Source organism: Pongo pygmaeus, chromosome 17 (assembly GCF_028885625.2).
Source record: "Pongo pygmaeus isolate AG05252 chromosome 17, NHGRI_mPonPyg2-v2.0_pri, whole genome shotgun sequence".
Taxonomy (NCBI): domain Eukaryota; kingdom Metazoa; phylum Chordata; class Mammalia; order Primates; family Hominidae; genus Pongo; species Pongo pygmaeus.
In genome coordinates this window covers 91,917,515-91,986,775 of record NC_072390.2, presented here as the reverse complement: position 1 = coordinate 91,986,775, position 69,261 = coordinate 91,917,515, and the positions used below count along the sequence as shown (strand labels likewise).

General features: G+C 46.3%; 1 pseudogene; it reads left to right on the top strand.

Moving 5' to 3' along the window:
- The first annotated feature begins 32,747 nt into the window (after positions 1–32,747).
- LOC129018798 (ADP-ribosylation factor-like protein 2-binding protein) lies at positions 32,748–37,780 on the top strand (annotated as a pseudogene).
- Positions 37,781–69,261: the final 31,481 nt, after the last annotated feature.

Sequence of the window (69,261 nt, the reverse complement as noted above, 5' to 3'; positions counted from 1 at the left end):
GGGAATAGAAAAAAACACCCAGCCAGCAAAGGTGTGCACATGGAGCCCCCGTTCCCTGGTGCATGTGTGAGTGTCCAGAGAACACCTCTGGGGTCCCCATCGGGAGACCTGAAGGCCTCATCTCGCGATTGTGCACTGCATTCCCTCAGTCGGTCTCTGTTGGGTTCTCAACCTGGAGAGAAGCAAACCAGCCAGCCGGCTCCCGCCTCAACCTGGTTCAGGACTGCGCTGTTGGAACACCACCTTCGTGACGCTGTGTCTCCCTGTTCACACCTTCTCCCATGCTAGGACTTCACCCCACCAGCCTCATCTGTGCCTTCTCTACGATGACAGGAAATGAAAAGAACCTGAGCATCACGAGGGGCCAGGGGCTGCCCAAGCAATCTCCCTCTTTGCTCCTGTGTGGGCCACACAGCAGGAGCTTGTTAAAAATGCAGATTCTCGGGCCCACCCCAGATGTGCTGAGATGAGATCTGCATTTCCACAAGGTGTGCAGGTCATTTGTAGGCAGGTGGAAGTGAGAAGCACTGGGCTGGGCGACTCTCTCTGGCCTTGAGCTGACTGGGGCGCCAAGCAGCATTAAGAATGCAGGAGGCTGCAGCAGGTCTAAGTGTGATTGTGAAAAAAAAGGCAAATTTAGGAAAAGTATGATTGGAGAAGAAGGGAGGAAGGAAGGAAGAAAAGCAGCGAGGGAGGAAGAAAGGCAGGGAGGGAGGGAGTACAGGAGGGAGGGAGGGAGGAAGGAAAGAAGGAAGGAAGGAAAGAAGGGACGGAGGGAGGGACGAAAGGAAGGAAGGAAGGAAGAAAGGAAGGAAGGGAGGGAGGAAGGAAGGAAGGAAGGAAGGAAGGAGAAGATATACAGGAAGATGAATGTGACTGAACGCTGAAGGGCTATGAACAAGGCTTAAGACTTTAGGTCCAAACAAAAGACACAATAGCACTAACTTGTCTTCAGGTTATTCAATCTAACATGGAACTCAAGGGCTCAATAACAGAGTTTCTCTTGACATGTGCGTACTTTGTGCCTCTTTGTAAGAATTTGGGACATTATCAGAACAATGGGTCATGACTCTGTGATTCTAATTGTTATTTTCAGAAGGTATACTTTTTTCCTAATACAACTTCAGGTTTGTAACCTTATCTTTCCATTTTCTTTGAATGCAAAGAATGGGTTATGATATCTTAAAACCTTGTATTGTATTTAGGAACATTGTTTCCCACACTCCCTCACTCCAATATTTTGAGACAAAAGGAGCGGCTAGATGGCCACTGGGCATCAGCCTCTCATTCACACAACTGCTCTGTCAACAAGCCTAGTATTTCCAAAGAATGCATTTTATCTTTTCAAAGATATAAATTTTTTAAAATTATGAATTTAGGGCATTTTTTTTGTGGCCATGTGTGACCAAACAACAAATGTTAGTAATTGGAAGAGCCGTCATAGTGCTTCTCTTTGTGGCTGTTTTTCGTATTAATAGTCGAATGCAGTTTACTTAGGGGAAATGGTGAAAACCTACTGAGGCCAAGGACTGTATTTCCTGCAATGCTGAACCTCCACCTCCCAGTGAAAATCACTTAGCCAATGACAGGCACGCAATAAGCACTTGATAAATGTTCACTTAATGAATCTGCATGATATATAGCCCCAAAGTTGTCTTGTGCCTCAGTCAAGGAGAGGAAGCCTGAGGCCCCTGCACCGCTGTGCTTGCTGCCTGAGCAGGGGCTCTACTGGGAGGCCCCCCAGGGCCTGGGGGGTCCCCTTGTTTTCCTTGCTCGAGATGTGCCCTGGATTGAACACTCTCCGCCCAAATTCACACCACCTGGAGCCTTTGCATGTGACTTTCTTTGGAGATAGAGTCTCTTTAGATATGATCCAGTTAAGATGAGGTCATAGTAGATTAGGGTGTGGGCCCACGAACCAGTTATGTCCTTAAAAGAAGGGGGACATTAGAACACAGACACAGAGAGGACCCTGAGCGCCAGGCAAAGATGGAGGCAGAGATCAGAAGGATGCAGCTAGAAGCCAAGGGGTGTCAAGAAGTGCCCAGAACATCCAGAAACTGGGAGAGGCAGGAATCCATTGCAAATGAGGCCAGGCACCCAGGGGTGCAGATGTGTCAGTCAAGGCAGCTCAGGCAAGGCACAGGATCCAAACAAGTTAGTCAAAGGCCCAGACCCAGCACCCTTGACCCTTGGGAACAGCACCCTTGGGAACAGTGTCTGGCTCCCAGTGGAAATGCAATGATCCGTTCTATCAATGAATCAATGACACCCATCCTCCACTTTGGGGGATCCATTCTATCAGTGAATCAATGACACCCATCCTCCACTTTGGGGGATCCATTCTGCCAGTGAATCAATGAAACCCATCCTCCACTTTGCGGGATCCATTCTATCAATGAATCAATGCAACCCATCCTCCACTTTGGGGGATCCATTCTATTAATAAGTCAATGAAACCCATCCTCTACTTTGTGGGGAATGATCAACTTATTCCAGCGGATATCTTAACATTTTGAAAGTATTTCTTTTCACATCTGTATGGGAGAACTCACGAATTCACCATGGAATGAGAAACCTGAAAGTCTGGAGGCCTTGGTGAAAAGTCAGTTCTTGGTGGAGAGCGGGTGGTGGTTGCACAAAGACGGTTTTCAAGTCTAAGTAAATGTTATGTTTTGGAACATGCCCACCAAATCGACCCCAGAACTGCATTTCCTCCTGGAAATGTTCAGCAAGGTCTGCCATGAAATGTAGCCAGGACCCCTGGAATGAGTGCAGATTTTAACAAAACCCGGATCTCACAGGCACTGGGATTTCTATAAGTGAATTGATACTGGACACAGGTTAACTACAGCGGTTCTCAGAGGCACACCCACAGCCCTGTGCACGTTTCTTTCTTAGGTCATAAATCACCAAGTCATTCTTCTTGGACACTCTAATGGCCGGTGAGAGGTAATATGGTTCCCATCCGCAGTGAGGAAACTGAGCCTCAAGAGTTTCAGGGGACATGAGGACTCCCAGTGCTTCCACACCGCCTCTATGCCGACTCCCCACCGCTGCACCGAGAGGTGGCCTCTTCATCATAGAGGGTGGACTGCACCTCATGCGCAGAGGACACTGCCATCAGTCCTGGCCAACGACCCTGCACTCCCTCCTTGGCGTGTCCTAGATACACACGTGCAGGGTCTCAGTGTTAATTGTGCTTTTGTTGTAACAGGGCCACGCAGCATATTCTTCCACAGACCATGCTTCATTTCATCTCCAGGATGAAGGCGGATAAAAGGCTTTTCTGTCCTGTGCTGCTGTTTGCTGCTGCCTCAAAACAATTCTGCAGAACTGATAAGAAGAGAAGCTTTTGTTGCTGCATATGGGAAGGAGAGTGTCGCCTGTCAGCTGTGGCACATCCCGTCCTGGGTGCAGCTGGTCACCCTTGCAGGGTGAGCTGCAAAAGAGACAGTGGATTTCTTTGCCATGTTCTTGCTGCCTCTCAAAATAGAACTGCTTTAAAGTTGTCACTCTTGAAGTTATTCCGTTAATTTGTTTCTGATATCTGCTTATTTTATGTCTGCCTTTGACTTTCTTTTTCAAATGTCACCACATTGTGCTTTCTCTTCCTTTAAAATAATTCCAGGCCGGTTCTTTCTCTCCCATCCTCACTATGGCATCTTTGGCTTGTATTTTCAGCACTTGCCTCCTTTTAAAAATTGCTCTGCTCGACTCAGGTGGGCATGGTGGCTCATGCCTGTACTCCCAGCACTTTGGGAGGCCAAGGCAGGTGCATTGCTTGAGGGCAGGAGTTTGAGACCAGCCTGACCAACATGGTGAAATTCGTCTCTACTAAAAATACAAAAATTAGCCAGTCGTGCTGGGCGTGCCTGTAGTCCCAGCTACTCAGGAGGCTCAGGCAGGAGAATCGCTTGAACTCCGGAGGTGGAGGTTACAGTGAGCTGAGATTGTGCCACTGCACTCCAGGTGGGGTGATAGAGTGAGTCTTCGTCTCAAAGGAAAAAAAGAAATTGCCTTACCCGTTTTTTTTGTTTTGTTTTTTGTTTTTTTTGAGATGGAGTCTCGCTCTGTCGCCCAGGCTGGAGTGCAGTGGCGCAATCTCGGCTCATTGCAAGCTCCGCCTCCCGGGTTCACGCCATTCTCTTGCCTCAGCCTCCGGAGTAGCTGGGACTACAGGTGCCCACCACCACACCCAGCTAATTTTTTGTATTTTTAGTAGAGACAGGGTTTCACTGTGTTAGCCACGATGGTCTCGATCTCCTGACCTCGTGATCCGCCCACCTTGGCCTCCCAAAGTGCTGGGGTTACAGGCATGAGCCACCGTGACCGGCCTTTTTTTTTTTTTTTTTTTTTGGAGCGAGTTCTTAAGACTTTCTCCCAAGAACACCCTGAAAACTACTGACAGACTTAAGAGCTTCTGGATTCCTTGAACTTCTGGACAAATGCATCGGCTGTGGGATCGCCTCAACTTCAAACTTCAAGATTTCAAACCTGAGAAAAATGAGAAGCCGAACTTCAGTTTGGACATTCAGATTTTACATTTTTCAACATTAAACTAGGAATTTTCCTCTCATCTCTGTCCAGTGAGCCCTTCTAGAAACGGGGACCATTCAGTCCTCTGTCTCATGGGGCTTTTGTGTACAGACTGGTGGCCGATTGCCTGTAAGTCTGGGAACCCCCATGCGTGCTGAGGGTTCCAACATCCTCCTGGCACACCAGCCAGCTGACCCCTTAACTGGATTAAGGAAGACCTAGAAAACTGGCCAAGCATTATTTTTGGATGTGTCTGTGATGGTGTCTCCAGAGATTTACATGCGATCTGAGTGGACCTGGCGGGGAATGTCCACCCTCAATGATGTGGGCAGCAACTACCCAGTCAGCTGCAGACCCACAGAGAAGGAAAGCAGAGAAAAGGGGAATGCGCTGGTCTATCTGCTGGAGCCGAGATACACCCTTCTTTTCCTGTCCTCGACATCAAAACTCCAGGCTCCGGCCTTTGGGCTCCAGGACTTACACACCAGTGGCCTCCCCACAATATCCAGGTTCTGAGGCCTTCACCCTTGGACAGAGTCACCTGATCAGCTTCCCTGGTTCTCAGGCGTTTAGCCTTGGACTGAGAGTCACGTGATCAGTTTTGCAGGTGCTCAGGCCTTCAGCCTTGGACTGAGAGTCACCTGATCAGCTTCCCTGGTTTGGAGGCCTTCAGCCTTGGACTGAGCTGTGCTCCTTAGATCCCAGTGTCTCCACTTGCAGACAGCCTATCATGGGACTTCTCAGCCTCCATAACCGCATGAGCCAATTCCCCTAATAAATGCCCTGTCATCTCTCTATCCATTTATCCTATTGGATTTACCTCTCTGGAGAACCCTGACGAATGCAGTGAGTCTGAAGGAAAGCAGGAGCCAGGGTCCTGGTAACAGTGAATGCCAGTCAACCGTGTTCTTTCTACTCCTAAGCTTATCCTACAGGAGGAAAAATACCACTCTGTCTTCTCAAGCAACCTAACTTAATTTTTCTCTAACATGCAACCCGACCCAATTTTACTTGATATACTCCTCCTAGTCTCTCAGTCTCCCATTTCCTATCAATAAAGTCATAGCAATTTTATCTCCACAACAGCTCTTAAATCTAGCCAGGTGTTTGGCAGGGTGCAAAGTGCAGTTTGCAGGGTGCAAATGGGGTTTTGCCATGTTGGGCAGGCTGGTCTCGAACTCCTGATCTCAGGTGATCCGCCCGCCAGGGGTGAGCCACTGCACTCAGCCTTAATCATAGCTTTAACAGTGGCTATCCTAATTCTTTTGTCATCCATTAACATTTTGTCTAGCTTTGGTCCTTTTCAAAAGGCAGTTTATAATCAGATATAGGACTCTGAGTGCAGGTCCCAGATAACTTTAAAAATTGTGCTATTTGAATAGAGGAAAAAAAACAAACTTGTAGGACTCTCATGGAGAATGAATGTGTTAAACATTGCTAAACCTTTTGTTTTCAGAGTTAGGATAACTTATTTCTTTAGAGCTATTTGCAACTTTTAACAAGTGAGTAAAATATACTCCTGTGAACAAAATTTGCAGTGTATTTGTTTCTCTCTACCTGATTTCTCCAGAATTTGGAAACTATTTCTGCGTATTCTCAATTTATGATAGTATAGTTAATTGTATAAGTGCAAAAAGAATCTGTTTTCTTTTGTAACAAGGCACAATTGGAGAAATTGGTCATTTTACCAAGGGTTTGGCTGGAATGGCATGCTTTCTTCAAAGAATCAAAGTTGACTTCGAGTCAATTAAAACCCATTGGGGAATCTGGCCTCACACCTTGTCCACATCCCTGTACAAAGTTTCTGAATTGCAGTAAGTAAAGAATATCACTTTCTAACAGGCCCAGGAACCCCAAGTTATCTTGGGACCTCAAGAGAAGAGGAATTTTCTCAGCTTATAGGTATTTGAGAGTACATACCCATGGCTGGGCTCAGCTTTTAAAAAGTCTTATCTGAGATGCTTCATGGAACAGAGTTCCATCAAAGCCAATTAAAGCCTATGTGAAAAATAATTATTCTTGCTGCATTTTATGCAAATAATCAAGCCAAGTACAGTAAGACTAAAGTTTATTTTGTAAACTGTAAATCAGTTCTATCATGATTTGTTTAAAAAAAAAAAAGGGGGGGACTGGGCGGGGTGTGGTGGCTCATGCCTGTAATCCCAGCACTTTGGGAGGCCAAGGCGGGCAGATCACCTGAAGTCAGGAGTTTGAGACCAGCCTGACCAACACGGAGAAACCCTGTCTCTACTAAAAATACAAAATTAGCCGGGCATGGTGGTGCATGTCTGTAATTCCAGGTATTCAGGAGGCTGAGGCAGGAGAATCACTTGAACCCAGGAGGTGGAGGTTGTGGTGAGCCGAGATTGCGCCATTGCACTCCAGCCTGGGCAACAAGAGTGAAACTCCGTCTCAAAAAAAAAAAAAAAAGGGACTGGAGAGAGAAAAATCATGCTTCAAAAGCTACAGTACACTATTGTTAGTTGCTGTTGAGGTTTTTTCTGCAGTTTAGATTAAATTATAAATTCTTTGTAGGTTAGAAGTCCCCAAACTAATGCTTTTAAATCTTTTATTTTAAAATTGGGAATTGTACTCCTCATCCTAGGACTCGTTATTTACCTCATAGTGTGCTGTTCACTTAAATACTGTACTAAAACCATGGATGAAAGTAATAATGTTTTTACCATGCAAGTCTCGGAAGCCCAGCCAGGCCTGCATGAGTCGCTCAGACAGTTGCAAAGCGGTTCCACTCTTCTCACCTTGGGGTTCACTCCCATTCCCACTACGTCCCCTGCCAGCAGGAAGAAGCCAGAGCAATCGATGGCCTTTTCCCATCTTCACAGCCTACACCCTAAGATTAAGGTGTTATAAAACCCAAAGGGAGGGATTGAAACCATCTTTGCAAAATTATGACTGAGGCAGTGAAAGAGATGTAGCTTAACTGACTCCATCTTGCTTCTAACCTCCAGGCTGCCCCTGTTTATTCCTGGGCGTAGGCTGGATTAACTTTGGGAGAAATTTAGTTTACGTTTATAATTTAAACACAGATGGTAACAGCCCTTCCCCAAAGCAGACCTCCTTCCTGCCAGGGGACTAGATGGCCTTTCTAGGACTATCATTAGCCCCGAGATTAGGAATTATGGTTTAGGAGTCATGCAGCTACAGACTTCAAGATTCTGACCCTCCCTAAACTCCTCCTAAGATGGGTGCTTGAGATAATTTGCAGGCTCATCTGATCTTGTGGCCCCCACCCAAGAACTGACTCAGCGCAAGAAGACAGCTCCGACTCCCTATGATTTCATCTCTGACCAATCAGCACTCCTGGCTCACTGGCTTCTCCTTACCCATGAAGTTATCCTTAAAAACGCGAATGCCCAGGGAGACTGATTTGAGTAATAATAAAACTCCGGTCTCCCACAGAATAAATAAATAAATAAAATAATAAAAACCTAATGAAAACTAATTTAAAATTTTGTTACCTGCGATAACAGTATTATTTTAAAACCTGACCACTGTAAGTGGTGCTTTCTCTGCACAGGCTGCCATGGATAGTAAAAGACTCACTTTGAGGCAGGCAGAGCTCTTTTGCTTGAAGTACATGTCCCGGTTGGAATAAAAGGGTTGATCAGAAGGATGTCCTGTGGAATCTCTGGAGCACGACAGAGATCCAAGGGCAGGAACTGCGATACCGCGAGCTGCATGGAAAACGGAGTTGGCACGTGGCCAGGACGTTTCCTCTTTCTGCCACCACACTTCCTTGGTGACTCTCACACGGCCTCTAAGGTCTGTTTCAAATTCAGCTCTCCAGGACTTTCTAGTTACCATGTCCAACAGGCAGCTTCACTCTGGGTCTTTTATTTTAAGCAGTAGGGAAGTTGGATGGGATTGGTTCAGCCTGTCTTTCAAGCTAGACACACAGCTAAGCTGTGGCTGGCCCCACTTTCTTTGGGTATCTGCTTTGGAGTAATCAGCAGTGTTCAAGGACAGGGACCCACCATGTCCACCAGGGCTGTGTCCACCAGGAGAAAGGTGGGTGTGGGTGCGGGGAAGATCCACCCTCATTGATGGATACATTTAGGGTTTGATATTATTTATTTTTTTTGAGAAACAAAATATGTAGCTTAATTTGGATATAATTAGCATATTCATAACATTGAGTCTTTCAGTAAAACAACATGGCACATCAATTCATTGATTGCAGTGCCTTTGTATATATTTTGATATAGTTTTCTGGTTTTCTCTTTATGGGTCTTTCACATTTTGAAAGGATGACTCAGATTCAAAAGCAATGAATAAAATATAAATAAAACAAATAAATAATAAAAGAAAAAAATTAAGAAAACAAAAGAATCCAAAGAATTCCAGGCTTTGGACCATGTGGCTCACCAACTAAAATATATAGCAAGTAGCTATTGGGGCAGAAACATCCCAGAAGGGCACCAAATTTACAAAGTTAAAGTCACTCTGCTCATGGTGGGAAAAGGTCTGTTTTATGATTATCAGAGCTGTGAGGGTCTTCTGATCACCTCATTGGTGAAGGAGGGATTCCCCTACCCTAAACAGTGTAAGAGAGCTGAACACACAACCAGCACTGGTGAGAGAAGAGCAAACAGAGGCTTGTTCATAGAGTACATTCACAGCCTGGAAGAGGAGCACATGGCCCACGAAACAGGGCTAGCAGGGGCAGTGCTTAGGGACAGGGTGAACAAGCAGGGGCCACTGCAGGCAGGCTTCATAGTAAGAAGGGAGGTGACCCTGCTTTCTATGGATGGATATGATTGGATTGTTTGAACAATGCCACAGGCTGCAGAAGGTGGCACCCATTGGGTTTGGGGGCCAGGTGGGGTGCAGCTGGTCTGGCTAATAGGGGAACCAGCCAGCTGAGGAGCCTTTCTGCCTGGCTGGGGGCATATCCAGCAAAAGCAGGGAAACTCTCCAGGCCTGTGCAACTCCAAGAAGTCAAGATAGTCACTTGAATTTTCAATATCACAGTACATAAGGTTATCACACATCAGTACTGTGAATGTCAGAACACAGTTGTTTTTATTAGCATGTCAGTAACATAGTTAACCGATGAATGGCTCAAGTGCTCTTTTATTTGGGGGACGAATATTAGGGTGACACAGTTTGTTTATCTCAAGGTGCAAAACATTGTTTTCTGTCCATGGTGTGTGGTATGCCTGATGACTCCCAGAGGAAGCCGGGCAAAGTGTTGACTCTGCTTCCATGTGAGTACAAACTATTATTTGGATCCAAGCTCTGTTTCTTGGCTATCCCTACGTTTATAAGACCACATGTGTGCAACATGTGCATGCACACACACACACACACACACATGCACTCACCCACACATGGGTGCTCTTTTCTCTCAGGCCAGTTATTTACTGGACTATCAGAATCGATAGCTGCCTAGGACCCCAAAGATCATTTAAAGTCAAGGTGCCAGAGAGGCTGGTCCTAAACTAGGACTGGGTGAAATGAGGGGTTTCAGAATCTTAGATTCATAGACCTTAGACATGAAAAACCTTTAAGTCTTCCAATCCAGTCTTCCCTGCCTGTTGTAGAGACGGTTCTGAGGAAGCGACCAGCAGCATCCAAGGGCTGGCACCTTCCAGCTCTGCATCATCAGCGCCTGCGCAAAGTCAGCACTTAATAATTGTCACTAAAGTGAAGCATAAAAATGGAGCAGAAAGTGGGATGGAGACAAACCCCAAGCCTGACATTCACCGGCTCCTGTAGGTGGGAGACAACACCTACGTCATGATCACACTGCCTTTCAGTTGGGACATTCAAAATTTGTTAGTTTCAAGGCAACAGATTTTGTTCTAACCTGATTATCAGTGTCTAATAGAAAAGCAGTAAATTTTTGTCAGCAATGCACAAGTTCATTAAACAAGCCAATTATTTTATTTTGAAAGTGGCCTAATATTCTGAGGTTAAAACATTTGAATAAAAGAATTTAATGGACTTGTAGTTTTAGACCAAAATGCAACAGAGGCACTTCATCCTATTCCTCTAGCTAAGGACGCAAAAAATCTCAGATATTTTATGTAAAACAAGCACACAAAGACTCTCATGTTGGAGAGAAGAATGCAGACTGGCCAGGGACCTCAGGACCCAAATCATGACACCATAGTGGGTGCCCTGGGTTTTCTTTTTGCCTCTGTATACCAGACCAAAAACCAGAGACAGTGGTAACCTGGAAATGCCAATAGGCACAGAAAAGAAGTCCAGAAAAAGCCTGCTCTCTATACCTAAAGAGTCAGGAAAGGCTTAGCCTATCAAGACGGAACCCTTTTAGACAATAACCACCCTACCAACCACGTCAGGGAAAGGTGCAGCCCATCTCAACTCCCATTAGCAAAGGCTGACTGAGGAGCCTACATTTCCCACTTCACCCTGATGTGGTGATCTGACTTTCATTACACCCTCATCCTGGCACCCTCATCCTGACCTTCCCCAACATGGTCATCCCAGGATGGTATCAGAGAAGACTGAGTGGGGAGCTGGACTTTCCTCCTCACCTGGCATTAGTGAGGCTCCCTCAACAGTGTCATTGGAGGCTGAGAAAATCTCAACTTGAGTGAGAAAAGACAGTCAACGGACACTAACAACAAGATGACAGAGCTATTGGGATTATTTGACAAGGGTTTTAAGACAGTCACCATAAAAATGTCTCAATAAACAATTACAACAAATTTGAAACAAATAAAAAAGTAAGAAGGCTGAGCAAAGAAATAGTAAATCTAAGAAGAAACACATGGGCATTTTAGAAATTAAGATTACAATAATTCCATCCACTCCACGGATCAGCTCAGCAGCAGAATGACAGAGGAAAGAAACTAGTGATGTTGAAATTTCTAATGTTCTATCATTAGAAATTACCCAATCTGAACAACAGAAAAAAAAGCAAGCTAAAAAAATAATGAACAGAGCCTCAGGGACAGAGCCTCAGGGACAGGTAGGACTATAACAAAAGACCTAATGTTCATGTCAGAGTTTTAGAGGAGAGGAGGGAGAGGGTGGGGCTAAAAAGTATTCAAAAAAATAATTGAGGAAAAGTTCCAAAATTTAGCAAGACTTAAACCTACAAATCCAAGAAGCTGAGTAAAAGTCCTGGACAGTATAAACCCCAGAACTACACAACAAGACTCATCATAATCAAACTTTAGAAAACTAAGAACTAAAAAAAAATCTTGAATGCAGAGATAAAAAATCAACACCTTACCTACACAGGAACAAGTTCAATGACAGTAGATTTCTTATGAGAACCATGAGAGTCAACAGGAAGTGGGATAACATTTTGCAAGTTCTGAAAGCAAAGAACTGTCAATCTGAAATTTTATATCTAGGAAAATTATCCTTGGGATGAAGGAAAAACAAAGATATTTTCAGAAGAAGAAAAATTGAGAAAATTCATTGTTAGCCAACCTGCTCTAAAGAACAGGTAAAGAAAATTTCAAAACAGAAAGGAAATTATAAAAGAAGGAATCTTGGAACACCAGGAAGGAAGAAAGAACAGGAAGAGCCAAAATACAAATACAATAGGCTTTCCACTGAAAGACAATGAGTCTTTCAAATTACATTTGACAAAGAAAGCAAAAATTATAATGCATTCTGATATGGTTCTAAATATATGTAGAAGAAATGCTAAAATAATTATCAAAAAGGGAATCAAGGGATTTAATGAGAGTTAAGATTTCTACACTCCACTCAAACTGGTGGAATGTCAACAGCAGTAGACTGGTAAGTTATATACATATATGTATATATATTTATTTATATAATGTAATACCTAGAGCAACTCTTAAAAAACCTATACAAAGAGATACACTCAACACATTATAGGTAAATATGGATTCTAGAAAGAGTTCAGGAAAACAGGAGAAAGAGACAGAAATAGAACAAATATGAAACTAAAAGATGAAATGGCAGCCCCAAGCCCTAACATAGCCATAATTACTTTAAATGTAAATGGTCTAAATACACCAATTAAAAGACAGAGGCTGACAGAGTGGATTAAAAAAATGACTCAACTATATGCAAGGGTATTGTGCTACTGACAAAAAGTAATCTCAAAAATTCACACAAGGTCGGGCGTGGTGGCTCACACTTATAATCCCAGTACTTTGGGAGGCCGAGGTGGGCAGATCACGAGGTCAGGAGATAGAGACCATCCTGGCTAACATGGTGAAACCCCGTCTCTACTAAAAATACAAAAAAAATTAGCTGGGCGTGGTGGCAGGCACCTGTAGTCCCAGCTGCTCGGGAGGCTGAGGCAGGAGAATGGCGTGAACCTGGGAGGTGGAGCTTGCAGTGAGCTGAGATCGTGCCACTGCACTTCAGCCTGGGTGTCAGAGCGAGACTCCATCACAAAAAAAAAAAAAAAAATTCACACAATATATGATTTCATTTATATAACATTCTTGAAATGACAGAAGCACAGATGGAGAACAGATGACTAGTTTCCAGGGTTTGGGAATGGTGGGAACAGAGAGGCAGGTGTGGCTCCAGTGAGGTAGCAAGAAAGAGATCTCTGTTTTGACAGAACAGTTCTGTATCTTGATTTCGGTGGTGATTACATGAAAATATGCCTGTTAAAATGGGTTAGAACTATACACACACCCAGTACCAGTGTCAGTTTCCTGGGTTTGATTTTGTACTATATTTACATACAATGTAACCATTGGAGAAAACCAGGTGGAGGGTGCCTGTCTCTCTAAGCTGTCTTTGTAACTTCCTATGAATCCAATATTATTTCAAAATAAAAGTTTAAGACACAGGACAGAATTTTATATGTGGTGTGAGTTCAACCACACAAATAATTTTATTTGGATAGAACAAAATACAAGCAATAAATGCACTTTTTAAAAAAGTTAACAACATAGCCTTGCACAGTGGCATCAGCAACAGGGTATTATAATTTCAGTGGCACCAATATTCAGCATTAATGGAAATGATTTTCTTCTCTGGTTTATAAAATGATGACCTGGCAAGAAAATGTGAGTTATTAGTAAGCAGTGAAACCAGAAGATGTTTCTGTTCTATTTTAGTGAACTATTTTTGTCTCCTCTTTGTAAACCAAGTAGTTGTCCTTATTTTTAAGTATGTCTTGGAGCACAACAAGACTAGTTCAGAAATACATTTCTTGTCTGGTACAGATCATTTTCTAAAGAAATAGTGGTACAGAATTAGATAAAAAGTAGGTCAACTTTACCCAGTAGGTTACAACTCTATAGGATCAAAAAAGATTTCAATCAGGTTTGTTTCATACGGGGAAAGTATTACAGGATACCTTTCCTGGAGGATACGAAATTTCAGATTTTCCAAGAGAAGTAATTTTTTATTCCTTGTGGTACAAACAGTTCTTTTTTGGATTATATGATTGACAAAGATGTAATGTATTATAGTTGAAAACATAGATTCAGCCTAATTCTTAGGCCAAGTGTTTTTTTGTTTTGTTTTGTTTGTTTGTTTGTTTTAAGACAGGGTCTCGCTGTCACCTAGGCTGGAGTGCAGTGGCATGAACATGGCTCACTGCAGTCTCGACATCCCAGGCTCAAGTGATCCTCCTGCCTCAGCCTCCCAAATAGCTGGGACTATAGGTGTCCGCCACCATGCCTGGCTAATTTTCTTTCTGTTTTTTTTTTTTTTTCTTTTGGAGATGGAGTTTTGCTCTGTCACCCAGGCTGGAGTGCAGTGGCACGATCTCAGCTCACTGCAACCTCTGCCTCCAGGGTTCAAGTGATTCTCTTGCCTCAGCCTCCTGAGTAGCTGGGGTTACAGGCGCACACCACCACACTTGGCTAGTTTTTTGTATTTTTTTTTTTTTGAGACGGAGTCTCGCTCTGTCACCCAGGCTGGAGTGCAGTGGCACGATCTCGGCTCACTGCAAGCTCTGCCTCCTGGATTCACGCCATTCTCCTGCCTCAGCCTCCCTAGTAGCTGGGACTACAGGTGTCTGCCACCACGCCCAGCTAATTTTGTGTATTTTTAGTACAGACGGGGTTTCACTGTGTTATCCAGGATGGTCTTGATCTCCTGACCTTGTGATCTGCCTGCCTTGGCTTCCCAAAGTGCTGGGATTACAGGCGTGAGCCACCGTGCCCGGCCAGTTTTTTGTATTTTTATTAGAGATGGAATTTCACCATGTTGGCCAGGCTGGTTTTGAACTCCTGACCTCAGGCAATCCACCCGCCTCAGCCTCCCAAAGTGCTGGGATTATAGGCATGAGCCACTGCACCCAGCTGCCTGGCTAATTTTTTAAATAAGTTTTTGTAGGAATGGGGTCTCACTTTGTCACCTAGGCTGCTCTCAAACTCCTGGGCTAAGTGATCCTCTCGCCTCAGCCTCCCAAAGTGCTGGGGGTACAGCACTGTGCCCCGCCAAGCCAGGATCTTACAGGCATTCACACTATATATTACTCTAACACACCATTTGTTTATTTACATTCACCAGCCATGTAGAACTGTTACATTGTTTTACTACCTCTTCCTGTGCCTTAGAGCAGGGGTCCCTGACCCCCAGGCCATGGACAGGAGCGGTCTGTGGCCTATTAGGAACTGAGCTGCAGGGCAAGAGGTGAGCAGCAGGCGGGTAAGGGAAGCTTTATCTATCTGTATTTACAGCTGCTCCCCATTGCTCACCTTACTACCTAAGCTCCGCCTCCTATCAGATGAGTAGCAGCATTAGATTATCCTAGGAGCTTGAACCCTATTGTGAACAGCGTGTGAAAGGGATCCAGGTAGCTCACTCCTTTAGAGAGTCTAATGCCTGATGATCTGTCACTCCCCTCACTCCCAGATGGGACCATCTAGATGCAGGAACACAAGCTCAGGGCTCCCACTGATTCTACATGATGATGAGTCATATAATGATTTCATTATATACTACAACGTAATGATAATAGAAATAAAGTGCACAATCAATGGAATGTGCTGGAATCATCCTGAAACCACCCCTGCCACCATCTGTGGAAAAATTGTCTTCCACAAACCAGTTCTTGGTGTCAAAAAGGTTGGGGACCACTGCTTTAGAGGAGATTATAATAAGAAGGATTCAGACAATGGGACAAAGCTAAAAAGTTTCATGACGAACATTTGCATGACAGCTCCTCCTTTGTGCTGGTGAAGGTGCTTGTAATTTTCTATTCCAGTTTTGAATGGGGGTCTGACTCCAGCTGTTACATACTTTTAGAAGCATGAGCAAACAAGTTTATTGTTTTAGCTACAAATAATTCCCCAAAACACCAAGCAACTAATCCTTGGTCAATAGCTGTTTATTTGAACACAGCTGCTCCATTGCCATCAGACTGAACACGAATATGCAAGAAACCCTCCAAAATGCTACATTTTGAACTTTATAAAACTTACAGCTGCAATAATGCCAGATACTTTATCAGGCATCTGGCATTACTGCAACTGTATCTAACAGATTCCACGGGGCACCCTCCAGGGTTTCTTTTTTTTTCTTTCTTTCTTTTTTTAAAATATACTTTAAGTTCTGGGATACACATGCAGAACGTGCAGGTTTGTTACATAGGTATATACATGCCATGATGGTTTGCTGCACCCATCAACCCTACATTAGGTATTTCTCCTAATGCTCTCCCTCCCCTAGCCCCCAACCCGACAGGCCCCTGTGTATGATGTTCCCTTCCCTATGTCCATGTGTTCTCATTGTTGAACTCCCACTTATGGGTGAGAACATGCGCTGTTTGATTTTCTGTTCCTGTGTTAGTTTGCTGAGAATGATGGTTTCCAGCTTCATCCATGTCCCTGAAAAGGACATGAACTCCTCCTTTTTTATGGCTGCAGGGTTTCTTTTAAGATAGAAACTTGTGACAGATGATTTTTACACTGGATCCTGGGAGAGGGGGTTCTCTACCCTGTCTTCTCACTTTTACTATCTGAACACTTTTTTCACCTGAGGTCCCACATGGGGAAGCAGAGATCTCTGTTAGCACCTGCTAACATTTATGGTAAAGAACGTCACCTTCTATGTCCAGGAGCTGCACTGAACTCATCATCTTACATCATCCTCCTGACAATTCTGTGGGCTGAGCACTGTTCTACTGCTCCCCATTCCTGCCATTTTAGGAAGAAAGCAAGGCTTAGAGGGGTTACATTTTCCCAAGAGCATGCAGCTGTTAAGTGGATTTAAATCTGATCTAATAAAATTTAAATTTGTGATTAAATGCTTTCAAGGAATTAGACATTTTTGGTTAGTCAGCACCGCCTAAAGGCCTCAGTGCTGGAGAGCCCCCACAACCCCATTCACCCACCCCACTCCCCATCAGTTTGATGAAATGTTGCAGATCCCTACTCGTTTTTCCTTTCTCTGTGCTCTGCAGAAACAGAAACAACTAGGAAACAGGAAGACGGGACCCAAGCACTATTTTCATTTTCCTTGACTCTTCTTTGCAGAAAAGGGCCCAGTTTCCTTGCATACTACACTGAATAAATGGCGAAGAACACTGCTATTTCTACAGCCGTGTTACCAGCTCCTCCCCACTTAGCCTCTCAGGGTAAATGCTGCGTGCTGGTTGCGGAGCTGTGGTTGTTTCGTTTGTCTGTATACAGCAGCCACCACACAGTTTGCATCGCAGGGAACCGGATGTCAGCCCTTACCCCCAGGCCCTGTCCAGGGTCTCCCCACTGGTGCGGAGAGGTGGGAGAGATTTCCTCTCCAGCCCCTCTGCTTCTCTGGGTAGGGGGCTCCCCAGCCACCAGTTCCGCTCCCTTGGCTGCTAGGCTGGCCTGGGTGTGCTGGGCGCCTGTCCCACTGGTGCTCTCTCCGCAGGCATCAGGGTGGAGTCTTTACAAAAGTGGTTCTCAGGGTGTGGGTTTCAGACCAGCAGCATCATTGCCACCTGGGAACTTATTAAAGACGCAAACTCCGGCCAGACGCGGTGGCTCACGCCTGTAATCCCAGCACTTTGGGAGGCCGAGGCAGGCGGATCACGTAGTCAGGAGATCGAGACTATCCTGGCTAACACGGTGAAACCCTGTCTCTACTAAAATACAAAAAATTAGCCGGGCGTGGTGGCGGGCACCTGTAGTCCCAGCTGCTCGGGAGGTTGAGGCAGGAGAACAGCGTGAACCTGGGAGGCGGAGGTTGAAGTGAGCCGAGATCACACCACTGCACTCCAGCCTGGGCGACAGAGCGAGACTCCGTCTCAAAAAAAAAAAAGCAAACTCCAAGCCCCCTCCCACTGCCTCTGGACAAGCTCTGTGTCTGACAGGCCTACCTGATCATTCTGACCCGGCTCAAACTGAAGGCCACAACCACAGTGATGAGGGTTAGAGTCCGGCCTGCAGTGGAACTGCCTGGCCCGGGTCCTGGCCCTGCTGCTCTGTGATCTCAGACAACTCAAGGAACTTCTCTGTGCCTCAGCTTTTCCGTCTGTCAAACAGGGACAATAGTGATAAAGCTAGTCCGTGAGGTTATGGGATTCCAATGGGGCAGTCCATGGAAAATGCTCAGAAGAAGTTCTAGCACGCAAAGGCTTCACTGGTGTTATTTTTACTAATTAACACTGTTTAGTGTTACTAAATTAACACTGATAATAATTAATAATAACGTGGATTTTGCTAGGTTTGGGAAAACTGAAGGAACTTAGAATAAAGAGGAGAAAATCTCAATTCAGCTATACCACATATGGCCTTCCACGCTCCAAGGGGAAATCAGTCCAATCCGCCTGGGCCCCTGACAGCATAGCGCTCTGCTCCACCTCCTGGTGCTCGACGGTGCCCCTCTCCCTCACAGCCTGCTCTAGGCCTGCTGCCCCACCATGCTCCAGAGTTTAGGGAACCCCCTCTCCACTCACAGGCACTGTGGGCCTTCCTTCCAGTCCCGCTGTCTCCCCAACCCCACAGCAGCAATCCTTTGTAAGGCTCAAGTTATTCCATCTACACTGAGCCCCAGGGCAGGGCTGCCTGCTGTCTCTAGGCATGGTTCTCATGGAACTCCTTGTCCTGACCCAGGGCTCTGCACCTCTGTGGACCCCCATAGGACCCGGGCCATGGTCGAAGGCTCCAGAGGCTCTGCAGGCCCCAGGCAGCCCTGGCTGCAGGTTCATGGGGACCTGGTCGTGCCCCAGGCTCAGGAGGGCGTAATAGTGGACATGAAGGCTTTTGCATGTTCCAGAACTCCCCTGACCTGTGCAAATATGTCATGCTTAGGGTCGGGGTCCAGCCCCAGCTGAGGTCCAAGCAGAGTGGGTGGATGTGGGGCAGGGAGCTGGAAGAACATTCAAGAGACAGCAGGTAAATGAGACATGGCTTTATTCAGCAGCTCCTTCACAGGGTCAGTGTTACATTTATACACTACACAAACAATAGTGGGTAAGAGCCAGGTGGGGAGCTTCTCTATGTTATGTCTACCTGGCTGTGATTATATAAGACATGGGACTGTGCGCTTGCGCCCCAACCCCGCTGAGTCAACCAGGCTGTTTACCTCGGCCTATGCCTGCTGCCCCTATGCCTGCTGCCCCATGCCTGCTGCCCCATGCCTGCTGCCCCTATGCCGGCTGCCCCATGCCTGCTGCCCCTATGCCTGCTGCCCCTATGCCTGCTGCCCCATGCCTGCTGCCCCTATGCCAGCTGCCCCATGCCTGCTGCCCCTATGCCGGCTGCCCCATGCCTGCTGCCCCTATGCCTGCTGCCCCTATGCCGGCTGCCCCTATGCCGGCTGCCCCTATGCCTGCTGCCCCTATGCCGGCTGCCCCTATGCCTGCTGCCCCATGCCTGCTGCCCCTATGCCTGCTTGGCTGCAGCTACAGCCATGTTCCTTACAGGATGTTTCCAAAGCTCTATTTCCCAAATCAAGACTGGGGCTCTGAAGAGAGAGGACGAACAAGGGCCTGCTTCGTATCTAAGCCTCGTTCTCATTCTGTCTCCCCTTCTCCTTTGCACCGTCTGGAAGAGAAAAACTCCAGAGTTTTCTTCAACACCCTGGCTTCCTTCTGGTCAGGCGGTAAGATGGGGGCCTTGTGGTTCTGGGTGGAAGGCCCCACATTCTCTGCTCTGCAGAGGAGCCCCTGTGATGGCAAGACTCCAGCCTTTGTTCTTCAGTGTTGAAAGATTTTTAGAAAACTGTCTATTCCATGCACTGTCATCCTTACTTTCTGTCTTGGTCTTAACAGAGCTTGACTTTCAAGCTCGTTGTATTGCTACAGAATCAAACTAAAGTTTATATTGACATCAAAAAGACTTGGGGCTCTTGTGGGTATCCACCTTTCCCAGAAGCTCAAAAGCCAGGACAACAAAGTTCAAAGATACGGGATACTACTGAAAATAGACTTCAAAGTTCCTGATGGCTTCTTTTCCTACAGCGATCCCCTCTTAACCCCATCTTCCCCCTGCTCCTACTGTACCCCATGTGACCCACCAGGACTAAGGTGGGACCTCTCACTAAGCCACATCCTTTCAATAAGGTTTTCCTGTGGTTACCCCATGCTTTGAAGTGACTGCTCAGCAGCACTCAGTTCATTCTTAGCCAAGACCCCGCCCAGGGTGCTGTTTGTGGGGAGAAAAGGAGGTGACCTGCACTCTTGTATTTTTGTAACGAAACTACTCGGCATCTGGTGCCTGCTCGATTCATTGTAGCAGCTGTTACTATTTTGCCCATTAAATCTCTCTGCAGCACTGAGCTCACTCACCTTCTCATAGGAAGTTATCCTGTGTCTGTTTCCACCACCCCCACTGGACCACAACACCCCTGGACAACACTGTTCCCCAGCTTCCTCAGGCATAAAATTGGGATTATAATACTATTACCTCATAGAACTATCTTGATAACAAAACAGGCAATATCTCTAACTCACATAGTACAACACCTAATACAGTGTTTTAAAAAGTAGTTATTATTGATATTAGCTACATATTTTTAAATAATTTATTGAAATGAAATTCACATAACACAAAATCATTTTAAAGTGAACAATTCAGTGGCATTTAGTGCATTTGCAATGTTGCGCAACCACCACTGAAACATCTCCATATTTCAAAACAAAACCCTGTACTCATTCAGCAGCTTCCCTTCATTGCCTTTCCTCCCAGCCCCTGGCAACCACCAATCTGCTTTCTGTCTCCATGGAATTATCTATTCTGGATATTTCATATAAATGGAATCATACAATATGTGACCTTTTGTGTCTGGCTTCTTTCACTGAGCATAATGTTTTCAAGGTTCACCTATGTTACAGCATGAATCAGTAACTCTGTGTCTTTGGGGGCTGAACCCTATTCTATTGTATGGATGCAACACAATTTGCTTATCTGTTGGTCAGTTGTTGGATATTTGGGTTGTCTCCACCTTTTGGGTACTGCGAATAGTGCTGTTATGAGTATGTGTGTACAGGTATTTTTTTCCCTTTCTGTTTTCAAGTCTTTGGGGTATATGTCTAGTAGATTTCTGTGTCATATGGTATCTCAATGTTTACTTTTTTTCTGTATGCAAATATTTTTTATTGTAGTAACATATATATAACATTTACCATGTTAACCATGTGTGTTTGTTTGTTTTTGAGACGGAGTCTCACTCTGTTGCCCAGGTTGGAGTGCAGTGGCACGATCTCGTCTCAATGCAACCTCCGCCTCCTGGGTTCAAGTGATTCTCTTGCCTCAACCTCCCAAGTAGCTGTGATTACAGGCATCCACCACCACATCCAGCTAATTTTTGTATTTTTAGTAGAGATGGGGTTTCACCATGTTGGCCAGGCTGGTTTCGAACTCCTGACCTCAGGTGATCCTCCTGCCTTGGCCTCCCAAAGTGCTGGGATTACAGGCGTTAACCATGTTTAAGCATACAGTTCTGTGCATTAGGTACCTTTGCACTGCTGTGCACCCATCAACATTATCCATCTTCAGAACTCATCCATCATCCCAAAATGACACTTTGATCCACTAAACAATAATTCACCACTCTCCCCTCCCTCAGCTGCTAACTGGCTTTTGACTTTCTGTCGCTATGAACTAGATTGCTGTAGGCATGTCATATAAGTGGAATCATAGAAGATTTATTTTTTGTGAGTGGTGTATTCTACTTAGCATAATGTCTTCAGGATTCATCCATGTTATAGAATGTATTAATATTAAAATTTCATTCCTTTTGAAGGCGTATTCTGTGGTATATACCACATTTTGTTTATCCATTCATCCATTCATGGACATTTCAGTTGTTTCCAGCTTTTTGATGTTGGGAATAACACTACTATGAATACCAGGATATAATCTGTTTGAGTCTCTGCTTTCAATTGTTTGGCATATATACCCAGAAATGGAATTGCTGGATCATACAGTAATTCTATTTTGGATTTTTTTAGGACTTGCCATACTGTTTTCTATAGGGTCTACACTATTTTACATTTTCACCAGCAGTATACAAGAGTTCCAATTTCAGGCCAGGCGTGGTGGCTCACACCTGTAATCCCAGCACTTTGGGAGGCCGAGGCAGGAGGATCACTTGAGTTCAGAAGTTCGAGACCAGCCTGGCCAACATGTGAAACCCCGTTTCTACTAAAAATACAAAAATTAGCCAGGCATGGTATCTGGCACCTGTAATCCCAGCTATTCGGGAGGCTGAGACAGGAGAATTGCTTGAACCGGGGAGGCAGAGGTTGGAGTGAGCCAAGATTGTGCCATTGTACTCCAGCCTGGGCGATAGAGCAAGACTCCATCTCAAAAAAAAAAAAAAAAAAGTGAATTCCAATTTTCCTATATCCTTACAAACACTTATTATTTTTCATATTTCTAAATTATAGCTATTCTAGTGAGTATGAAGTTTGCTTTTTATTTGTAGTTCCCTAATGACTAATGATGTTTAGCATTTTTTCATGTGCTTGTTGACCGTTTGTTTGTATGTGTGTGTATGTATATATATGTCTATTTCAGTCATTTGCCCATTTTAAAATTAAGTTTTGTTGTTGTTGGGTTATAGAAGTTCTTTATATATTCTGGATATTAATCCCTTGTCAGATATTTTGGCCAAATCCAAGGTCATGAAGATTTGCCCCTTCGGTCTTGATCTTTTTTTTTTTTTTTTTGAGATGGAGTCTCGCTTGTCGCCCAGGCTGGAGTGCAGTGGCGCAATCTCAGCTCACTGCAACTTCCACCTCCTGGGTTCATGCCATTCTCCTGCCTCAGCCTCCCAAGTAGCTGGGACTACAGGCGCCCGCCACCACACCTGGCTAATTTTTTTGTATTTTTAGTAGAGACGGGGTTACACCGTGTTTGCAGGGGTGGTCTCGATCTCCTGACCTCAAGTGATCAGCCTGCCTCGGCCTCCCAAAGTGCTGGAATTACAGGCGTGAGCCACTGTGCCTGGCCTGGTCTTGCTCTTATATTTAGATCATTGACTTATTTTGAGTTAAAGTTTGCATATCATGTGAGGTGGGTTCCAGTTTTATTATTTTGCATGTGAATATCCAGTGATCCTAGCACCATTTGTTGAAGAGACTATTCTTTCTCCATTGAATGGTCTTAGCACCTTTGCTGAAAATCAATTTGTTATAGATACGGATTTATTTCTGGGTTCTCAATTCTATTCCATTGGTCTGTATGTCTATCCCTCTACTAGTACCGCTGTTTTAACTACTGTGGCTTTGTCATAAGTTTTGATATCAGAACGTGTGAGTCCTCCAATTTCATTCTTCTTTTTCAAGATTGTTTTGGTTATTCGGGTTCACTGCAGTGCCACTGAAATTTTGATACAGATTGAGTTAGAATTTGTAGATTGCTTTTTATTTTGACAATATGAAGTCTTTCAATCCATGAAAATGAGATGTCTTTCCATTTCTATTGCTCTTCTTTAATTTATTTCAGCAACGTTTTACACCTTTCGATTCACAAGTCTGTCACAGTTACATCCTCCTTGATTAAATTTATCCCTAGTTATTTTATTCTTTCTGATTCTATTGTAAATGAATTTTTTTTTTTTTTTTTGAGATGGAGTCTCGCTCTGTCGCCCAGGCTGGAGTGCAGTGGCGCGATCTCAGCTCACTGCAAGCTCTGCCTCCCGGGTTCACACCATTCTCCTGCCTCAGCCTCCCGAGTAGCTGGGACTACAGGCACCCACCACCACGCCCAGCTAATTTTTTGTATTTTTAGTAGGGACGGGGTTTCACCATGTCAGCCAGGATGATCTCGATCTCCTGATCTCGTGATCTGCCTGCCTTGGCCTCCCAAAGTGCTGGGATTACAGGTGTGAGCCACTGTGCCCGGCCGAAATTTTATTCTTAATTTCCTTTTTGAATTTTTCATTGGTGATGTATTGAAACACAACTGATTGTGTTGATCATGTATTCTGCAATTTGGCTGAATTTGTTTATTAGATCTGTGCTGTGGTTTGAATATGTCACCCCAAAATGCATGTTGGAAACTTAATTCCTATTGTAACAGGATCAAGAGATGGGGCCTGTGATTGTTAATACTAAGTGTCAATTTGATTGGATTGAAGGATGCAAAGTATTGATCCCGGTGTGTCTGTGAGGGTGTTGCCAAAGGAGATTAATATTTGAGTCAGTGGGCTGGGGAAGACAGACCCACCCTTAATCTGGGGGGTGGGTGGGAGGACCATCTAAACAGCTGCTAGCAAATATAAAGCAGGCAGGAAAATGTAAAAAGGTTAGACTGGCCTAGTCTCCCAGCCTACCTATTTCTCCCATGCTGGATGCTTCCTGCTTTCGAACATCAGACTCCAGGTTCTTCAGTTTTGGGACTTGGACTGGCTCTCCTTGCTCCTCAGCTTGCAGATGGCCTATTGTGGGAACTTGTGATTATGTGAGTTAATACTTAATAAAGTCCCCTTTATATATATATCCTATTAATTCTGTTCCTCTAGAGAACCCTGACTAATACAGGGCCTTTGGGAGAGAATTAGGATGAGATAAGGGGCATCACATCATCCATCACATCAGTGTGGGGCCCTGTGATGGCTTCCTAGGAAGAGGAGGAGAGACCAGTGCTGGCATGCCCTTGCCCTCTTGCCAGGTGGTGCCCTTTGCATGTTACGATACAGTAAGAAGACTCTCACCGGATGTGGCACCTTGACTAGACGGATGAAATAGAACAGTCACGTCTCCTGGGAATTTGATCATGACAGAATCTGAGAAAAAGCAGGGAGCTGGAGGAAGCCAGGCCTCCTGACAGCGCCAGCGACCTCAGATACGCCTGATGAGAGTCTGTCCCTTGTATTCAGGTAGCGCTAGGGTCATGTTCTATCTTTGCCATATTTCATCTTTGAGCTTGAACTTCCCAGATTCCAGGATTGTAAGAAATACATTTCTTTATAAGTTACCTAATTGTGTAGTATCCTATAATAGCAACAGAAAATGAACTAAGATAATCTAGAAGTTTTGTTTTTAATTTCTTTAGGATTTTCCATAGAAGATCATCTAATTTGCAATAGAAATAGTTTTACATCTTCCTTTCCCATTTGTATGTCTTGCCTAAGTGCTTTGACTGGAACTTCCAATACAATGTTTAATATCAGAGGTGAAAGCAGGAATCCCTTTTTCTTATCTGAGGAGTAAAGCTTTCAGTCTTTCTAGCGATTTATTTATTTATTTATTTATTTTTGAGACGGAGTCTCGCTGTCACCCAGACTGGAGTGAAGTGGCGCAATCTCGGCTCACTGCAATCTCCACCTCCCAGGTTCAAACAGTTCTCCTGCCTCAGCCTCCAGAGTAGCTGGGACTACAGGCACGTACCACCACACCCGGCTAATTTTTGTATTTTTAGTAGAGATGGGGTTTCACCATGTTGGCCAGGTCTCGAGCTCCTGACCCTGTTTTTAAAAAAGCCTTATTCTTCCTTTTCCTAACCATATACAACCTTCATGAGAGCTTTGAAACCAGTTTCACCACCTTTAATCATCTTTGTAACAACTTTTCTACTTAGCAAGAGCATAAGCTTGGATATAAAAATAGCATTGTTTTCCTCTTACTTTAGTTTACAAATATTTATAATATTCGTAATTATCCCATCTCTTCTACATCACATTCTCAGTTCATGTCTGACATAACTAAGTACTGATTGAGGTCATAGTTAAGCGCTCCACCCATCTGAATACTACCTAATTTTTGTCTAACTAAATTCTCTTTTCTCTGATCAGCAACATTTTTCAGAGATAGCTTAGTGAAAGTTTGAGCCATAAATTTAGCTAGTTTCATGTCATGCCTCCCAGATTTTCTTTGACACAAACAGGTAAAACTGCAGTGTTCAGAGCATGCCGGGGTCTTTTATTGCCTGGCTTTCATCACAAATGTCTGCTCAAAACGTGCTGAAGAGGGGCATTCCCAAGAAACAAATTCAGGTTGCTCTAGGCCGGCCTAGATCTGGCACATCTGCTTTGGATTTCATTATAACTTTAAAGTGTTAGGGCAGGCAATGCTCTGGTGCAGCAGAATCTCCAGGGGACTCTGCGCAGCCCTGAATGCTGCCAGACCGTTTGAAATAATATGTCCGTGAGTTTGGAAAGACCTACTTTAAGAATACAGATAGAGCAAGAGGCTCTTCATTCCCCCTGAGTCAGGTCCAATAAGTGAGCGAAAAGACCATGAAAGACTCTGAGGGCAACAGAACACTAGGACTGCTCGTGGCCCATCCACCTCGAGAATGGCGGGTGTTTCCGTGGAAGCCTAGGATCCTGCCACGTGCTGGCGGCTTTGCACGCATTATCACAACTCTAAGAGGTGGATGCTGCTAACCACTTTCTACTAATGAGGAAGCAGAGGAAGCAGGCTCAGAGGGACACAGCATTTGCCTAAGGCCACAGACCTGGCACCAGCAGAACAGGGATTGGGTTGTGGGACTTACGGTAGTGTCTATGGTCTTTCTCCTGTACCAGGGGTTGGCAAACTAGGCCTCGGAACCAATCGCACTCCCTATTTACGATTTGTAAATAAAGTTTTATTGGAACACAGCCACATCCACTTACTTCTGTATGGTGTGTTGCCACTTCTGCCACAGAACCAGACTGTAGTCTACAAAACCTAAAATATTTACTATCCGGCCTTTACACACACACACAAAATGTGTTCTTCCGTGCTCAAGACCATAAGACCTTTCCTTACTCCTGGGGTTTTCCTTCACTTACTCTATCCCCGTCCAACAGGAATCCTAGAAACATCTGCCGTATGTCCTAAGATAGTGACTCCCGCCTACTCTCCACCCTGACAGAGACAGACTCAGGAGGGTGGCTCTTTCAACTTCACGCGGTTTAATCCCCATCACCAGCATGCAGGTGCCCAGCACATACCCAGCCTTCCCTTCCCTGAAAAGTGTTACCTAGTGGCCCTGACCTCGTCACAGGCACTGTCTGATGGCCAGCTGTCACGGCTCCTCTGTTAAGGGAGAGACTGGGCTATCTCAGCTTCCCCCTCCCTGCTCAGTGCTTCCTCCCATGGCCATAGTGGCAGCTTTGTCCCAGGACCCAGGTTCCCTCGATGGAGGACCTGAAATGAAGGGGAAATAACCCACAAGTTCCATGTGTTAGAAATGACTTGGAGGAGTCCTAAGAATCCCATCTGCATGACTGTGTCCCTAAGCCTGACTGGAGAGAGAGGCTTCATCGCCCTGGTAACCACCATCAACAGTGCTCCTACTATCTGCTAGTTGTTGGCACATTATCTCCAGGCCTCATAACAGCCCCTGTGATAGGTGCAAATATTTTCATTTTACAGGAAAACCATGGGCTCAGTGCATGCTAAGATCATGTCTTGGTTCATTTGTGCTGCTACAACAAATACCCGAGGCTGGATAATTTATGAAGAACAGAAACTAATTTCACGTAGTTCTGGAGGCTGGGAAGTCCATGTTCAATGCACTGGTGGTTCAGTGTCTGGTGAAGGCTGTTCTCTGCTTCCAAGATGGTGCCTTGATGCTGTGTCCTCTGAAGGGGAGGAACACTGTGTCCTCACATGAGGAGAGACAGAAAAGAAAGATGCCAAACCCTGTGTGAAGCCTCTTTTATGAAGGCCTTCATCCTATTCATGAGGGAGGAGCCCTCACAGCCTAATCACCTCTCAAAGCCCCACCTCCCAATGCCATGACATTAGGCCTTGAGTTTCAACATTTGGATTCTGGAGGAGACACGTTCAGACCACAGCAGACCCTGACGCGGGGCACGTGCTCAGTCAATGCTCCAGGTCGGCAGTCAGGCCACAGCAGACCCTGACGCGGGGCACGTGCTCAGTCAATGCTCCAGGTCGGCAGTCAGGCCACAGCGGACCCTGACGCGGGGCACGTGCTCAGTCAGTGCTCTAGGTCAGCAGTCATGCCTGGTCATGACCCTTTTCCAATTCCACTTGTCCCTGTACGATGAGGTACAGAAGTACAGTGTCTGGTAAGGACTATACCCCAAGACCCTGAAGCGGCAGGAGAAGTGGGCCTGGTCTCCTCACTGTCCTGAACCCAACACTCCAAGGCTCAGAGCAGGGCTGGGCTTGGTGGCGGGGTCACTCTACATGCCCAGGCTGATGGAAGATACAGGTGCCCTGGGCAGGGGCTGTGGGCCCCATGCATATCCACAGGCTCCTCCAACAATTTCCCCACAACCTCACACTCCCTCAGACTTGGGGGACAGTGTTCCCCTCCCCAGCCGTTGGGTCTCTGTGTCTCTCTGCCCAGCCTGTGAGCTCTGTCTCCTCACTCTCAGCAAGGTGGCCAAATGCCTGCTATGGGACAGGGCCAAGCAGGCACTTCCCAGACTGCAGTGACCTGCACCATGGAAACATCCAGAAAAGGCACAAGCTTGCAGCACTGGGCGGTCCTATCCCATCAGGCTCTCCCTATCTTCCTGCAGGATTTATCCTTGTTGCTGCCTCTGTCTAACCTGATGCTGATGCTGCTGGGGTCTCCACCACCAGGAAGTGTCGCCCTCTGTCTTGGGCAGTCTGGAGGGGCTCATTCAGGCCTTCGCAAGTCCACGGGCTCCGGACGGCAGACCTCACCAGCTGAGGTTGAAGCTCAACATGCGCATTATTTATGGGCCACGTATGACCCAGTGTTGTGTTTGCAGGGCTTGCTGCTGGGGTGCAGGACCATTCCCCATGAGTTTGGAGCCTGGCAGTCTAGAGATTTATGGTCTGAGTAGTTAGACGAGGAAGCTGTAAAGCGCCTACAGAGCAGCTCTAAAAATTAAGACGTCTGCTTCCTGCACCCACAGGCGGGAAATGCTAGACCCCTGCCGCCTGGCTTAGTCTGCTCACACCGAGCTCATTCATGCGTGAAATGAGAAAGAAGGACAGGATGCATTTCATGCAATTTTGTCAGAGAATCTTCCTCATTTTTAGTTCCTGAAATAAAATAGAACATTCTAGTTTCCTGGGAAGTTGATCATGACAGAATCTGAGGAGCAGGGAGCGGGAGGAAGCCAGGCCTACTGACAGGCCCAGCGACCTCACAGGCCTCAGATGCAATGCGCCTGAGAGGAGTCTGTCCTTTGCATTTGGGTGGGCTAAGGTCATGTTCTATCTTTGTCATGCACTTGCTGTCTAACTTGGGCCACGTATTAGTATTAAATTCTCTGGGTCTTGGTGTTTCACTTCACAGCTTTTAATGAGGGGACCATGGTGAACGGTAGAGCCCCAGGCCTCACCTTAGCTACACAATTAGTCCCCTTTCTTTCTTCACCTCTGCCCTTCTCCTCCCCTAACCTGGCTCAGCAAAGCCTAAGGCCAAAGGCCTCAAAAAGTCTGAAGTGTTAAAGTATAAGCTGAGGGAGAGCAGGGCCCTGAAGAGCAGGGGTCACTCACCGAAGGGCACGGCCGGCTCTGCAGCGTGGTGAATCACTGTGCGTCCTGGGCCTGCAGCACAGGTGAGCGCCAGGTGAATCACTGTGCGTCCTGGGCCTAAGGCACAGGTGAGCGCCAGGTACAGGGCATCTTCCCCAGGCGCAGAGCAGGAAAGGCAGTGAGCACAGACACCCAGAGGCTCCAGTGTTTGCTGGTCTCAGCCCCGGCTAAGCACTTAACCTTTACACACAGTGTCCCAATTCAGTGCTTCCAATAACCCTGTTCAATGCTATTATTGCCTTCATTTACATCTAAGGAAAGTTCAGCCCAGAAAGGGCAGGTTACTTGCCCAGGTACCCATGGCTGGTAGCTAGAACAAGGTTTTGGCTCAAGGCTTCGGGGGCCCCAGATCCTAATCTCTAACCCACTGAAGGCCAAGCCAACTCAGAAGGATTGAGTTTTAGGATGAGAAAAACCTTCATCATATTTTAGGGCCAGCAAATGTCAAGAGAAGGAGAGTCAAGAGGTAACCTCACGGAGCACGTCCTGTGTGCCAGCCATGGAGCCATGGGTATGGCGGAAAAAGTCAGTCTGCTGCCCTTCCCAGGGCACTGACCTGAGACAGAAAGATGATCTAAATGAACTCTCCTGGGCTGCGGAGGGCTGGGAGATTTGGGGAACTGTCGGGATAGGCAGAGCCTATAAATCTAATGCAGAGGCCTTACTTACACTGAGCCCGTTACAAGAAGCAACTCTTGCTAACTCCCGACTTAAAAGGCCAACAGCCTGGATTTCCCATGGCCTCAGCTGCCCCATTCCACCCAGCTAGGCTGCTAGCATCAGGAATTGGCCAACATTTTGGGGAATGAAATGACAAGTGGAGCCCTCTGGAGAGCCTGAGGCCTTCAATAAGTCCTCAGAGTCCTGATTCTGGATGATCAAAGGAGTCCTGGGTCTGCCTGAAATCACCCAGGAAGTGGCTGTTTGGTGTCGTTTCCTGCTGGCCAGGACAGGCCCTGCAGGCTGTCCAGAGCCGCTCCTCTGCCAAGAGCAGGCATCTGTCAGTGGCCCTGGGGTCATGGCTGGAGATGAACATTTTTTAACTTGTTTTAATGATGTTCAGAAGAGAGGAGCAAGAGAGCAGGTGGTGGCCCTGATGCACACACTCTCGAGCCAGGTGGGGCGGCCACCTGGTCACCCTGCCCAGGACACAGGCCCTCGGGTGGCCCCGCCTGGTGGGTTTCCTTCACGGTATGTTCACCTGTTGGCCCTCACCTGTTGGCGCCCTGCAGCTCGGCACCACCTCCCTCTAGTACTCCACACTGTACCCCACACTGTAATGCAAATGATAAGAGCTTGCTCTCGCTAGGAAGCTCGACTTCCATCTCTTTTTACCAAAAAGGCAAATCAGTCACAAGTGCAGAACTCGCGCGTGATGAGGATATGCCAACATGCTGGACACAGGTGTGGAGGATTATTTTCTGGAGGGGCCAGTATTATATTCTTTGCGGGTTCTACTCAAAGCCAGGGTCCCTTGGGTCTTGTTCAGGGCAAGGGCCGGGGGTTAAGTGTCGAATCCGGTCAGCGGCAGTTGTCTCGGCAGTTTAGACATTATTAAAAGGGTTCCTTGAAAGCAACTTGACATTCGAATGGAGAAAAAAAGAGTAGACAATCCCAAATGTTAGATAATGCAAATAATTGGTATTCTGTGTGTTTGGCATACGTGTGGTTCTTTCATTTTAGGTGGGCCTGATACTCTAAGAATTCAAAATATTTCAAAGAAGTAAACACGCAGTTCTACAAAGACCCTGGAAATTGTCCACATTCCCTATCCTGCCTGCTCCTCACCTATTTCCCTTCCCCTGTCATGCGTTTTGACTTTTCTTAACTTTTTCAGGCTCACGTGTTCAACTTTTAAAAGGGTTTTCCCTCATCCCTCAAAACAATAATAATTAAAAAAAATAATAAACCCTGGAGCTGTAATTCGGGCGTAGGGCCACCAGATGGCAGCGGAGCATAAGTTACAGGCTCCGCGCCGCACGGGAAAGAAGCGCCTTGCTAGATCCCGCCGCGGAAGAAGGGCCCGGAGTATCTACACGCGGGTACACACTGCACAACAGATTTAGGAGGAGGCTCAGCTCAGACGGCCGAGCCGTTTATTCTCAATCACGTGACTCGTCAGCAGCAGGAGGCGGACCTGACTCAGGCCTGCTGAGCGCTCAGGCTACCTCCAGGGATGTGGAACCAGACAGCTCCTTGTTCCTGACCCAAAGAGAGCTCTCATCTGGATGTTTAAATGTCAAAAATATTGGTCTCTACCCAAAGCTTTAATTGGAAAATCTCGAATATTTCTAAGTTATTCCACTTTTTTCTGCCGCCTGGCCCTAAGCCCACAGGGCCCGTCCGCTGTCCTTGGAAATGCCTCTACAAAAATCTCCCCCGCCCTTTCTGTTCAATAACGTGACGTTAGCACATGCTCGCTAGTCTCAGGGATTCAGAAATGTCAACTATTCTCTCCTCCTTTAAAGATTTTTTAAAGGGTAAACCAAGTCCCGGGTAAAATTTTATTTGAAGGAATTCTTAACGGTAACTTCTAAAGCTCGTTATATACCCAAGTTAGAGTTAGAAAGTTCCTTGGATGCCCTCCCTGTTTAACCTGGCAGGGGAGAAGTTTCTAGCACGCTTGTCTTTCCTTGCTTCTAGTCTAGCTGCGTTATTTCTTCCTCAGGGACTGGCCCCGAGGCCCCAGCTCGCCGGAGTGGTCGAGGCCCCACAGGTGTGAGGGCTGCGGGCCTTGAGAGGCTCGGGCACCTGGCCCAGCAAGCACCCGGGCCTGGAGTCCACCCCAGGCCTTGGGGTTCTTTACAGACTCTTGCTCCGGGTTACCCCAGATGGCTTCATCCCATCCCCGGGGAGGTGCAGAGGTGAGGCCTGTGAGACCCCCGCCGCCCCCTCCTTTGCAGCTGTGACCCCTGAATCCGGTTTTCCTAAACTTGATGTGGCAATGCCCTGGCAATGGCCTGGGCGCCCAGGCCTTAGTGTGGACTCCGTGGAGCTAGGAGAGCACCTGGGCAGAGACAGCCATTTCCCCGTCACATGACCACCACTTCCGGGTCACGTGATGACCGCTCGCTAAGCGGCCACGTGACACTGCGGAGCATGGCGGGTAGGCGTGGCACGTGGAAACCAAGATCTGTCTCTTATGGGAGTCCCGAGTCGTCAGCCTTTGTTTCACAGAACGTTCCTGCGGCTTCCCAGAGCAGCCTCGCCAGAGTCCGGACCAACAGGACGCTGCCCGCCCGGCTTAGCGTGTGGGGGATGCTAGGCCAGGAAAGGGGCCCACGCGACATCTGCATAGACAGTGATGACCCAGCCTTGCAGGGGGCTCCCGCAGCAGCTGAGGACAGGCCTCGGGGTGGTCGCCCACAGGCGGCCTAACCCTGCCTGCAGCCTCGGGAGCAGCCAAGTTTGGATGGGGCAGTGGGAGGCCTGCGGGGATGCGGAGACTGTGGTGGGGGTGAGAGCCCTTCTTCAATCCGCGCTGGCAGGGGAAAGGGATTTGGATCCCGGGTATGACAGTTGTAAAACAGGAGGCTGAAAATCCACGCTCCTGAGGCCTGGGTGGCCCCGAGCAGAGGGCCAGGCCCGGCCCATCCCTGCTGTCTGAGCTGGTTCTCAGGCCACCTCCTGGAAGCCAGAGCCCCTGGCAGTTGGGAGCACAGACCCTGTGGCTCTTGCTGTTAAGGCCACGGCACCCTAAGAGAAGGCAGGTTCACAGCCGCTTGCTGAGCAGAGCGCGTCAGGCCCACCTGTGTGGCTGTTGGGCTGCAGTTGTCTCCTGGAGACATGTCAGGGACAGGCGCCTCAGAGAAGGATGATCTGAAGTCAGGCACTCATGTGTGAGGCACTGCCGGAGTGAGGGGTCGAAAGAGGGAATAGATTTGTGATTTTTTTCTAAAGTGAAATTTCTCCTGGGCATTTCCACCTTCCTCCGAATTTGCCTATACTTCAACCCTTTGTTAAGCCTTGCCTCAAACACATCCCCACCGCCACCGTCTGCATTTCACTGTTCTCAGGGCCGTAAATGTCCTGTATTAGCCACAGCGTTTTACTGGATTTGCCTTTGCCATCTTACTTTGAAAACAATGCCTTAAAAGGGAGACCGAGAGTTCTGCAAGACGAGTTTCAGCTCAAATTTCTCGCCCATGAGGAATAGGGAAAACAGGTCCCTCTCCCCCTTAATGAGCAGGAGCTGACAGTGTGACTTATTGAGTGAGTCCACAGTGTTCTTTACTAAAATGTTATATAGCCTCCTCCTCCTCCTCCAGCCTGGAGCACTGCTATGCTAAGACCACAGCTTGAGTTTTAGAACGGAAAAGAGAGACAGCTACAGTGAATGGCTGTGATAACTGGTGTTATCTAAACATTTGTGCTCCTGTTCTTAGCAGCTCCAGACCTGGATTCACTGTGCTGCAGGGACTGTTCTTTAAACAGTTTAGCCTAGAAGGTAGAATTTTCTTTGATGGCCCATTGAAGAGGACCCAGGCAGGGAAGGACATTGAAATTCCAGTCTACTAAAGCAACCTTTTCCAAAGGAGCTCTCTTTCCCAGGCTGTCTTGTTTGCAGGAGCAGCCTCCTCAAATCCTTTGAAAGCCAGCAAGGCCGTGATGGTGGTCGTTGGTCCCCCACAGGGGTCCCTTCCATGGCCCTGGGAGTCCCCTGTGTGTTTTGAGGGGTCACAAGCATTTGTAAAAGTTGTAAAAGTAAGGCTTTTTTTGATGTTCTTTTTCTTAAAGAGTTTATTCTCCTCAGAAATTGTAAAAGTCCTATGCTCTACAAAACCTGGATCTGAGCCTGTTCTTGTTTTAAATGAAGCATATGAATCAGTGAATGCACCCCATAAATAACTGAGGTGCACGCAGGAAGAGCCATTAAAACTTTATCTGGGCTGGGTGTGGTGGCTCACACCTGTAATCCCAGCACTTTGGGAGGTCGAGGCAGGCAGATCACAAGGTCAGGAGTTTGAGACCAGTCTGGCCAACATGGTGAAGCCCCACCTCTACTAAAAATACAAAACTTAGCTGGGTGTGGCTGCACACATCTGTAGTCACAGCTACTCGGAAGGCTGAGGCAGAAGAATCACTTGAACCCGGGAGACAGAGGTTGCAGTGAGCCAAGATTGCTCCACTGCATTGCCGCCTGTGCAACAGAGCGAGAGTCCATCTCAAAAAACAAAATAAAACAACAGAAAAACAACTTTATCTGTTCATTTTTTAAAATCAAATAAGAAAGTCACATTTTACGAATGTTATATAGACTGGTCCCTTATCCCCCAAATGCATGCATATCAGGGGAGCACGGACATCCCTGAAGAGTGAATGAGGAGCCCCCACTGGAGGGTGGGGGCAGGGTGTGCTCACTGGCTCTTTCCTTTCAGCATTTGGTGTATGTATTCAATTGACATGGGAGGAGCATATTCAGTCTTGCTGGTTGCACTCAAAACACAAGTTGGAGTCAGAGCAAAAACACTTTTAAAGTTAAGATAAAATATTGTTTATTTATGTTATAACCCTTAAAATGTGTATGTTTATAACAAAGTATATTAGTGCAGTAGTTGTGCATAAATATGTAAAATCAATAACTTACTTGGGTGCTTTCTAAATATCTAATAGGGATGCACCATTGAACGTCTGGAAATTGTAGTTTTAAAGTACTGTACAGGTTGAGCATCCCTAATCTGAAATCCAAAATGCTCCAAAATTTGAAACTTTGAGTTTCCAAATCCAAAAAGTTTGATATGATGCCACAAGTGGAAAATTTCATACCTGACCTTGTGACACATTGTGGTCAAAACTTTGTTTTATGCACAAAATTATTAAACATATTATAAAGTTATCTTCAGGCTATGTGTATAAGGTGTATATGAAACATAAATAAATTTCATGTTTTGACTTGGGTCTCATCCCCAAGTTATCTCATTATGTGTATGCAAATAGTTCAAAATCCAACAAACATAATAGTTTTAGTTTTCTGGTCATGACAAGACAAGAGGTCAATCATACCTCAGTACACTTCTTTCTTCACTAACCTTCACAGGACCTTTTTTACTTAAGAAATAAGCAGAAACCAGTCCTGGAAAACAAAGAACGAAGACTCCTCTGCTGAATTCAAGCAACCTCCTGATGCTGCACCCAGACTCCCCTCCGCTTTCCCTGGTTTTGACATGATAGCTGACCAGTATACATGATCGCAATCACAGACTGATTCTGGCTGGTTTATGGAGGATGTGCACACAGCACCTTTGTGTCCTATCTTTCACGTTTTGACATAGAGCCTAATTTTACTGCATTTTAATATTACATCTTCATCCCAACTGAACATGGGACACATGTAACATATAAGTTTGCTTCCCACACAGGTGTATGACCTTTCTTCATGAATATTCATAGCTTCTCTTATAACCTGTTAAATATTTATATTTAGCTAACCTGTTTAACATAAAACTCCTATCCCACCCTCCTTCCCTCCAAGCACCTGCTTTCAGTCTCAACGGAAGGCTCCATTTCCCAGCCTGCAGGTTGCAGCCCATCATAAGAAATAAAGTTCTCTAAACAAATTTACAAGAAAAAAAAACCCATCAAAAAGTGGACAAAGGATATGAACAAACTCTTCTCAAAAGAAGACATTTATGCAGCCAGCAGACATATGAAAAAATGCTCATCATCACTGGTCATTAGAGAAACGCAAATCAAAACCACAATGAGATACTGTCTCATGCCAGTTATAATGGTGATTATTAAAAAGTCAGGAAACAACAGATGCTGGAGAGGATGTGGAGAAATAGGAACGCTTTTACACTGTTGGTGGGAGCGTAAATTAGTTCAACTGCTGTGGAAAACAGTGTGGCAATTCCTCAAGATCTAGAACTAGAAATACCATTAGACCCTGCAATCTCATTACTGGGTATATACCCAAAGGATTATAAATCATTCTACTATAAAGACACATGCACACGTATGTTTATAGCGGCACTATTCACAATAGCAAAGACTTGGAACCAACACAAATGTCCATCAATAATAGACTGGATAAAGAAAATGTGGCACATATACACCACGGAATACTATGCAGCCATAAAAAAAGATGAGTTCATGTCCTTTGCAGGGACATGGATGAAACTGGAAACCATCATTCTCAGCAAACTATCACAACAACAGAAAACCAAACACCACAGGTTCTCACTCATAAGTGGCAGCTGAACAATGAGAATACATGGACGTAGGGAGGGGAACATCACACACCGGGGCCTGTCGGGGGGCGGGGCAGGGATAGCATTAGGAGAAATACCTAATGTAGGTGACGGGTTGATGGGTGCAGCAAATCACCATGCCACGTGTATATCTATGTAACAAAACTGCACGTTTTGCACATGTACCCCAGAACTTAAAGTATAATAAAAAAAATTAAATAAAGTTCTCAGTTGGGACCCACATGGGTGGTGGGCAGAGTGGCTGTGGCCACATCCGGGAGCCTGAGGCTGGGCTTCACCAGCAGGCACTGACCTGGTTGGGCAGTGAGTGGGCATGGCCTGGGCGGCGAGGCCTCCTCCCCACTGTGCCCTCCAAGCAGGTTGGGCCGCAAGCAGGCTACGAGCCTTAGGGCTGCTGGCCCACTCTGGTGGGTAAGGCGGCAACAACGGATGCCTTAGAAGAAAAGAGCTTTATGCTGTCTCTCTCCTCCGCCTCTGATGCAGAATTTGAGGCTGTGGTGGGATATTTAGAGGACGCTATCATGGATGAGGAGTTCCAGTTACTACAGAGAAATTTCATGGACAGGTACTACCAGGAGTTTGAAGACACAGAAGCGAATAAGTTCACCTACATGCTATTTTTAATGAATTCATTTGATATAAAAGTACATTGAAGAATCACTGCTGGAGTGGATTCCTGGATTTAACACGGCAGCTTTCACAGCAGCCTTGCAGCACCATAAAGATAAAGGCTGGTGACGTATTTGACATGCTGCTCACATTTGTGGATTTTCTGGCTTTTGAATAAATGTTTCTGGGCTGCAAAGCAGAAGAAGAAGGCTGGAAGCCAGGTGCGGTGGCTCACGCCTGTAATCCCAGCACTTTGGGAGGCCAAGGCGGGCAGATCATGAGGTCAGGAGATCGAGACCATTCTAGCTAACACGGTGAAACCCCATCTCTACTAAAAATACAAAAAATTAGCTGGGTGTGGTGGCGGGTGCCTGTAGTCCCAGCTACTGGGGAGGCTGAAGCAGGAGAATGGCGTGAACCCAGGAGGCGGAGTTTGCAGTGAGCCGAGATTGCACCATTGCACTCCAGCCTGGGCAACAGAAGTGAGACTCCATCTCAAAAAAAAAAGAAAAAGAAAAAGAAAAAGAAAAAGAAGGCTGGAGACTGGAATCGAGCAGAGATTTAGTTGTGACTGTTGTGCAAATCATCTTCTATGCCAACTTCCCAAGACAGCCTGCGGAGCTAGGTTTCCAGGCAATGAATGGGATCGTTGTGGATGTTACTGACCCAGTAGACCAATAGGCTCAGCTAATGGTGACAGAATAATACATCTTGGAGAGACTGACTCTGTAACTCTTTATTCACGATAAGTATTGATAGGTCAAAAGCAAAATGACCTAACCCTCCTAGACTTATTTCTCCTGAAACACCTTTTTGTATTAACTTAGTGCTTAACAACCCTGGAACTCCTCCCCTGCCCGTGTAGATCCAAGTAGACCCCTCTCTCCTCTCTTGGTGCTTCCAAGGCAGACTCCTTGGGAGTAAACCCATGCCAAGCATTCCACCTAGGGTTCCTACCCCCAGCATGCATGTTGGTGTGCCAACAGTGTGGAACAATCCTCCACCACAACCCTCCATCCCAGTGTGGAACAACCCTCCACCACAACCCTCTGTCCCAGTGTGGAACAACCCTCCACCACAACCCTCCGTCCCGGTGTGGAACAACCCTCCACCACAACCCTCCGTCCCAGTGTGGAATAACCCTCCACCACGACCCTCTGTCCCAGTGTGGAAAAACCCTCCACCACAACCTTCTGTACCAGCAGGGTTTGCGTGAATCTTTTTGTGCACTCACAGCTCTTTCTCTCTCTCTCTTTTTTTTTTTTTTTTTAACATGGGTCAGAATTTCAGTCCTTCAGCCTCAATGGGGTTTTTGATGTTTGTGTAGGGTGTTACTCAAGCCAGATGTCCATCTTGAGATTTCTGAATCTCCTGTGATCACAGCTTGTCTTGCCTGTAGGAATTAACTGAAAGAGATCTCCTTTACTTAAAAGCTACATGTGAAAATCAACTCCTTGTCTTAACATTTGCAGTCCTTATGTCACTGTCTTCTGCTTCTCCTGGTGTAGTCCCACTATTGTCTAGAAATCTCTTTTAAGCATTATTTTTGAAAAAAATTTTTATAGGTGAATATTTATGCTAACCTAGTGGATATGATCTTGGAACTTCCATGATTCCCCACTTGAAGATCAAAGTATGATATGCTGTGAGCTCTTTAGTTGTTAGTGCTATGAAAGCAAAAATGCTTTCTACGCTGGTGTTTGTTACTATTTTACTGAGCACTAATGAATGTATGCTGTGTGCTGGAAATCGACTAAAAGGGATCCTGTTCTTTGCATGTTTGTTGAAAACCCTTTCTGCATAAATTAGTTAGGTTGTCTATCTGCTTTAGTTTAGTGCAATGTTTGGTAGAGTATTACTTACCAGAAAGCATGTATGTCATTTCCAAAAAGAAGAAAAAACATAGTAGTTCAATATCCAACATGTACTTTTGATTTTTTATTTAAGTAAAATTCTGTACTGATTTTTCATTTCGCTAGTCTGGTTTTAAAGGATGAGCTAGCTACAAGCGATGTGTTTTTCTATACCAATGTGTCACTTATTAAATTCTTTTGTACCATGAGTTAAAAAAAAGAAGTCAAGTTATCTTTTCCAAATGTAGAGAGCTTGTGATTTTAAGCAGACTCTGGACATGTTCATACCATGACTTCTGCCTTTCAGACAGTTGGAAGCTTCTGGAAGCAGCACAGAGAGTTTACATTGCCTTGGCTTTGAGTTTGGAAGCATGGGTGCCCCACTCTTGTGGTATTTTTGGAGCTTCTGATGAATGCACATGTTGAATCAGAGTGCTCCAGAGTATTAGAACCAGAAAGTCATTTAGAGAACACATGAAGCTTTATTTCACAGACAGGAAGCTGGGTCAGAAGCAGTGAGTGAGGACGCACCTGGGGTGAGCCTGGAGTGGGAATTCCCATGCTATCCTTTATTGTTTATCAAAGACTCAGGTGGGATCTTTAGCTTCCCCAGACTCTGTTACCCCACAGAATCCAGTTTCAGGATTATCTGTATTACTGGTGACAACCCATGTGCAAATACTTGTCGTGGTATGTGCACATAATTATATTAGCATTGAATAAATACACCCCACCCCAAACATTTGACTCAGATCATGAGCTAATTGGGCATAATCCGAGCCCTAAAAGGAAGTGGAGAGGATCAGACCCTGTATATATGTTTATTTTATTTTATTTTATTTTATTTTTGAGACGGAGTCTCACTCTGTCCCCCAGGCTGGAGTGCAGAGGCGTGATCTTGGCTCACTGCAAGCTCTGCCTCCTGGGTTCACGCCATTCTCCTACCTCAGCCTCCCAAGTAGCTGGGACTACAGGCACCCGCCACCACACCCGGCTAATTTTTTTGTAGAGATGGGGTTACACCGTGTTAGCCAGGATGGTCTCGATCTCCTGATCTTGTGATCCACCTGCCTTGGCCTCCCAAAGTGCTGGGATTACAGATGTGAGCCACCGCGCCTGGCGTTTGTTTTTTATTTATTTATTTATTTTTTGAATGCCTTGTCCAGCTGCCTCCCACCTAAGAAGAGATTTGGGGAGACAAGATTTTTGTCCCAAGACATTTGGGACATTTGGTTATGAGTGGGAGGATTAAAAGCCACATATCAAATTAAAATTCGCCCTACCTCACCCCCTAGCTTTTTATTAGTGTTACTTCTAAACATTGCTGCAGCAAACATGCCCACACACAGATCTGTCTTGTGCATCTCTGATTATTTGCTCATGTAAATTCCTAGAATGAAATGTCTCAGTTTTAAAGTGCAATTATAACTTTACCCTTTTGAAATACAAAATACAATTATTTTCTGACAGTTTCTACCAACTTATGTACCAATTAGCTACTTATTCCATTTCCCTTTTCTCAAAACACAGATTAAAACTGGATATTTTAATTTTTAAAATGTTTGAACAGTATATTTGTTATTTTAAAATAAATTTTTAAATGTTAGAATTTTTTTTATATTTATTTCTTTATTTATTTATTTTTATTTATTTTTTTGAGATGGAGTCTCGCTCTTTCACCAGGCTGGAGCGCAGTGGTGCGATCTCGGCTCACGGCAAGCTCTGCCTCCCGGGTTCATGCCATTCTCCTGCCTCAGCCTCCCGAGTAGCTGGAACTACAGGCGCTCGCCGCCACGCCTGGCCGAGCCAAGGAACCAAGATCACGGTGTGGCATAGAAAACACAGCCTGTTGAACAAGATTCTGCAGACTGCCTGCCTCCGTGGATGGGAGGGCCTGACAGGTGTTTATTTCTCCATTTCACATTAACTGGGAAGCGACAGCAGCTCATGGCCACTGCACCCGGCTGCCGTGTGGTTCATCGACATTTCAGCTGTCTTGAAAATTGATATTGATTACTTCAGAGCGTGCCGTCCATGGAGCAATTCATCTTGGCAGTTAGAGTGGGCAGAATGATTAGACTCCTCGCTCCACAGCTGCATTCCACACTTCTGCCTGGTCCTAGGCTTGGTTTTAGAGGTTTAATTAACACGCGTCATCCAGTGATCTTGGAGAACATTATGCTAAGTGAAATAAGCCAGACACAGAAAGACAAATATGCCTGACGCTGCTTGCATGATGAATCTAAACGAGTCAGGCTCATAGGAGCAGAGAGTGGAACAGTGATTGTCAGGGGTGGGATGAGAGAGGGAGTGTGGGGGAGGGGGATGGGACGGGATCAGTCAGGGGGTGCAAAGTTTCAATTATACAAGATGAGTAAGTCCTAGCAATCTATTGTATAGCATGGACATATCATTAGCAACACTGTATTGTATACTTAAAATTTGCTGAAAGGATAGATCTTAACTTGTGTTTGTGTCACAAAATAATTAATAACTAATTAATTCAGAGGGTGGAAGGAGACTTTTGGAGGTTATGGATATGCTTATGGCATAAATTATGGTGATGGTTTCACAGGTGAGTACTTATCTCCAAACTCATCAAGTTGTAGACATAAAATATGTACAGCTTTTTGTATGTCAATTGGACTTCAATAAAGTGGCTTTAAAAATAAATAAATAATAAATAAATGGCAGCTTTTACTTAATTTAAGTTTTATTTTCTTCTTCTTCTTCTTTTTTTTTTTTTTTGAGACAGGGTTTGGCTTTTGTGAGGTTGGCTCACTGCACTGCAACCTCTACCTCCTGGGCTGAAGCAATCCTCTCACCTCAGCCTCCTAAGTAGCTGTTGCATGCCGCCACATCAGGCCACTCTTTGTATTTTTTGTAGAGACAGGGTCTCGCCATGTTGCCCAGGCTGGTCTCGAACTCCTGAGCTCGAGCAATCTGCCTGCCTTGGCCTCCCAAAGTGCTGGGATTACAGGAATGAGCCACCATGCCTAGCTAGCTTTTACTTAATTTTAAATTGTGGGGATCCCACTCAACCAAAAAAGAATAGCATTGATAGCACTTTCAAATGTTCTAGTCATTTTCCTGTACCATTAGATCTAGATAGCGAGTTCCACGAGGGTTAGAGGCACGCCTTAGTCATGATAATCATCATAGCTACAGCAAGCATGTGTGGGGCACCAGGGAACAAGCCGCTGCACGCCGCGCTTGCAGCATCCCATTGATCCTCGTAGTAATCCATAGGGGTGACACGATTCTTTGCATTTTCAGGTATAAAAAAGGAGGGAGAAAGAGATGAAGAAATAGAGATGGAGAGAGAGAGAGAGAGACAGACAGACAGACACAGAAAGAGAGAGAGGGAGCGTGTGCAGGCAATGAAATCCAGCTAGAAAGGGTCAGAGCCAGGGTTTGGTTCTGAGTCTCACTCCGCAGCCTGCATGCTTAACCACACCTCCTTAATGCTGACCATAATTGGTGTGAGAGAGATCAGTCCTGTCTTACCGTGGCAGCCCCAGTACCTAGAACAATCACTAGCTTAGGGGACCGTCACGAAGCTTGGTGAATTAATGACCGAATGAATGCATGAGAAGATTGAGGGGATGAAGGTAGAGATGGGCCACAGGGGCTCGATACACTGGCAGGCTTCACTCTTGGCTCATGTGAGAACTACACTTTAAGCCAGCAAGGGCCTAGGAATTTCTAGAACATTCTTTGGGTTTTTTTTCCTTTCAAGAGCTGAGCCAGAGAGTCACTGCACCAATTGTGTGTATGTGTGTGTGTGTACATTTGTGTATATGTGTGTACGTGTGTATGTGTGTGTATATATGCGTGTGTACGTGCTTAATTTCCTGCTCATTGCCCTGCAAGGAGGTCCCCTGCTCCTGAGAGGGAGTGGAGATTTTGTGAGATGATACCCATTAAGGCCTTTTATGCTCGCCATTTTGTAACAAACAGCATCTGGAGCTTGGGAGGAGTGGGGAGTCTGGCTGTCCAGGAGGACAGATTAAGTGTCCACCTTTATAAACCAAACTCCTGTGATGTGGGTTCAGAGGTCACCAACAGCAAATACACATCTTGTAGTTTGGGGTAAAGCAGGAAAAAATATTATTTTAAGATTCAGGATTAAATTGCAAATACCCAGAACACAATTCCTATATGTAAAACACACATTCTATTTAAATGTTTTTATTTTTAAAAAAATCTCATTTCTAAGTGGCCAAAAATAATAATTGTGAAAGATAACTTGGTCTTCTTATTTATATTCAAGGACCAACTCAGATTAAAGCGATCTTTTAAAAAGGCTTGAAAAGGAGAATAAATCAGTATCGGTGTCAGTTTGTCTTATTTTAACAATAGTCACTATGGAAACAAATCACCCACCTATTTCTTTTCCTAGCTCCAAGTAAACAATAGGGTTTCCACTTTTCCTGGTATCCTGTTTCCTCTGCGCAGGAATTTCTTGTACAGAACGTCTGTACAGTGCTTCTAATTGAACCTATGGTTTTCCCTACATGCCTGTTTCTGTTGTTTTAAACCTCCTCCGCCTCGTGGATTTTCACTCTGAAAGGCTGAGGATCCTCAACCCCATCCTCTGGAATCCTGAGCGTTTTGTCTGGGACTCCTTGTCTTGCTCAGGGGTGGAGAATCCAGCTGTGGCTGCAGAGCGGGGCCAGTGTGCCCCAGACGGCTACAAGGTGCCCTGCCCGAGACTCAGCGGAGTCTCACGGAGTTTCCTTTCCTTCCACACCCTACTTGGGTTAGACAAATGGGAGTGTCCCAGAGGGTCATTTTCCATACTAAACTGCCGATTCAGGAAAGAACAAAATGCTGACGTGTGTGTGCTTTCTTCCTGTCCTGAACCCACACCCCAAATTCATTATATATTTGGTTGAAGCCCAGAAGTTTCTGGACATAGAGATTGCTCTCTGCCCAGTGCATGGGAGTCCCTCAGAGGGGCTCTCTGTGCCCCATGGACGCCCGGGGCTCCTCACCTGCATCCTCACCTGCTCTCATCTCCAAGGACACTCTTTTGTTGGAATATTAAAAGGAAGTGTACTATGTCTAACTTTGTTTATTGCCTGCTATTTTTATGACCTGTAGAGTACTCTTAGGTTTTTATTTTGTGAGATGGAAAATTACAGAAACATGCTAAGAAACACACACAAACACACACACACACACAACCCCAGTTCTGTATAGCTGCAGTGTTTTCAAACAGAGCAGTAAAGAGGGCACACACCAGCAACTAATACAAAATGTATCAAAAATGAGAATAAAATGGCCATGGAGAATAATTTTTCTTATTTGAAAATCTATTTTTAAAAACAAAGAGGCTTGACCCAATATCCCAAATGTGCCTTAGGTGCCTTGGGAAGACTTTTTTGGGATTTTACCACTAACATTACTTTATGCTCTTACAGAACCATGATTTTCCAAACAGCCACATCAACATGATACCAAAGCAATTGTTTGGATATTAGGGGAAAAAATTAATGCACCTGGGCCGGGCGCAGTGGCTCACGCCTGTAATCCCAGCACTTTGGAAGGCCAAGGCGGGCGGATCATGAGGTCAGAAGATTGAGACCATCCTGGCTATCACGGTGAAACTCTGTCTCTACTAAAAATACAAAAAATTAGCCAGGCGTGGTGGTGGGTGCCTGTAATCCCAGCTACTCGGGAGGCTGAGGCAGGAGATGGTGTGAACCCGGGAGGTGGAGGTTGCAGTGAGCCAAGATCACGCCACTGCACTCCAGCCTGGGGACAGAGCAAGACTCCATCTCAAAAAAAAAATTCATGCCCCTGAAAACTTGGCATATAAATTGCAAACATGGTTTCCATTCTCCACCTTTTCCTGATCCATGCCCTCTACAATGTGCCTTTGCTGCTCCTCTCATTAAGAGGTGGAGCCTATTTTATCACCCGTCGAATCTAGGCTCTCCTGTGACTCTCTTTAGCCATAGAATATGGCAGAAGTGATAACATGTTAGCCCTGGGCTTAGGTCTCCAGAGGTCTTACACACTTGCACTCCTTTTTGGCATATTTCAGGATAAGAAAGCACAGAGAGACCGGGTGTGGTGGCTCACGCCTGTAATCCCAGCACTTTGGGAGGCCAAGGCAGGCAGATCATGAGGTCAGGAGATCGAGACCATCCTGGCTAACACGGTGAAACCCCGTCTCTACTAAAAATACAAAAAAATTAGCTGGGCATGGTGGCAGGCACCTGTAGTCCCAGCTACTTGGGAGGCTGAGGCAGAAGAATGGCGTGAACCCAGGAGGCGGAGCTTGCAGTGAGCTGAGATCACGCCACTGCACTCCAGCCTGGGCGACAGAGCGAGACTCCATCTCAAAAAAAAAAAAAAAAAAAGAAAAGAAAAAGAAAAAAAGAGAGAGCACAGAGAAAAACCAAGACCCCCAGCTGACCCACAGCTGACAACATCCCCATGAGGGAACCCAACTCCAACCAAAAGATCCTCCTAGCAGAGCCCAGCCTAAGTTGCTGACCCATAGCATCACGAACTCAATAAATGGCTATCATTTTAAGCTATGATGTTTTGGGCTGGCTTGTTACACAGCAATAGATAACTGATACACACCTTTTCTTTCTCATTTCCCCAACTCTTCATCGCCCAGCAAAAGGTTATTGTTGTGCAAAAGGTTCTGTCAAAGAATCAGGATTGGGCTGGGCATAGTGGCTCACACTTATAATCCCAGCACTTTGGGAAGCTAAGGTGGGCGGATCTCCTGAGGTCAGGAGTTGGAGACCAGCCTGGCCAACATGGTGAAACCCTGTCTCTACTAAAAATACAAAAATTAGCTGAGCATAGTGGTACGTGCTTATAATTCCAGCTACTCAGGAGGCTGAGGCAAAAGAATTGCTTGGGAGGCAGAAGTTGCAGTGAGCCAAGATTGAGCCACTGTACTCTGGCCTGGGTGACAAGAGCAAAATTCCATCTCAAAAAAAAAAAAAAAAAAAAAAAAATCAGGAGACCTAGTCCTAGTCCTGGTTCTGAAATATTTAGCTGTGACCTTGATCAGTCCTGTTCCTTTTCCGAGCATCAGCTGCTTTGTCTGCATGTGTACACACAAAGTATTTGTTATTTCTAGCTAGAATATCTGTGTGGAAGAAACTGACAGAGCAGCTTGAATTCTTCCCCACTTTGGTGTGGATGCCTTTAAGAATCATCTCAGACAAATCTATTAAATCTATTCACATGACAAATATACCATTGGACTCAGCAATCCCACTTCCTTGCCCTCATGCTATGAAAGTACACATGTGGATATGCAAACATGATGTTCTAGAGTGTCTGGAGCAGCAATCTTTGTGTGGCAAACATCAGGAAATAACCTGAATGCCCACTGAGGAACTTGATTGCACAAATAGTGGTGTATTTATACTATAAAATATTGTACAGCTGTTTAAAAATTATCTGGAAGAGCTTTTATAATGTATTTTTTAAATGAGAGTAACAGGTTGCAGGGTATAATACTATTTTTGTAAAGGAAACAAAATAACAAAATCCTTTATATGTGTCCCTGGTTTCTACGTGATTGGCCATGGAGAATGATTTGGAAGGAAGCCGACCAGGCTGCTGTCTGGGCTGGAGACAGAGGTAAGAGGTTTCCAACGGCAAATGTGTTGAAACGACCTCAGAGTTTGGGTATAGGGGGTTGGTTAATTTCATGATAGCACATCCATACAGTGAAATAATTTTCAGCTGTTAAAAATAGTGATAATGACAACTGGGCACGGTGGCTCACGCCTGTAATCCCAGCGCTTTGGGAGGCCAATGCAGGTGGATCGCTTGAGCCCAGGAGTTTGAGACGAGCCTGGCCAACGTGGCAAAACTCTGTCTCTACTAAAAATACAAAAATCAGCTGCACACCATGGTATGTTGTGCCTGTAATCCCAGCTTCTTGGAAGGCTGAGGCATGAAAATTGCTTGAACCAGGAGGCAAAGATTGCAGTGAACCGAGATTGTGCCACTACCCTCCTGCCTGAGTGACAGAGTGAGACTCAGTCGCCAAAAAAAAAAAAAAAGAAATAATAATGATACATTAAAATAATTACATATAGGCCAGGCGTGGTGGCTCACACCTGTAATCCCAGCACTTTGGGAGGCCGAGGCGGGCAGATCATGAGGTTAAGAGATCGGGACCATTCTGGCTAACACAGTGAAACCCCGTCTCTACTAAAAAAATACAAAAACTTAGCCGAGTGTGGTGGCGGTGCCTGTAGTCCCAGCTATGCGGGAGGCTGAGGCAGGAGAATGGCGTGAACCCGGGAGGCGGAGCTTGCAGTGAGCAGAGATGCGCCACTGCGCTCCAGCGTGGGCGACAGAGCAAGATTCATCTCAAAAAAAAATTACATACAATATATTTAAAATAATGACATTAATGAACATAAAACAGCATTAAAGGAGGTAAAAATGCATAAGCCTATGCATTTGGAAAATGTTCAGGATGGACACTCATCAAATATTCATGGTAATTATTAGTAATTGTGAGCTTATGAGTGGCTTTACTGTTATTTTTACATACTTACATTCTGTAATTTTGCTAAATTAATGTAGAAAAAAGGAAAGAGGTGGAGAGAGGCAGGAATGTTTAGTAATTCAAAGGTGCTTATTAATGCAGGGCAGAAAGAACCAAAAAGGACCGAGTCCTTCATAAACTCAACATCTCTGAATAATAAAGAGGTGAAAGTATTTTGAAATGTTAATGATTACATGTGGAAGGTGGCTTTAGATACTCAGCCTAGTGAAATGGGTGACTGGCCATCTATAATGTCTTTGGCTCACACAAAGTGATGAGGATGAATGAGATAATTAATATTTATAAAGTCCTTTAATATTCTGCAGAAAACGCTGTTGCATCAGATACTAGTGTACACCACGGCTCAGTCTCCTGTCTGTCCTCGGATGGGACCCAAGCAGCCTCTTTCTGATGGTCTCTTGAAAGATCACCCATGTATCTCCTGAGGAGTAAGTGTGGTCTTTGTTCCTGTAAACAAGAACACATTGATTGGTGATATGGTTTGGCTGTGTCCACACCCATATCTCATCTTGAATTGCCACGTGTTGTGGGAGGTAACTGAATCATGGAGGCAGGTCTCTCCTGTGCTGTTCTCATGAGAGCGAGTAAGTCTCATGAGATCTGATGGTCATTAGAAGGGGGAGCTTCCCTGCACAAGCTCTCTTTGCCTGCTGCCATCCACGTAAGATGTGACTTGCTCCTGCCTGCCTTCGACCACGATTGTGAGGCTTCCCAGCCACATGGAACTGTGAGTCCAATTAAACCTCTTTCTTTTGTAAATTGCCCAGTCTCGAGTATGTCTTTATCAGCAGCATGAAAATGGACTAATACAATTGGAGAAAGACATTACATCTTTTCTTACCTTAAATTTTATAAATCCAAACAAGAACTATTTTTTACCTTCTGAAACTGCATTTGTACTTGGATAGATGTTTTTACTGAAATATCAGCCTTGAATAAACTGTGTCTCAACCCGGCTTTACAAACCTTGACACAATAGGAATTTATAATTAAGCGGAAATAATTAGCATAGATTAAAATGGAAATTAACTTAGACCAGGTGGGTGTGATTAGAATCAAAAGGAAACAGGGATATTTCCACTATGCGGCTTCCATTCTCCTACTTCTAGATGCCAGCATCCAAACAGCTCTTCCCAGAGCCTGGAATTTATACAAAGACCCTAATCTATACCTAGACATGGAATTCACTGGTATTCTAGCTAAAGAACCAGCTAGAATGAAAAGAACACATTGTAATGAAAAGACCATGTCTGAGAATGGCTTTACCCGCTGGTGAAATGCACTCTGACCTTTGTGGGTGAGCACTTTCTTGTTCTTCAGTCTTTGGTGACTAAAGATTCTACAAGGCTTATAAGGTCTACAGGGGCTAGTGAGTGAATAACAGGCATCTATAGACCAACTTAATGTGTTAGTATTGTCTTTTTTTACCCCGGGAAAAGGAAAAGGAAAAACTTATTTTTTCCACTTAGACTCATCACAAGTCTTAGCACATTTGAAAACATTCCAACGACAAAAATGGTCGTTTCAGAGCATGAAGCCATTGGGTCCCAAGTTTGGCAGCTTCTCTCCTTCCTCGTTATTCCAATGATCAAACGGCAACTGCTCTGCAAGATTCTCTGTGCCCCTCCCCACCGCCGTTGTCCTACAGATTCCCTTCTCCAAAATCACCAGTGTGTGATTTCCTTGGAATAAAAAGCAGATATATAAGGTTACTCACTTTTTCCTAATGTTGAAACTTGCCTCTCAGTCACGTCAACCTGGCTTCATCCACTGTCAATACCATCTCTCCCGTTTTACTATTTTATATGTATATTTTATGCTGCAAGAAAGGACACAACTATTTGTACCATAAGAAAGAACTTTTGTCATGGGAAGAAAGCCCCCAAAATACTCTGTAAAACTGTACTTCTTATAGTCCATTGTTGTTGTTGTGGGAGGGACGGTTTATGACCAGGCTTAGAAATGTTTTCCCCAATGATTACATTCCAAAAACAATATAAATCTCAGAATTGAGGAGTGTTGCCTTCATTAACATCAAGCACTCACAGTTTTCCAACTGTGGATGTTCCACATTTCTGCACATAAAATCTAGGTCCATGAAAGATCTGGTTCTGGACTTCATTAGGGAAATACATTCGTTATTAGATGGGGTCCCCTCCCTGGCAAGAGGCAAGTCTGAGAACCGGCAAGTCCCAAGCACTTCCTCACGACTGCTGGTGTTACAGTCTGTGTACAGGTGGTTGAAATTTTTAAAAAATCACTCAGGAAATATGCTTTGTATTCTATCATGTCTTGATATCATCAGTGTAAGTAAAAGTATGCTTTTGAGCTAGGCACAGTGACATGCATCTATGTCCCAGCTAATCTGGAGGCTGAGGCAGGAGGATTGCTTGAGCCCAGGAGTTCAAGTCCAGCTTGGGCAACATAATGAGACACCGTCTCAAAAAAAAAAAAGAGTATGCATTTGAAGAAGTCAAACTGTTAGCATAAGTGAGAAAATTACTCTTGCTGAGAAGTCTGTGCCCAGGGCTGTGACGACTGATTGAACGTAGCTGCTTATGAGGCTGTGGCTGACCTAAGGAATGAGTAGATACGCTAAGCCCAGATCAGGTTAGAAGTAAACGACACAAGGTCATCTTTTGAGGGCAAACTGCTGAAAATAACTTGTCAATCAAATGTTTAAAATTGAAGCACTGATTCCAGTCATTCAGGGTCAGCAGTATGGCTGGCAAGACGTACTACTTCCCAATGTTTTGTTATTTGTGCCACAGCATCAGGGGCCCTTCATTCAGGAAACGTCTCTTGTGTGTTACATGCACAGAGTGAAGAAAGAATGACAAAAGCTCTGAGCTCCTGGAGTCAGTAAACTAGTGGAACAGGCCAACTTCACCCGGTGCAAATAATCCCACAAATCCGTGTCTCGCTGGAATGTGTCAGGGGCACCATGAAGGAAAAGCCAAGGATGCTATGGAAGAGTAGGACAAGGGCACCCACGTCCAACTGGGTGAGGGGAGCCAGGGAGGCCGCCCTGAGTCAGAAGCACCCCAGACATCACACTCTATCTGCCCATCCTTTCTTACTAGAGGTAGCATCTGGTTCACTTGACAGCTGTCATCAAACAAGGAAAGTTTCCCCTGGAGTTAAACCTGCAGATCAGAGCACTGCCCAGGTGTAACTGGAGTGGAGGCAGCCAATGATTAAAGACAGAAATGAGAGACGAGATATTCCATTTTCATTGTTCATGTATTCCAACACCTCGTACAACAGGCTGATCACAGAAAGCGCTGTTGACATTAGGGACAAACAGTGTCACAGGCTGTGTTTTACTTGCTCTGAACAGAAATTCACTCATGGAAGAAAAACCTACTAAGGCCTACTTACATGAGCGGAGTGTCCTTGAGGTGCCTGAGCTGTGCTCAACTGAAGGTGTCCACGACATACTGAAGGAGCTCTCGTTGCTATCGAAGGAAATGGAATTCAGAACACCCTCCTTCCATCCCTTTGTTTTATTTTCTATTTTTTCCAACCTCTGTTTCCACCAAGCTTTGAGTTATCCAGTGTGGATATTCCAGGTAGCGGCAGCAGGTGGTGCTTTATGTGAATGAGCAGCTTTATCCAGCGTTTGTGTCTGATGCATCCGAAGCTGCAGTTAAGTCATTGTTTCCATCTGCATTCAGAGAGCATCCCATCAGGGTGGTGGTTGGGTAATTCCAACTTCTACCTTGAGAACTCCTGCTTAGCAGCTAGTTTTTGGAAGAGATTTGAGAGTCATTTTAACACAACCTTTCAAAATATTCCACTTTAAAGGTAGATTTTTGTTGCACTAAACATGAATCAGCACTTTTGCATAATGATAGGATAAAAGTATGACTTCTACAAGAAATACAAAACACTGACTTCCGGATTTAGCTGTTTATAACAAAACAGGCTCTCTTTGCTGTATGTCTTAGCTCCACTGCCTTTTCCACTTCTTCACAGGTGCCCATGTTCAATCTAGATTTCCTGAATTACGTATTAGCACATTGCTAGATGCCCTCAGGTGACAACATGCAGATCAGTGAAATAACACAGTGATTCCTAGATAGAACGCATTTCCTTTTCATGTGTGTTACTGCGAAGTGTGTTCTGGTTGAGATACATTTGGAATGCAGTTCATCTCATTAGCATAAATCACAGCAGTTTTCTTTTCCTCAACTAGGTCTTTGTGCAATGTGAGCAAAAGTGAAAATGACACGTGCACCTTAAAAAGTCTTTCAAAGATGAGCCCTTGGGGAGCGGCTTCACGTGGGGAGTAGGCAACCTGGAGAGGGTGAGCACGAAGGCATTATTCAGCGTGTCGGTGGCGAGGGCTAATCTCCATACTGGGAAAACCACGAGGAGAGAGGGTTGGGTGGTGAGGAGCTCCAGAGTGCACGCACACACATTCATGGACAAGGCACCCAGGGAAGGGAACTCTACCCCTGCTCATCAGCACCAGCCTGGGGCCCCAGCTGTCTCTGCTCACAGGGGCTAAGAAGTGGAACGGAGAGAAAGGAAGCAGAGAGACAGGGATGGGAGCCTCAAGAAACCTTGACACCTTTGATTCCCAAATACTCCAGCCTCTCTCATTCACCCTCCAACCCACAGGCTTCACTCTCAGTCTCTTTTGGCAATTTTATTCTTCTCAGACATTGACCCCCTCCCTGAATATGGCTTCCCCTGGGCTTTGACAGGACCATGCTGAATCTTTATGAAATGTCGGGTTTTCCGTGCCATCCCTGCTGCAGGTGGACGGGTGCGGGGAGGTGGGGAGGAGTGGGGGCTCAGCAGCACCCCCGTCTGCTTCTGCTCCTCCTGCTGGCAATGCCATGAGTGCAGCAGACACACTGGGAGGATGGTATTTTGGTTTTGGGGTGAGGGGAAGGCAGACAGACATTTCTATTCCCTGCTCTCTGTGAATGCACCAAACACACACTGCATGGTTTTGCTCTCAGACCTCTAGGAGCTCAGGGAGCAGAACCCCCTTAGTAATGCCCCTTAAAACAGGGATTCAAGTAGGTTATTCTCCCCGGGCTGCAGGACACTCCCACTCTTCACTTGATAAGAACACCAGCGTTGGGCTGTGCCATGAGCCTCTTCCCTGAGAAATGTGCTGGACAGCTGGGGTCCTCACTTCCAGTCCAGTCCTTCTTCACGCCCATCAGCTCCTTCCCGCTTTGTTCAGCCATGGCTGCCCCAATTCAGTGCAGTGGCAGGCGGTATTGTCCCCCTGGGAACTGGCCAGTTCCCTTTTTAGGTAGCTGGCCTCTGGCACCTTCTAACCACTGAAAAGTCAGGAACGAAAGAGTTTCTGGACCTTGGTCATTTAGATAATGGTATGCTGTGCCCTTGGACAGGTCACGGCACTCACTGCTCATGATAAATCCCAGCATGCTCACCCTGTCACCTGCTGGGCTGCTTTTTTTTGAGACAAGGTCTTGCTCTGTTGCCCAGGCTAGAGTGCAGTGACACGATCTTGGCTCACTGCAGCCTCAACCTCCCGGGCTCAGGTGATCCTCCCACCTTAGCCTCCCAAGCAGCTGAGACTACAGGCACACATCACCACACCTGGCTAATTTTTGTATTTTTTATAGAGACGGTGTTTTGCTGTTTCCCAGGCTCAGGTCTTCCACCGCCCATGGCCTCCCAAAGTGCTGGGATTACAGGCGTGAGCCACCACGCCCGGCCTGTTGGGCTGTTTGTGTAATGCTATCCGTGCCTCCTCCTGTGTGTCATGCGGGAACACCAATCATATTTTCTGATTGTATCTCTGAGCAGACATGGTATCAACGGCCAATAAAATAGGGCCTCCTGGAGACAGCCCCGGAGAGCTGTGCAAAGACAGCCAGCCACACACCATGGTAGATGGAAGCTAATTAAAAATGACTTATTAAACACTGCAGACACCACAGCCCAAGGCTGCAGATGAACAAACACTCATGTTTCAACACTGGCTTTTCACAGGGAAGGCAGCCATGCTGTCGTTCTGGTAAGTCATTATTTACCTCCCTGACACTCACCAAAGGGTCTTCAGTCCTCCCCCAGGCCCCACCCCCTGCCCCTTCTGTGTGCCTGTTACAAACCCTGATATTGAAGTCATTCTGCTTCCCTTAAACTGAGGTGTTTAGAAAGGCAACAGATTGTACAATTTGATGTCAAGGACTTATTCTCAGAAAAATGACTCATCTTTATTTAAAGGGTCTATTCAAGTGAGAAATGAATCATTCTCACCTGATGGACCTCACTGGGTGGGAGAGGGGGCGGAGGTTCGGGGAGAACCAAGGCTCTGAGCGCTCTTTGCTGACTCTCCAGCTTAGAATCTCAAGCTTTGGGGCCTGAAAGGAAAGCTGTTTTTTAAGGCGCTTGACCTAAGCCAAGTTTTAAAAGTATCTTTAAGTATTTCCTTTTTTTATTTTAGGATAATGAAACCATAGTTGCAACACCCAGAGCTTGGGCTTAGAAGCAACTTTGACAGAATCTGTAGCTGTGAAATTTGCATCCCTGTAACACAATAACTTATCATGACAAAGATCTGTTGACGTCAATTCCTTTATTACTCTTATTTGTAGGCCAAGGGAGGGACCCAGGGCCCTGATATTGTTGCCTTGGTGCTGTAAGGATTGGATCTGGGTCACTCTGACCTACAAATTGATACATGGCCCTGGAATAACCTGCACATTTTGAAGAGGAAGAAACAAAACAATCGGTTACTAAAGGCTTGGCTGACTCCAGATGGTGCAATTTCACGGGCTCCCAGGAGATGGCAGCCACTTTTTGGAAAACAGTCTTTAAAGGTACACAGAGCAACAATGTGCTCACCCCTGGGGCCAGCCGTGGAAAAGTAGGAAGGGCTGGGTGCAGTGGCTCACGCCTGGAATCCCAGCACTTTGGGAGGCTGGGGCAGGAGGATCGCCTGAGGCCAGGCGTTTGAGACCAGCCTTGGTAATATAGCAAGATCCTGTCTCTACAAAAAATACAATTAACCGGCTGCGGCGGCGTGCGCCTGTGGTCCCAGCTACTGGAAGGCTGAGGTGGGAAGATCACTCGAGGCTGCAGTGAGCTGTGGTTGCTCCACTGCACTCCAGCCTCGGTGCAGAGCAACACCCTCTCTCAAAAAAATAAATAAATAAATAAATGAAAGAAAAGAAAGAGAGAAAGAAAAAGAAAAGTAGGAAGAAGGCAACACTGATTAATCTTCGTCTTTTTTTTTTGACAACAGAGCATTGCTGGGTGACCGATCGAGGGGCAGGACATGCAGGATGATGGTCGCCTGCTGAAAAGGCACTTCTGACAGGCGGGGTGCAGCACAGAGTCTGCCCAGAGAACCATGTGTGAGTCTTTAAAATGGTCATAAATATGTGTAGGGATCATCACCTTATTTTTAGGGATTGCATCCATCTTAGGGGACCATCTGAACTCTGGAGATCATAGCCAATGCTTGCTTGACATCCCAAAAGCAAAACAAAACCCAGCAACCCCAAGGACCAGATTCCAAAACTAAAAGCAAAACGACAGCCGGATGCCTGAGAGGCCTGTGCAGCACTGGTGGCCACGCCTGCGGGGGCAGAGGGAAGGAAGGGCCACACATTCCCCAGCGCCTTGAGCCTGGGCGCCGGTGGGCAGTGTGGATGAGGACTGTGTCCCTGGAGTGGTCCCCATTCACAGGCAGAGAAACCAAGCCTCACACAGTTTGTCTGCTGCGGGTGGTGGGGATGAGTGGAGCTGGGTAGGGACCCCCCTGGCTCTTGGACACCAGCCCTCTGACGGGTGCTCCAAGCACCTCCGCCAGTCTGCATCGGGACTCCCAGAGAGCAAGGGCACGGCTGTGCCCGTTTCTCCTTGAAGGTGATGCAGGTGCGCTCTTCTCCGCTGGCAAGAAAGCTCCATTTTGCTGTTTGCTGTCTCAGCGCAAACCTTTTGGAAAATTAGCAAAGCCGTACGGAGATTGAAATCTCATTTTCTCCAGTTTTATTTTAAATACAGAAAATGACCCCATGATGAATTTCAAAGCCACGGTTGGGCTCATAGGGCTGTCAGACTCATACAGGGGGTCTAACCCTGGAAAACCAAGGGTGCGCCACCTTGCAATTCTCCCACAGGGGCCTGGGGTCACTCCCCTCCTGGGAACGCTGATGCCTGGAAGGTCAAAGCAGCGCAGTCAGGCAATCTCAGCGTGGTGCTTTGTGAATACAGATCTGGAGAGGGGATATGGGGACTTGAGTGATGGGGGTGGGGTCTGTAAATGCAGGGCCAAGGGATGTGTTCATTTATTCCAAACTGATGGGATGTCCTGGCAGAAAACCACAAACTCATAGAAGAAGAAAAGCTGGTCGGGCGCAGTGGCTCACGCCTGTAATCCCAGAACTTTGGGAGGCCGAGGCAGGCAGATCGTGAGGTCAGAAGATCGAGACCATCCTGACTAGCACAGTGAAATCCCGTCTCTACTAAAAATACACACACACACACAAAATTAGCCGGGCGTGGTGGTGGGCGCCTGTAGTCCCAGCTACTCCGGAGGCTGAGGCAGGAGAATTGCTTGAACCCGGGAGGCAGAGGTTGCAGTGAGCCACGATCGTGCCACTGCACTCCAGCCTGGACGACAGAGCAATACTCCATCTCAAAATAAATAAATAAATAAATAAATAATAAAAAAGAAAAAGAAAAGCTTACCAGTTTGGCACACTTTCATGATTTGCTCACCTGTACATTATTTTTAAAAGGACGACACCAGGAGGAATGATGAATACAGGACTCTGCCAATCACTGCTGAGTTGATGCAGCACAAATGCCTTGTCTTGATATAAGTGGTTCAACAAAATGCTGGGACTTGGCACTGATGGGGTCAAGGCTTTCTATGAATTAATAAGCAGATGTGTAGCCTCCTCTCCCTCCTAACCTCTGTAAGGTGAGTTGCTGGGCTGTGAATGACAACACAGCCAAGTGCAGAGAGAAGGGGAGCTTGGAGGATCCACACATTCAGGGCCCCTCTTGAACCACTAGAAACATTTGAAGCTTCATTTAAAGCATTCCTTATGTATCTCCCAGGTGTTAGGAAGAGTGATGTCCAACCTTGGCAGCTGCCGTGTTCCTAGGAGTAAAACAGAGATTCTCGGCATCATCCTCAAAAGGACCCGTGGAGATCGCTGCACTGAGTCAATCACCTGACAAGTGCACCAGGAATGCCCTGTGCCTGGAACTGGCTGCTGTGGAGCACACAGACGCGCAGCGTGGGGGCTCTGCCAGGAGGAGCCGTGGGGCTGCCCAGCTCATCCCATCCTCCAAGAGCCCACGTGCCTCTGCGCCTCAGCCACAGTCTGAGCTGGGTACAGAATCCACTCGTGGCCTCTTCAGTTTCCTCAGCGGCTGTTTCTCGGCCCTGCTTCTTAGAAAGAGCCAGCGTGGCAATTGAGAGAAATGGCGAAACAGGTGAAAATGGGGAGAAAGGGCAGCCAGGGCTGAGATCCACACCCACTGGGAGCCTCCCCTGCTCTCCAGGTTCTGATAATTCAGATCACAAAACACTCAGCCAGTCAGCTCTAATCCTGCAGCTGCACTGACTCTCTGTTTGTGACTTTAAAATAAAAGCGATGTTATGTGTATTGATAACACCAGTGAGCCACTTTCAGATTCTGATTCAAAATTGCCAGCTGTTTCTCATCAGACTGTCGGTGGCACCTGCCAGTGATGACACTGGTCAGGGGGCAGCCGCAACCTGGGTGAGAACAAGCTCCTGGGGGATCCTCACGTGCAGCCTGGGATGGGGACCACTACTACCATATGGGAAAACAAAGCTTGATTAGTGCATATTCGACTTTACTTACATTTTGATTTACTGTATTTATAATTATAGAGACAGTTATCTGCTCCTTGGGAAGTAGATTGAAGGAGAGAGAAGTAGAAAAATAGTTATGCACAATCTCATTACCCAGATATGCCCACTGTTGATATTTTGTCATATTTCCTCCTGCGTTTTTATTACTGGGTTTTTTTTAAAGCATAATTGAAATCATACAGTATATATGATTTTGGAAACTTGAAAAAATATAACAACATAAAAATTTCCTCATGCATTAAACAATTTTGTAAACACAAAATGTAAACACCATTTTTAATAGCTGCATAAAACTGAAATATAGGCATGGACCACACTTTGAATTTTTTCCTCTTAAATTATGATGTTAATAGTATTAATATTGGCTCCTTCTTACTGAGCCCTTGCTAATTGTAGACACTGTGTTTAAGCACCATACATAAATTATCTGGTTTTAGCTCTCAAATCAATGCTATGGAGTAGATACTGTTATTTTCCCAATGTTATAAATGAGGAAACCAGGGCTCACTAGGGGCTCCTCTTCCTGATTAAGGTGCCAGGGCAAAGGACCTGCACCATGACCTGTGTGAAAAGCCACTGGATTTTTCTCAGTATGTCTCCTTGGTCAAACAGAAACACCACGGCCTCTCGCGACTATCCTTGAGAATTGTAAGAATTAAAAACGAGGCTGGGTGCGGTGGCTCAGGCCTGTTATCCCAGCACTTTGGGAGGCCAAGACAAGCGGATCGCTTGAGTCCAGGAGTTCAAGACCAGCCTGGGAAACATGATGAAACCCCTGGGAAACATGATGAAACCCCATCTCTACTAAAAATAGAAAAAGAAAAATTAATCGGGAGTGCTGGTGCCCGCCTGTAGTCCTAGCTACTTGGGAGGCTGAGGTGGGAGGATCGCTTGAGCCTAGGAGGTTGAGGCTGCAGTGAGCCAAGATCTAGACAGGGCACTCCAACCCGGGCGACAGAAGGAGACCCTGTCTCAAAAAAATTGGCTGGGTGCAGTTCAAAAAAAATGAGCTGGGTGCAGTGGCTCAAGCCTGTAATCCCAACACTTTAGGAGGCTGAGGCAGGCGGATCACTTGAGGTCAGGAGTTCGAGACCAGCCTGGCCAACATAGCAAAACCCCATCTCTACTAAAAATACAAAAGTTAGCTGGGTATGGTGATGTGTGCCTGTAATCCCAGCTACTAGGGTGGCTGAGGCATGAGAATTGCTTGAATCTGGGAGGCGGAGGTTGCAGTGAGCTGAGATCACGCCACTGCACTCCACATTCCAGCCTGGGTGACAGAGTGAGACTGTCTCAAAAAAAAAAAAAAAAAAAAGGCACCCAGGTGCTTCTTCCCTCTCCATACCCTGTGCAGTAGCCTGGCAGCTGCTCCCAGGTAGGGAGGAGAGGCAGGGAATGGGAGCAGCAGTTGAAGCCAGCTTTGTGCAGGGCTGGGACGCAGAGGGCTTCAGGGTCGCAGCAGTAGCCCTGTCCTCAGTGGTTTGCACACTTTGCTGTGTAAAAAAAACCTGAACGATGGAATCAAATTCAGCCTTGAAAGGAAGGAAATTTTGCTCCATGCTACGACACGGATGCACTGGAGGACACTGTGTTAAGTGCAGTGAGCCAGTCTCGGAGGGACACATGCTGCTGAGCCACACAGGTGAGAAACATGGAGGAGTCAGGGCCAAGGAGATGGAAAGTAGAAGGGGCGCCAGGGGCTGGGGGAAGAGGAGTGAGGCCTCTGTGCTTCGTGGAGACAGGGTTTGAGTTTGGGAAGATGGAAAAGTTCTGGAGCTGGAGAATGGTGATGGCTGCACAGCAGTGTGAATGTGTATAGTGCCACAGAACTGCACACTTAAAAATGATGAAATGGCCGGGCACGGTGGTTCATACCCGTAATCCCAGCACTTTGGGAGGCTGGGAGAATTGCGTGAGTCCAGGAGTTCAAGACTAGCCTGGGCAAGATTGTGAGACCCCCATCTCTACAGAAAAAAAAATAGTGGGGCATGGTGGTGCACACCTATAGTCCCAGCTACTCGGGAGGCTGATGGGCAAGGGTCACACGAGCCCGGGAGGTCAAGGGTGCAGTTAGCCATGTTCACGACACTGCACTCCAGCCTGGGTGGCAGAAGGAGACCCTGTCTCAAAAAAACAAAACAAAACAAAACAAAAGCGGTTAAAGGATAAATTTTACGTTATGTGTTTCACCACATTAAAAAAAATAAAAGCAGCAACGTTACTCCCTATTGACTTGGGCTGTAGACCCTCCTTTGAAGAACTTGAAGCCGGGCCTCATTGCTAACCTATCACAGCAGGCAGACACTTAGATGCCTGCTCGGCCAGACGCAGTGGCTCACACCTGTAATCTCAGCACTTTAGGAGGCTGAGGCAGGTGGATCACGAGGTCAGGAGATCGAGACCATCCTGGCTAACACGGTGAACCCCTGTCTCTATTAAAAATACAAAAAAGGCCGGGCGCGGTGGTTCACACCTGTAATCCCAGCACTTTGGGAGGCTGAGGTGGGTGGATCACGAGGTCAGGAGATCGAGACCAACCTGGCTAACACGGTGAAACACCATCTCTACTAAAAAATACAAAAACTTAGCCGGGCGTGGTGGCGGGCGCCTGTAGTCCCAGCTACTCAGGAGGCTGAGGCAGGAGGATGGCGTGAACCCAGGAGGCGGAACTTGCAGTGAGCCGAGATTGAGCCACTGCACTCCAGCCTGGGCAACAGAGTGAGACTCCGTCTCAAAAACATAAAAAAATAGATGCCTGCTCAAGGAGAGGAAATGGGGGAAAGGGGGGCCCGAGATGAGACCCAGGATCAATAAAAAAATCACTTGGGAGTAGCATGACCTCTTTCAGAGGACAAGCAGGAGAAGGTAGGCACTGCCACCTCAAGCGGATTCTCAACATGTGGGCTGAGCCCCAGAATCTGCCCCCCGCACTGGGCAGGTGCAGAGCCTGGGCTGCCCCCGCCTCTGTGAGCCAGACCCTTAAGGACCTTTGAAGACCAGCAGCTCACACAGCTCATGCTCCACCCTCCGCCTTCATCTCAATACTGGATTCCAGAAATTTATGCTGATTGAAAACCACCCAAAGGAACCTGCAGAATGCCAGGGAGACCCTTGGGAGAGGTGTGCAAGCTCTCATCCAGGCTTAGCTCCCTAGCGGGAGGGAAGAGTGGAGGGGAAGGCTGTGAGCTCCGTGGCCCCAGAGCAGCTGGGTAACTGTGAGAGGTGAAACCGACCCGGCAGTCCCATAGACAGTTTTTTGGGATAAACACAGAAATTGACCCTTTTTGTCTTAAAGCTTGAAGCTTACCCAGCAGTCCCATAGACAGTTGTTTTTTTGGGGGGGGCGGGGATACACATAGAAATGACCCTTTTTGTCTTAAAGCTTGAAACTTACATTTGTTTTATCTAAGTTCCTTCCTGGGAAAGGACTCCCCCGGGCCTCTGAAAAAGTATCAAAGATTTGAAACTCACCAGATCACTGCATCCACACAGTGAGAAGCCAGGCCCCTCATTCATCATGCTTGCTTCCTTACCCCGTCCGAGTTCCTGTTTTCCCATACATTGTTACATTTCTTCCTTGCTATACAAACCCCTAACTTTAGTCGGCCAGCAAGATGGCTTTGAGACTGATCTCCTGTCTCATCCACTGCAGCCACCGCCCGATGAAAGCCTTCTTCCTTGGCAAGGCTGACTGTCTCAGTTACTGGCTTTCTTTGCAGTGAACAGCAGGACCTAAACTGAACCCCTGGTGTTTCCGTAACAGAGGAAGGGCTGAGCTTCAGCACTTCACAGCCTCTGCAGCTGGGGCTGGAGTCAGGAATCAGCCCAGGCAGGTGCAGGGACAGCTCTCCGCACCAGGGGCAACAGGACCCAGAATGAGGAAGCAAATTCTAAAGACCTCTGAAAAGTCTATTTAAGTATGAGAAAGTTCAGGTACTAAATCTTACGCCTTTTGCTGATAATAGAGCCCTCAGGCTGTCACTTCCAACCTACTTACACCCAAAGACAATTAATACAAGCTTGGTTACATGAATTTTCAGTTCACAGGGTATTAGAAAGAGTATTTGGGGGAGGAGCTGAGGGTGCTGCCCCAGCCAGTCAGGTGGAGAGGGCTCCGAGTCCCTCCCTGACTACAGAGCACCAGGTTTTATTTCTGCAAGGAGGAAAATATCAGCTCTGTGGCCTCAGCCATTCACAGAGGATAAACAATGTCAAGTACCGGGAATGGGGGCTCAAAGAGGAAATTTCAGGCCCCATGGTGGAATAAATTTTCTTTCTTATTAGAACCATTGTGACAATAGGTTAAGGACATTTGTTGCTGTGGGGAGCATTCCAGCAGAGCTGTGCCTTCCCTGGAAGGCAGTGGAGGGCGCCTGAGCACTGAGAGGTAGCGAGCTTGCAGCCCTCGCCTGTCACTGCCTGCTGGGAGCCTGTGTGGCTGCTTCTCCACTTGGGAGTGTCATGGGACTACCAGAACAAGTTACACAAACTAGGGGGCTGAAAGCAACAGGATTTGATTCTCCCACAGTTCTGGAGGCCAGAAGTCTGACATCAACGTGTGGGAAGGCTGTGCTCACTCTGAAATCTCTAGGGGAGGGTCCTTCCCTGTTCCCTCCAGCTCCTGGTGGCTCCCACAATCCTCGGTGCTCCTCAGTTGGTAGATGTATCACTCCACTCTCTGCTCGCATCTCCCCGTGGCCATTCTCTCATCTCCACATTTCCGTCTTCTTTTAACGCCACCGGCCATCAGATTCAGGGCCCACTCTAATCCAGTATGACCTCCTCTTAACTTGATTATGTCTGCAAAGACCCTATTCCAAATAAGGTCACAGTCTCAGATGTTAGTGAGGTGGCCATGAACTGGGGGGGGATGTTATTGAACCCAGCGCACTCATTCTTACCCCCTTCCACTCTCTTCCCACCTTCTCTGGCATTCTCCTGGCTTCTGAGACTTGATGTGGTTCAGCCAGCCAGAGCCCAGCCACTGCGGGAAGGAACCTTCCCTGTCCTGGGCTGAGGATGAGGAGCAGGCAACACTGTGGAAGCCAGCCTGAGGACAGCAGGCACTGGTGGGAACAGAGCCACTGGGCTCCCAGAAACACCCTCAGATCTGCCTTCAGTTTGTACCCGGCACCCATGTTATTGTTGCATTTATTGACGTAGCCAAAAAAATCCCCTTCCCTGTGTTAGCTGGCCTGATTGGGGTACCCCTTACAACCCAAAGTGTCTTGAGGGATGTCTCCCCAGGCACACTGAGGAGAAGCTGCCCCCCTGCCTTTTTTTTCCCAAATGAGACAAAGGGAACTTTTCTGCTTTGGGAAAAAGTAACTGAAAAGGGACTTGGTTTTGTGGGCAGTCTATCTGCCATTGGTCCCCTTGCTCCATGGCATAGGGCCAACTCTGGAACCGAGGACCTTTTGGACAATTGAGGAGCTATAGCCCCACAGAGGGAACTGAAAACAGTATTTGGTCATAAACCAATTCTGGCAGGGAGGAGAGACATGTGACACCTCTTGGCAGGTCCCAGTCCTGGGAGTCTTGGAATAGACACCAAAATGAGAAGAATCCAAATAAGGTCTGATGTAGACAGAGGAGACATTGCTAATTTGGGCAGATCCTAAAGCAAGTCTTCAGTAGTTCCTGTGATCGTGTGTAGAAATCACATGGTAGTAGACATTAGTAATTGTAACAAATCATTAGAAATCACTAATGTGCCTCTCGCAGACAAATGTCTATTTGTCATTTTAATGAAAAAATAGTAAATATTTTAAAAGATGAAGACTTCAACTACCTGATAAACGTATTCTTAGGACACTCTTGACTATGTCAGATAAAATACACGTCGCTGTGTGGCATCGCTATAAATGCATATATTTGCTCACAGTGAGGAAGGACCCATTTATGCTGTTTATAATAAAGGAAAACACATGAACGGAGATCTTTATTCAATACTTGCTGGGTGCGGTGGCTCACGCCTGTAATCCCAGCACTTTGGGAGGCTGAGGCAGGCAGATCACTTGAGGTCAGGAGTTTGACAACAGCCTGGTCAACATGGTGAAACCCTGTCTTTACTTAAAAAAAAAAATTAGCCAGGCGTGGTGGTAGACACCTGTAATGCCAGCTACTTGGAGGCTGAGGCAGGAGAATCGCTTGAACCCAGGAAGCGGAGGTTGCAGCGAGCCGAGATGGCGTCACTGCACTCCAGCCTGGGTGTCGCTGCGAGACTTTGACTCAAAAACAAACAAACAAAAAACTCAAGTGCCAATTTATTTTTCTCCTTTTATAAAGAATCAAGAGTTATATGAAAAATGAAATGTCATTTATTGCTAATATGCAAGTTTGCATGGCTGATTAGATGAAGACTTTTCTCAGTAAATATAAATCTTTACTACTAGGTATATATGCAAGAAAAATGAAAACACATGTTTCCACAAAAACCTGTATATGAATGTTCATAACAGGATTAATCAAAATAGCCAAAATGTAGAAACAACCCAACTGTCAATTGATGAAGAGATAAACATAATTGTGGTATGTTTGTAAAATGGAATATTACCCAGCAATAAAAAGGAATGAGGTACTGACACGCTGCAACATGGATGAACTCCGAAATACTGAGTCACATGAGAGGAGCCAGTCACAAGCCACCACATGCTGCATGAGCCCATTCACCCAGAAGGCACAGAACAGGCAAATCCACAGCGGCAGAAAGTGGAGTGGTGGGGATGGGGGTGGGTTAGGGACTGCAGCATGGCTGCTAATGTGTACAGGATTTCTTTTAGGAGGTCAAAAATGTTCTTTTTAAAATGGTTTGTTCATATTTATTTATTTATTTATTTATTTATTTGAGATGGAGTCTCGCTCTGTCACCCGGGCTGGAGTGCAGTGGCCCAATCTCGGCTCACTGCAAGCTCTGCCTCCCAGGTTTACGCCATTGCCCTGCCTCAGCCTCCCAAATAGCTGGGACTACAGGCGCCCGCCACCACGCCCAGCTAATTTTTTCGTATTTTTAGTAGAGACGGGGTTTCACTGTGTTAGCCAGGATGGTCTCGATCTCCTGACCTCATGATCCGCCTGCCTCAGCCTCCCAAAGTGCTGGGATTACAGGCGTGAGCCACCATGCCCGGCTGACAATTTAGGATTTGTTTTTCTTTTTTGACAAATTCAGACAGCAACGTCTGCTGTTGTTAAATTGAAAAACAATCTTGCTTAATATCTTCTTGAGATATGAAACCTTAAATGACAGCTTGCTTCATTCTCTTTCACTTCTTTCTCCAGATTTCTAATCCCTACCCACAGTTAACAAAAATTTTGCTACTACACTGACAACTCTTTTTTTTTTTGAGTCGGAGTCTTGCTCTTGTTGCCCAGGCTGGAGTGCAATGGCATGATCTTGGCTCACTGCAACCTCTGCCTCCCAGGTTCAAGCAATTCTCCTGCCTCAGCTTCCTGAGTAGCTGGGATTACAGGCATGTGCCACCACACCCAGCTAACTTTTTTTTTTTTTTTTTTTTTTTTTTTTAGTAGAGATAGGGTTTCTCCACGTTGGTCGGGCTGCTCTTGAACTCTCGACCTCAGGTGATCCGCCTTCCTCGGCCTCCCAAAGTGCTGGGATTACAGGTGTGAGCCACTGCGCCCAGCCAAAAACTCTTTTTAAAAATCTCCCGTGTTAGGAAAATTACGTATGGCACTGTGGGAGTATGATGTTGACATTGTTAAATGGATGTTGATGGGTAGGTGAAGATGGGAATTGTGAAAAGTTTAGATGTCAGGTTAGAAACCCTTTGCTTTTAAACTTCATAAATGCAAAATTTGCTTTAACTTTGAGCAATTTGGACACTAATTACAAAAATGAGGGCGGAAAATATCTCCATTATGTCGAAAGTCACATTACCACATCTGGACAGTTGCTTCTTTGAACTATTTATGGGGGAAAAAAAATCCCACATTTTGTTGCATTGAACGCAGAAATGAGCTGTCCAAGAAGACAGAAGTATAGGGTGACCAGTTCCGGTCACAGAGCTCTCGGGCCCAAGAGTCAAATGCTTGTTTCAGAGCAACCCCTGCAATCTCCACCGTCACACCCAGAGACGAGGCAGCCTGCTTCACGGGGCCATTTAGAGAAATAAGGGAGCTAATATCCGTGAGTGGCTCGGGACAGTGGGTGGGACCCAAAAACACTTAGTATACACCAGCTATCACTGTTGCTGTTGTCATGAGGACCGTCACCTGCTCGGGGTAGCTCTTAGCGGAGTCCTGGGACTGAGCTTCCGGGGCTGTAACTGGCTTGGCCTGCATATGGGAAAGGAATTGTCTCCTTTGCTAGTTGGGGTTCCATGCCCCACTGGAGCCTGGGGAGCCAGTTGTACAGCGGCCAGGAGGGAGAGTGGGGAAGATATGGCCCCAGGTGGAGCGGGACAGTGATCAGGATTGGGCAAATGATGCTGGAGGGTCCATTCAAAGAACACCTGCAGGATGGGCGCAGGGGCAGCAGTGTGGGGCGGGGGCTGGCACTCGGACACTGTATCCCGGCAGAGCAGGCCCGAGGCAGCACAGGCTGGGAGCTGAGTGTGACATGGCAGCTGAGACGATGGAGCAGAAGGCCTTGCTGCGTGGGCTGCTCTGCCGGCTCCTGTCTGAGGCTATCTCTGCATGCCCTGAGCCCTCCTACATTCAGGCACCTTTCCAGGCTCTGGGGACACTGTGGGGAATCCCACGAGACTCTGCTTTTATTAGGCAAGAAACTAACAGGGAAGCTGTGTAGATTTCCCAGGAAGGAAGGACATCCAGGAAAGGAAGCAGACAAGGCTGGGGAGTGAGGAAGGGAGGGCCTTTACACAGAGTGGTTGGGGGCTCATGAGGGAGAACGTTGGAGCTGAGACCTGAAGCAGGAGGAGATGAAGACAGCCTTGAGCAGTTCTCATGGGAAAGAGTTCCAGACAGTGAGACTCAGGGTCAAAGATCCTAAGACAGGACCAGGAGCAACCTCATTAGGGAAAACAGAGACCAGTGGGGGACGCACGTGCTGTAAGAGGCTCAGGTCCACAGGTACGGGGTCCCAGCGACCTTGAGAGCCTGTGGCTCCTCCTGCCTGGAGCTCCAGGAGGGACCCTGTGATGGCCTCCTGCAGGGGTCCTGCACCCAGGGCCCACTTCCCCTCCAGCCTGCAGATGCAGCCAGCAGGGATTCAGACCTGGTGTGGGGACCCGCGACCCTGCTCTCAGCGCTCCCCTCCTTTCCACCCCAGGAAGAAATGCTGTTCCTCCCAAGCCGTTTGCACCCTGGTCAGATGGGGTCGTTTGTGATACAAGGAAAGTCACAGGTTGGTTGCTTGGGAGCTGTATTAGTCCGTTTTCACACTGTTATAAGGAACTGCCGAAGACCGGGTAATTTATAAAGGAAAGAGGTTTAATTGACTCACAGTTCACCATGGCTGGGGAGGTCTCAGGAAATTTATAGCATGGTTGAAGGGGAAACAAGGCACCTTCTTCACAAGGCAGCAGTAAGGAAAGTGAACGCAGGAGAAACAACCAAACACTTAAAAACCGTCAGATCTCTTGAGAACTCACTCACTATCACGAGAACAGCATGGGGAAACCGCCCCTGTGATTCAATTACCTGCACCTGGTCTCTCCCTTGTCCCATGTGGATTATGGGGACCACAATTCAAGATGAGATTTTGAGTGGGGACACAGCCAGATCACATCAGGAGTGAACTGGGGCTTCTCAGCTTCTCCTTTAGCTTCACAAAAGCGGGGTCCATTGTGAAGTGGGGAACTTGGCGTCTCTCACACTACTCAGAAGGCAACCCTTAAGGAAAATGCAGCTGTAAATCCATCACCCAATTATATTTCCATCAGTTACATTTTTTTTCGGGGGTGTCCTTAGGCTCTCACCGTGCCCTTTGGCCCTTGGCAATTTGCTTTGCCTGGTCTGTCTGGTTTTCTATAATAAATGAACTGAGAACACACAACACTTGCTCTCTTGGTGCAAGGACGGTTGCCACCAGCAAGTCAAGCCTTGTGATGATACACGGGGAGGGCGGTGACTGGGGCGGGTGGTGACCGGGGCTGGCTTCCTTTGGATTTACTCTCTGCTTTAGGAAAGTCAGATGGATCTTTCGGGAGCCTCCTGTTAGCTTCTGACAAATGGCTGCCTGCCCATCACCTCCACACTGAGGCAACTACAGGACACTATTGTGGGGTGAGTGGGGTCCCCCCAAAAGACACATTTAAGTCTTAACCCCTGACCCTGTGAATGTGACCGTATTTGGAAACAGAGTGTCTACAAACAAAATCGAGTTAAGATGAGGCTGTCCTACAGTAGGAGGCCCTGACCCAGGGACATACAGGGAGGATAGCACGTGACGCCAGCAGCAGACAGCATGATGACAAGTCCACAGCCAGGGAACGTGAACACCGAGGATTTCTGGGGCCACCAGACCCGGAAGGATCCTCCCCAGAACCTTCAGAAGGGGCATGGACCTGCTGACACCTTGACTTCAGACTGGCAGCCTCCAAAACTGGAAGAGAATACATTTCTGTCATTCTCGGCCACCCAATGTGCAGTGATTTGTTATGGTAACCCTGGGAAATGAATTAAAGCAGCGTTGACAGTTGTTCCTCCAATTCATCACGGTGAGACTGTAAAATATTGATGCATCTGCACAGATTGGACAATAAAATGCAAAACGGTAAAAAAAAACCTTCTAGATTTGTAGAATTATGAATGCTCTTAAACTTGTCTTTTGAGTAAATGTTTATACATTGTCATAAAATTTAAAAAGAAAAGCAGCTACTACTCAGAAAGTAGAGTCATAGTTGGGGTAAAAACCCACATAGGAAGGCCCAGCAGCACCAGGTTATGGTAAGGTTAGGGAGCAGGGGTGATGCCCATGTTATGGTTTTCTGGATAAGTGAGTTGCGTATCTCTTGCTAGAAGAGGGAGTCTTGCTCCATTTTCTGCTGCGAAACAGAATACCACAGACTGGGTAACCTATAGAAAAAAATCAGTTTATTTGCTCATGGTTCTGGAGGCTGGGAAGTCTGAGATCCAGAGGCTACATCTGGTGAGGGCCTTCGTGCTGTGTCAGCACATGGTGGAAAGACTAGTGAGCACGGTGAGATAAAGAGAGGCATGTGGCCCAGTGTATCCTCTTATGCTGGCGTTAGCCCACGCACGAGGACACAGCCCTGTGGCCTGATCGCCTGCTAAAGGCCTCACCTCTAATACTCTTACAATGGCAATTACATTTCAACATGAGTTTGGGGAGGGACATTTAAATCACAACAAGGGGACAGAACTTGATTTCAAGTTAAACAGATTCTGAGGTCATAACTTGCTGAAAAATAACTCACTGCCATATTGTTACAGGAAAGGGGTCCCAATCCAGACCCCAAGAGAGGGTTCTTGGATCTAGCGCAAGAAAGAATTCAGGGCAAGTCCATACAGTAAAGTGAAAGCAAGTTTATTAAGAAAGTAAAAGAATAAAAGACAAAAAAAAAGATACATACACACAAAAAAGGGAGAGGTGGGACCCCTTAGGCGCAGGTAACCCTTTTTTCTGTCCTTTATCTCCATAGACAAAGGAGACCCAAGGGCTTCTAGTTGCCAATTTTTATGATTATTTCTTGAAGACATGCTAAACAAGGGTTGGATTATTCATGCCTTCCCCTTTTAGACCATATAGGGTAACTTTCTGATGCTGCCATGGCATTTGTAAACTGTCATGGTGCTGCTGGGAGTATAGCAGTGAGGACCAAGACCAGCGGTCCCTCTTGTCGCCATCTTGGTTTCGTGGGTTTTAGCCAGCTTCTTTACTGCAATCTGTTTTTATCAGT